At 45.0% G+C, this 72,089-nt stretch overlaps 1 protein-coding gene across 2 annotated transcripts; it reads left to right on the plus strand.

Moving 5' to 3' along the window:
- The first annotated feature begins 22,222 nt into the window (after positions 1-22,222).
- LOC123448638 (putative GTP diphosphokinase RSH1, chloroplastic) lies at positions 22,223-57,497 on the plus strand. 2 transcript variants are annotated; one of them, XM_045125599.1, is made up of 24 exons: positions 22,223-22,537; positions 22,640-22,860; positions 23,969-24,151; positions 46,133-46,198; positions 46,315-46,407; positions 46,513-46,644; positions 46,759-46,860; positions 52,162-52,239; positions 52,316-52,387; positions 52,969-53,076; positions 53,164-53,261; positions 53,925-53,985; positions 54,084-54,146; positions 54,228-54,284; positions 54,370-54,471; positions 54,558-54,716; positions 54,835-54,966; positions 55,039-55,125; positions 55,198-55,269; positions 55,663-55,749; positions 55,817-56,267; positions 56,534-56,595; positions 56,773-56,841; positions 56,927-57,497. In XM_045125599.1, exons 1-24 carry the CDS (start codon positions 22,510-22,512, stop codon positions 57,017-57,019), a joined length of 2,676 nt encoding a protein of 891 aa, XP_044981534.1. In that variant the 5' UTR covers positions 22,223-22,509; the 3' UTR covers positions 57,020-57,497. The 2 variants fall into 2 exon arrangements, with proteins under 2 accessions (XP_044981534.1, XP_044981535.1); XM_045125600.1 differs by lacking the exons at positions 22,223-22,537; positions 22,640-22,860 and adding an exon at positions 38,276-38,349 and having other exon boundaries at positions 24,130-24,151.
- The last annotated feature ends 14,592 nt before the right edge of the window (positions 57,498-72,089 follow it).

Here is a 72,089-nt window from a genome sequence, read left to right on the forward strand (position 1 = left end):
GCTATTTTTAGGCAAAGAAGAAAACCAAGTTTTTGCGCAATCTCGCAACGAGAAAGGAAAAGGTTTCAACTTAATCACGTCATTATCCACATCTCTTTTCTTTTGCATATCGCAAAGCTCAATGAAGGTATTGAGATGGGATGCGGCATCTTCACTAGGAAGGCTAGAGAATTGCTCTTTCATAACAAGATTCAGCAAAGCTGCGTTGATTTCATACGATTCCGCACTATGGCGGGAGCAATCGGAGTACTAATAAAATCATTATTATTAGTGCTCGAGAAGTCGCAAAGTTTGGTGTTTTCAGACATGATGTCTTCAACAAACAAACAAGCACACAAGCAAGCAAGAAACCGGCAAAGGAAAATGGCAAGGGAAAGAGAAAACGGCGAAGGAGAAAGGCGAATGAAAACGGCAAATGTGAAGTGGGGGAGAGGAAAACGAGAGGCAACTAGCAACAAAAGTAAATGCAAGAGAAGAGTTTGTGAGGCCTACTTGGATAGATCTTGATTTCTCTTCCCCGGCAACGGCACCAGAAATAGTTCTGATGGCTGTTGTGTATCCCTTGCAACGGCGCCAGAAATAGTTGTGTCGACGGCACCAGGAATCCTTCAGCTGCGGCTACGCCTTAAGGGACTTCCTAGGCAAGTATGCAAAGGATTTCCCCCGTGGCCTTGGAGCCTTGCATTGGTGTTCCCTCGAAGTGGAAAGGGTGATGTAGCACAGCGACGGTAAGTATTTCCCTCAGTTTGAGAACCAAGGTATCAATCCGGTGGAAGAGTATCTCAAGATCCTGCACAAACACAAAAAGCTTGCACCCAACGCTATGAAGGGCTTGTCAATCCCTTATAGATTGTTTGCCAAGTGAGAACTGAAAGCAATAAAGTAACAAAGCAAAGTAAAAGCGGAGTTGTAAACGATGGATGTGAATAGACCCGGGGGCCGTAGTGTTTACTAGTGGCTTCTCTCATGAAAGCAAGTAGACGGTGGGTGAACAAATTACTGTCGAGCAATTGATAGAACTGTGCAGAGTCGTGATGATATCTATGCAATGATTATTTCTATAGGCATCACGTCCGAAACAATTAGACCGATACTTTCTGCATCTACTACTATTACTCCACACGTCGACCGCTATCCAGCATGCATCTAGTGTATTAAGTCCATAAGAACAGAGTAACGCCTTAAGCAAGATGACATGATGTAGAGGGATAATCTCAAACCAATGATAAAAACCCCATCTTTTTACCCTTGATGGCAACTGCTTGATGTGTGCCTTGCTGCCCCTACTGTCACTGGGAAAGGTCACCACATGGCAGAACCCAAAACCAAGCAATTCTCCCATTGCAAGAATCATAGATCTAGTTGGCCAAACAAAACCCAAGACTCGGAGAGACTTACAAGGATATCAAATCATGCATATAAGAAATCAGCAAAGACTCAAATATATATCATAGATAATCTGATCACAAGTCCACAATTCATCAGATCTCGACAAACACACCGCCAAAGAAGATTACATCGGGTAGATCTCCATGAAGATCATGGAGAACTTTGTATTGAAGGTCCAAGAGAGAGAATAAGCCATCTAGATACTAACTACGGACCCGTAGGTCTGAAGTGAACTACGCACGAGTCATTGGAGGGGTGCTGATGATGATGAAGAAGCCCTCCACCTCCAAAGTCCCCTCCGGCAGGGCGCCGGGAAGGGTCTCCAGATGAGATCTCGCGGAAACGGAAGCTTGCGGCGGCGGAAAAGTATTTTCGAAGCTCTCCTGATTTTTTGCAGAATATTTGGGAATATATAGGTGCAAGACCTAGGTCAGGGACGGCCAAGGAGGCCACAAGCCTGCCCACCGCCGCCTCCCCCTGGTGGCGGAGTGGGGGCTTGTGGGCTCCCTGGAGCCCAGCTGGCTTAGCCCAAAAGCCCCCTGGACTTCTTCCGTTCGGGAAAAAATCATTTCGGGGTTTTTCTTCCTTTGGACTCCGTTCCAAAATCAGATATGAAAAGAGTCAAAAACATGGAAAAACAGGAACTGACACTTGGCACTGAATCAATAAGTTAGTCCCAAAAAAGATATAAAAAGGTACATAAAACATACAAAGAAGGCAATTTAACAGCGTAAAACCATCAAAAATTATAGATACGTTTGAGATGTATCAGCCGCCATCTTCCCTATCCCACGCATCGCGTCACATCTGGCACACCGCCTCTCCCACCCACCGCGATCCTCCACCACGCGCCGCCGCCCTTCTCTCCCTCTAGCGCCGCCATCATGTCCATCGCCTCGTCCCACACCAACCCTTTCGCCGGCCCTGATCCCGCTGCTATCTGCGACATCAACATGAAGGACTGCGTCCGAGTCATCCTCGACGCCACCAATTCCACGTACTACACATGGAACACATACTTCTCGCTTCTCTTCCGCAAGGAGAACCTTGTGGATCACATCGACGGCACCCTCGACTCGCGCGCCATGGGAGACGATCCCGAGTGGACCGCGATCGAAACCACGCTCATCCGGTGGTTCTTCACTACCATATCCAAGGACCTGTTCTACACGGTCGCGAGTGATGGTGATGACGCTCGGACCGTGTGGGGAAAGCTCAACGGACTCTTCATCGACAACAAGCTTCAGCACCGTGTTTTCCTGCACCAGGAATTCTTTTCATGTCATCAGGATGACCAGTCCATCGAAGATTACTGTCGTTGTCTCAAACAACTTTCCGATGAGCTCCGCGACATTGGTGTCAAGGTTGATGATGATCTCCTTCTCATCACGCTCACCGCCGGCCTCAACGAGGACTTCGGCAACACTGTCGGTAACCTCACCCTGATGTCGGATCCCTCCTTCCCCAAGTTCGTCGCCTACTTGAAGTTGGAGGAACGTCGGATGAAAGGTGTAAAGAAGCGGGTGCAGTACTAGGGTCTCGCTGCTGGCACCACACGCGGCACACTGCCGTATCCCGCCCCTCATGTGTCGCACCAACAGCCGCCCCACCCACATCCGGGGTTCTACCCTGTGGCTCCCCCCCCCCCCCGCTGTTCCACAACAGCAGTAGGGTGGTGGGCAGTGCGGCAACCACCGAGGCGGCGGCCGCAAGCAGCAGCCTAGGGCCGGTTCCGCGTCCGGGAGGGGGCGCCTGATGACCCACGAGTATAGGGGATCAATCGTAGTCCTTTCGATAAGTAAGAGTGTCGAACCCAACGAGGAGCAGAAGGCTCTGATAAACGGTTTTTAGCAAGGTAATAACTGCAAGTAGTGAAAGCAGCGGTAACAAGTGATGGTGTAGTGAGGTGAAACATAGCAAGCGAAAAGTAACATGTAACAAGTAGTAACAATGGTGCAGCAAGTGGCCCAATCCCTTTTGTAGCAAGGGACAAGCCTGAACAAAGTCTTATAGGAGGAAAAACGCTCCCGGGGACACACGGGAATTTCTGTCATGCCAGTTTCATCATGTTCATGTGATTCGCGTTCGTTACTTTGATAGTTTGATATGTGGGTGGACCGGCGCTTGGGTACTGCCCATTACTTGGACAAGCATCCCACTTATGATTAACCCCTCTCGCAAGCACTAGGTTCAACTCTAATTTCCTCAGGGGGTGCAAGTGGTCTAATGTAACCCCTACGTATCACGGTTGGAGCTTTAGAATAATCCTTTATCCTAGCAGGGTATGGTGGTTTCTCAGTGTAAGCACAAGGAACAACAGGATCACTAAAAGCAATGACTTTCTCCTCAACTAGGTTGGTTTTGGCTATGTTGCTTTCTACAGGAGGATGATACTTAAACCACTTCTCTTTGGGAAGATCAACATGAGCAGCAAAAGATTCACATAGAGAAGCTACTATCTGAGAGTCAAGTCCATACTTAGCGCTAAAATCTCTAGAAGTGTTTGTCTCAACAAAAGATTTAACGCAATCAAACTGGAAATTCATACCTGACTCCTTACCTTCCTCCAGCTCCCAATCTTCAGAGTTACGTTTGATTCTTTCCAATAAATTCCACTTGTGGTCAATATCCTTATTCATAAAAGAACTGGTACAAGAAGTGTCAAGCAGGGACGATCTTCATGAGAAAGCCGATCATAAAAGTTTTGAGTGATAATTTCTCTCGAGAGCTCATGATTGGGGCATGAATATAGCATTGATTTAAGCCTCCCCCAATCTTGAGCTATGCTTTCCCTGTCACGAGGCCAAAAGTTATAAATAAAGTTCCGATCATGATGTACTAAATGCATAGGATAAAACTTTTGATGAAATTCCAATTTCAACCGACTGTAGTCCCATGATCCAGTATCATCACATAGCCTATACCATGTCAACGCCTTATCCTTCAAAGATAAAGGAAAGACTTTCTTATTTACCTCATCGTCGAGCAAACCTGCAAGCTTAAATAAACCACAAACTTCATCTACATAGATCAGATGCAAGTACTTGGGCAAACCTGCAAGCTTAAATAAACGACGGTGATACCTCCCTTCTTAGGTACGCAATGTACTGGACTTACCCAATCACTATGAGCAACAGGATAAATGATTCCTGCTTCCATAAGCTTTAATATTTCTTTTCCATTGACCGCTTTCATCTTAGGATTTAATCTCCTTTGATGATCAGCAACTGGTTTAGAATCAGGATCGGTTTTAATCTTGTGCTGACATAGAGTGGGACTAATACCCTTAAGATCATAAAGAGTATATCCAATAGCAGCACGGTGCTTCCTCGGAGTTTTTAGTAACTTCTTGTCTTCGTGCGCTGAGAGGAGAGCACTAATAATAATAGGATATATCTCCTTCTCATCAAGATAGGCATACTTAAGAGTGTCAGGCAACTGTTTAAGCTCGAACACAGGATCACCCTTTGGTGGGGGAGGATCCCCAAGCAGTTCAACGGGCAGATTATTCTTGAGAATAGGGTATTGTTCTAAGACAATTTTATCTATCTCATCTCTTTCCTCCATATGCATATCATTTTCATGCTCAAGCAGATATTGCTCTAAAGGATCCGTAGGATGTACAACAATAGAGGCAAGAGCAATGATTTCATCCCTACCAGACGACTCTTTTTCATGGGGTTGTCTTCCAAACTTGGAGAAATTAAATTCATGAGACACACCCTCGAAACTAACAGTGACAGTCTGCTTAATGCAATCTATGTGAGCATTGATAGTGTTGAGAAAGGGTCTACCAAATATGATGGGACAAAAGCTATCTTGTGCATTACCAAGGACGAGGAAATCAGTAGGATACTTCGTCTTACCACACACGACTTCTACGTCTCTCACAATTCCCAGAGGGAAGATAGTGTCTCTATTAGCTAGCGTAATAGTGACATCAATGGGTTCTAACTCAGCTGGTGCAATCTCATCTTTGATTTCATCATATAGGGATCGGGGTATTGCACTAACACTAGCACCCATATCGCATAAACCATGGTAACAGTGATCTCCTATCTTAACAGAAACAACGGGCAGGCTAACTACAAGTCCGTATTTGTCTTTCACATGAGGTTTAGCAATTCTAGCAGAGTCCTCACAGAATTTGATAACATGCCCGTCTATGTCTTCGGCTAAGAGATCTTTGATAATAGCAACACTAGGTTCAACTCTAATCTCCTCACGGGGTGCAAGTGGTCTAATGTAACCCCTACGTATCACAGTTGGAGCTTTAGAATAATCCTTTATCCTAGCAGGGTATGGTGGTTTCTCAGTGTAAGCACAAGGAACAACGGGATCACTAAAAGCAATGACTTTCTCCTCAACTAGATTGGTTTTGGCTATGTTGCTTTCTACACGAGGATGATACTTAAACCACTTTATCTTTGGGAAGATCAACATGAGCAGCAAAAGATTCACATAGAGAAGGTACTATCTCAGAGTCAAGTCCATACTTAGCACTAAAATCTCTAGAAGTGTTTGTCTCAACAAAAGATTTAACGCAATCAAACTGGAAATTCATACCTGACTCCTTACCTTCCTCCAGCTCCCAATCTTCAGAGTTACGTTTGATTCTTTCCCATAAATTCCACTTGTGGTCAATATCCTTCTTCATAAAAGAACCGGTACAAGAAGTGTCAAGCATGGTACGATCTTCATGAGAAAGCCGATCATAAAAGTTTTGAGTGATAATTTCTTTCGAGAGCTCATGATTGGGGCATGAATATAGCATTGATTTAAGCCTCCCCCAAGCTTGAGTTATGCTTTCCCTGTCACGAGGCCAAAAGTTTTAAATAAAGTTCTGATCACGATTTACTAAATGCATAGGATAAAACTTTTGATGAAATTCCAATTTCAACCGATTGTAGTCCCATGATCCAGTATCATCACATAGCTTATACCATGTCAACGCCTTATCCTTTAAAGATAAAGGAAATACTTTCTTATTTACCTCATCCTCGGGAAAACCTGCAAGCTTAAATAAACCACAAACTTCATCTACATAGATCAGATGCAAGTCTGGATGTGAAGATCCATCTCGTGTAAAAGGATTAGCCAACAGTTTCTCAAGCATACCCGAAGGAATTTCATAAAAGATATTTTCAGTAGGTACCTCAGGTTGAGGAACAACTCCTCGTGCTTCCGTTCGTGGTGAAGATACCCCGGACAAACTCCTCAAAGGAACAGTTTCCATAGTGACAAGTGGCAATAAATTTCAGCACGGTATATAAATGTTTCCATACCAAATTCCACTTACCAAAGGCGCTTCACTCCCCGGCAACGGCGCCAGAAAAGAGTCTTAATGACCCACAAGTATAGGGGATCAATCGTAGTCCTTTCGATAAGTAAGAGTGTCGAACCCAACGAGGAGCAGAAGGCTCTGATAAACGGTTTTCAGCAAGGTAATAACTGCAAGCACTGAAAGTAGCGGTAACAAGTGATGGTGTAGTGAGGTGAAACGTAGCAAGCGAAAAGTAACAAGTAACAAGTAGTAGCAATGGTGCAGAAAGTGGCCCAATCCCTTTTGTAGCACGGGACAAGCCTGAACAAAGTCTTATAGTAGGAAAAACGCTCCCGAGGACACACGGGAATTTCTGTCATGCCAGTTTCATCATGTTCATGTGATTCGCGTTCGTTACTTTGATAGTTTGATATGTGGGTGGACCGGCGCTTGGGTACTGCCCTTACTTGGACAAGCATCCCACTTATGATTAACCCCTCTTGCAAGCATCCGCAACTACGAAAGAAGAATTAAGACAACGTCTAACCATATCATTAAACTAGTGGATCCAAATCAGCCCCTTACGAAGCAACGCATAGAATGGGGTTTAAGCTTCTGTCACTCCAGCAACCCATCATCTACTTACTACTCCCCAATGCCTTCCTCTAGGCCCAAATATGGTGAAGTGTTATGTAGTCGAAGTTCACTAACACCACTAGAAGAAAAGACAACATACAACATATCAAAATATCGAACGAATACCAAATTCACATGACTATTATTAACACGACTTATCCCCTGTTCCCAGGAACAAAAGTAACTACTCACAAAGCAGAATCATAATCATGATCAGAGGTGTAATGAATAGCATCAAGGATCTGAACATAAACTCTTCCACCAAGTAATCCAACTAGCATCAACTACAAAGAGTAATCGACACTACTAGTAACCTCACAAGTACCAATCGGAGTCGTGATACGGAGATTGGTTACAAGAGATGAACTAGGGATTGGAGAGGAGATGGTGCTGATGAAGATGTTGATGAAGATGCCTCCCCTCCGACGAGAGGAGTGTTGGTGATGACGATGGCGACGATTTCCCCCTCCGGGAGGGAAGTTTCCCCGGCAGGATCGTCCTGCCGAAGCTCTAGATTGGATCTGCTCAAGTTCCGCCTCGTGGCGGCGGCGAAACCACGAAAAAGCTCCCGATTGATTTTTTCTAGAACGAAACCCTTCATATAGCAAAAGAGGGGGGCTAGTGGGCCATCAGGGAGCCCACAAGCTTGCCAACCGCCACCAGGGGGGTGGCGGTGGCAGGGCTTGTGGCGCCCTGGTAGCCCCCTCTGGTACTTCTTTAGCCCAATAATTTTTATATAATCCCAAAAAAATCCACATAACTTTTCAGGGCATTTGGAGATGTGCAGAATAGTGGACTAAGATTTGCTCCTTTTCCAGTCCAGAATTCCAGCTGCCTGAATTCTCCCTCTTCAAATAAACCTTGCAAAATAAGAGAGAAAAGGCATAAATATGGTACCACAAAGTAATATAACAGCCCATAAAGCAATAAATATCAACATGAAAGCATGATGCAAAATGGACGTATCAGCGCCTCGTCAGCATCATCCATCTCCACCCTGGACCTACGGCACCAACCCATGGACACGCGTTGTCCACGCATACTTCATGCCGGTGCCGCGGGTCCCTACTCCGAGCCTAATCGGGCCTCCTCCGTCGAGCCATCAGGCCTACCTCGCCGGACCACGCACCGCCCCTACTGCCGCGCTGTACCCGACCCTTCCTGCATCGCCGGCTCCAGGGGCCTACGGCGCCCCCGCGTCATCATACGGCGGGTTCTACCCGCCCGAGGTGCCACTGATACGTCTCCGTCGTATCTACTTTTCCGAACTCTTTTGCCCTTGTTTTGCACTCTAATTTGCATGATTTGAATGGAACTAACCCGGATTGATGATGTTTTCAGCAGAATTGCCATGGTGTTGTTTTTGTGCAGAAATAAAAGTTCTCGGAATGTCCTGAAAATTTACGGAGATTTTTTCTGGAATTAAAGGAAAATACGTGCGCAAAGATCCACCAGAGGGGGCGTGCCAGTGGGCCACAAGCCCACAGGCCGCGGCCACCCCCTATGGTCGCGCCGTGAGGGCTTGTGGGGCCCACGTGGCACCACCGCCCCCAAACTCAGCTCTATATCTTCCGTTTCACCTGGAAAAAATCAGAGAGAAGGTTTCATCGCGTTTTGCGATACGGAGGCGCCGCCAAATCCTGTTCTTCATCTGGAGGGCAAATCTCGAGTCCGTTTCGGGCTCCGGAGAGGGGAAATCGTCGCCATCGTCATCATCAACCTTTCTCCATCGACAATTCCATGATGCTCTTCATCGTTCGTGAGTAATCTCATCGTAGGCTTGCTCGACGGTGATGAGTTGGATGAGATCTATCATGTAATCTAGTTAGTTCTTGATGGGGATTGATCCCTAGTATCCACTATGTTCTAGATTGATGTTGCTACTACTTGGCTATGCTTAATGCTTGTCACTAGAGCCTGAGTGCCATGATTTCATATCTGAACCTATTATGTTGTCGCCAATATATGTGTGTTTTAGATCCTATCTTGCAAGTTGTAGTCACCTACTAGGTTATGACCCGGCAACCCCGGAGTGACAATAGCCGGAACCACTCCCGGAGATGACCATAGTATGAGGAGTTCATGTATTCACCGCGTGTTAATGCATTGGTCCAGTTATTTATTAAAAGGAGAACCTTAATATCCCGTAGTTTCCATTAGGACCCCGCTGCCACGGGAGGGATGGACAATAGATGTCATGCAAGTTCTTTTCCCTAAGCACGTATGACTACATACAAAATACATGCCTACATTAGATTGACGAACGGGAGCTAGTTACATATCTCTCTGTGTTATAGTTGTTACATGATGAATCACATCCGTCATACTCATCCATCACCTATCCACTGCCTACGAGTCTTTTACTACTGGTTCTTGCTATGTTACTTTGTCTAGGCTTGTCCCTTGCTACAAAAGGGATTGGGCCACTTTATTGCTGTTGCTACTGTTGTTCCTTGCTACTCCGCTGTTATTTTTGCAAGACTTTGTTGGAGCCGTAGCCGGGGAACCATTCTTCTCAAGAATAATCCCCCATCAACGTGATGTCGCCATTGATACAACAGTTAGGATAGTGTGCCGTCAACTGATCGTTTCTGACACCGTTGCTATCATACTACCTTGCTACTGATACTTTGCTTGCAGACACTAATCTTTCAGGTGTGGTTGAATGTGACACATTCAGCTGCTAATACTTGAGAATATTCTTTCGCTTCCCGTCTTGGCGAATCTACAAATTTGGGTCGAATACTCTACCCTCGAAAACTATGAGGAATCCAAAAGATCCAAGAACATCAAGGCTTTTTTCTGGCGCCGTTGTCGGGGAAGCACAGCTATATTCTCCGAGTCACTTGGGATTGACGTCTGCTGGTCACTATGAGGGATCCGAAAGATCCAAGAACTAAAATCCTGCCTTCCACTACGAGGAGAGGTAAGGAACTGACATCTAGCTGTGCACTTGATTCACCTTTAGTTTTGAGTAAGTTTGTGACATCGCCTCCTGCTAGAAATCTTGATATGTCGCCTGTGCTTGATGATGCTATGCTTGATACTATGCCTGATGATGCTATGCTTGATACTATGCCTGATGATGCTATGCTTGATACTATGCGTGATGATGCTATGCTTGATACTATTCCTGCTGATGCTATGCTTGATACTATGCCTGCTATGCCTGATACTGCTTTGCCACTTGGTGCATTCCTTGATGCACATATTGCTAGAGTTGCTGCTACATGTGATGATACCTCTAAAACTGTTGATACTATTGAAGTAGAACCTGCTACTATGCCTGAATTGCCTGTTATGCCTGATACGCGCTATGTTATGGAGGGAGAGATAGTTGAGGATTTTCTTGCGTGTAAGGATAGCTATGATGTTGAGAAATTACTGCGCAAGTGGAAAGAAAAATCTCTGAACTCTAGGATGAAATACGACCCAAAGTTTGCTACTTCGCCTATCTTTGTGACCGAGGGTTATGAATTCTCTGTCGACCCTGAGTTAATCACTCTGGTCGAATTTGATCCTTTTCACGGTTATGAGTCTGAAACGGTTGTAGCCCATCTTACCAAACTGCACGATATAGCCACCCTGTTCACTAGTGAGGAAAAGATCCGCCACTACTATATGCTCAAGTTGCTTCCTTTCTCGCTAAAGGATGATGCTAAGACTTGGTTCACTTCTCTTGCTCCTGGTTGTGTGCGTAGTCCCCAGGATATGGTCTACTACTTCTCTGAAAAATATTTCCATGCCCATAAGAAGCAAGCTGCCTTGCAGGAAATATACAACTTTGCTCAAGCTGAGGAAGAGAGTCTCCCACAAGCTTGGGGGAGGCTCATCCATCTACTGAATGCTTTTCCTGATTACCCTCTTGAGAAGAATGAGATACTTGATATCTTCTATAATGGACTTACCGATGCTTCCAAAGACCACCTGGATAGTTGTGTCGGTAGTGTTTTTAGGGAACGGGCCGTAGAACAAGCTGAGATTCTGCTGAATAACATCTTGTGCAATGAGAATGCTTGGACTATTCCCGAACCACCTCCTAAGCCAACTCCGAAGAAAAGAGGTATTCTATTCCTCAGTCCTGAATATATGCAAGAAGACAAGAAATCTATGCGAGAGAAAGGCATTAAATCTGAAGATGTCAAAAATCTACCACCTATCGAAGAGATCCATGGTCTCGATAACCCGATACAGGTAGTAGAAGTAAATTCTCTGCGTAGGTTTGATGAGAGTGATATTCCTTTTGATAAACCTGCTAGCTTATGCATGGATGAATTTGATAACTTCGTTGCCAAACAACAGAGTTTCAATGATTATGTTAGCAGACAATTGGAAAAGAATGCTCGTATGCTTAGTCGTTTAAGTGCTTGTGTGGACAGAAATGTCAATGATCTAAAGCTTCTGAGTAAACATGCCTCTATGGTTACTACTCACGTAGAACAAGTACTTAAAGCTCAGAATGACTTGCTCAATGAGTTGAATGAAAATTCCGTCAGAGTCGTCACTAGAGGCGGTAGGATGAACCAAGAAACTTTGTATCCTGAGGGTCATTCAAAGAGAGCTGAACAAGATTCTCAAGGAGTTAGCACTGGTGCACCTAGTCATCCTAGAAAGAAGAAGAAAGATGATAGGAACCTGCACACTAGCAACCCTGTTGCTGCTACACCTGAGAGTCCAAACGATGCCTCTGTCTCTGATGCTGAAACACAATCTGGTGATGAGCATGAGCCTAATGATAATATCAATAGTGATGTTCATGAAGATGCTCAACCTAGCAATGATAAGGATGTGGAGATTGAACCTAGTGTTGATCTTGATAACCCACAACCTAAGAATAGAAGATATGATAAGAATGACTTCGCTGCTAGGAAGCATGGTAAAGAAAGGGAACCGTGGGTTCAGAAACCTATGCCCTTTCCTCCCAAACCATCCAAGAAAAAGGATGATGAGGATTTTGAGCGATTCGTTGAGATGATCAGACCTGTCTTTCTGCAAATGCGTTTGACAGATATGCTCAAAATGTCTCTGTATGCCAAGTACATGAAAGATATTGTGACTAATAAGAGGAGGATACCTGATCTTGAGATCTCCACCATGCTTGCCAATTATACTTTCAAGGGTGGAACTCCTAAGAAACTAGGTGATCCCGGTGTGCCCACTATACCTTGCTCCATTAAAGGCAACTACGTTAGAACTGCGTTATGCGACCTTGGAGCCGGTGTTAGTGTTATGCCTCTCTCTCTCTATCGTAGACTTGAACTGGATAAGTTGACACCCAGTGAAATCTCTCTGCAAATGGCCGACAAATCAACTGCTTTCCCTATCGGCATTTGCGAGGATGTGCCTGTTGTGGTTGCTAACACCAGTATCTTAACAGACTTTGTTATCTTGGATATTCCCGAGGACGATGCCATGGCTGTCATCCTCGGAAGACCCTTTTTAAACACTGCAGGGGCTATTATAGATTGCAACAAAGGCAATGTCACTTTCCATGTAAACGGTAATGAGCATACGGTGCACTTTCTGAAGAAACAATATCGAGTACATTGCATCAATGCTATCGAAAAAACTTCATCGATTCTTATTGGGAGCTTTGAATGCCCTATATTCCTCGTGTCAAGATGAAGTATGATTTGCTTGTTGGGGATATACACATCCCCATTGAGGTGACCTAGTGACTATTCGGAAATTCTCCGTTCTCTTTTGCGATTCGAATTTTTTTGTCAAAGAGGCTTGATCAACCTCACTGACGGGTTTCTTTCGATGACCATGAGATGGATGAATCGAGAAGTCACAAACCTCTGTTCCAAGCTTTCACCTTCGGTTGCTTAGAAGAAAAATGATAGGTTTAGTTTAGTTTTCCATGTTTCCTGTTTTAGCGTCCGATAGAAAAGTACCCCAAAAATGAAAGTTCTCCGAACGCTGTGAAAATCAAGTATGATTTTTTCTGGATTTTTTGAAAAATACTGGGACAAAGAGTCTGTCTGGGGGCCACACCTGTGGGCCACAAGCCCTAGGGTCGCGGGCACCCCCTGGCCACGCCACCCAGGCTTGTGGGGCCCACAGGCACCCCCTCCACTCATTCTTGCTCTCATCCACTTCTCCTACCTCCAGAAACAATCGTTTCGCAGCTCAAACCCGTGTTTTTGCTCCTCTTGCTGGGATTTTCGATCTCTTTGCTCAAATCATCGTTCTCCGAACTGTTTTGGGGAAATTACTCCTTGGTAAGTGACTCCTCCATTGGTCCAATTAGTTTTTGCTCTTGTGCCTTATACTCCGCATATTTTTGTTGCCTTGGTGACCATGTTTTTGAGCTTTGCATGTTGATTCTAGCTGGTCCCAAGTAGTTTCTATGCGTAATATGGTCTCTAGGCACTTGTGGGAGTAGTTGCTACGAGTTTCGTTGAGCCTTATTCACTTTTCCTTAGAATCACTAAAAAATTCAGAAATTTTCGGAGATAAAAAGGGAAAATATGAGAAGGTTCTTAATAGGCTCGTCAAGCCGTGACCCTAAGGATGATGGGAGTGAGAAGAAGCCCAAGTATCCGGTCCCTCGAGTCGCAGAAGTTCGAGCGTGCGAGTGGCCAAGCAACATGTTCTTACGCACCGCTGGAATTTATGAGGACTTTTATCATTTGGTGGAAAACGCAGGCCTTACCGCCTTCGTTGAAGATAAGTGTTCGCAATACCTCCTCCTCACTAATATCTTCGTACAAAGCTTTAACTTCTATCCGAGGAAGAATCCTCCTATGGTTGAGTTTAAACTTTATGATATCCCCCAGCGCATGTCACTCCAGGACTTTTGCAATGTTTGCAAATTACCTTACGTTGGGGATATTCATGAACCTCGTCCACGGGACCTGGATATCGATACAATTGTTGTAGGAGAGGAGAGAGGAGTGTCTTGCGCCAGAGCTGCTAGCATTCATTTTCCCGTGCTTCGGTACTTCTCACTTTTTGTGGGAAAATGTTTGATTGGCCGTGGGAAAGCTGGGTCACTTAGTTCCCCAGATCTTGCGGTATTGCGCGAAGCCCTTTATAACGATAAAACATATAGCTTGGGCGCTATAGTAGCTATAGTAGCTCAACGGTTGAACCTGAACGGTTGTCTATGGAGGTATCTATGCTACCCGTCTTGCCAGACACTTTGAGATACCCATTAGACTGGAGGAAGAAGAAGAGGTTCTTCTTCCCGAGAGATATCTAGATTACGATAGCATGGTTCGCCATGACTTTCTTGATAGATATATAGGTGGAAGGATGATTTATAACCTGGTATTTAGTCAGGGTACTCGTGAGACTATTACTTTGCCTGCTCCTTCTTTGTTCAATCTTCATGCAGGCAGGTACACTATTATGCCCTCGGACATCTACGCATATTGGGGCCTAGCCCAACCACAGGTGCCCGTGCCCGAGCCGCCAGTCGAGTACCAGACGCCAGTTTATCAGTGGGAGCCAGAGGAGCTCACACAACAGTGGCATCCACAGTCCACTCCGGAGTACCCCGGAGCTGGTTATTTCCCTCCTTGGGAGTAGACCAAGTTAGGCCAAAAGCCTAAGCTTGGGGGAGTACGTGTTCTCACCGACTTTACATTCTTGCTTATGCTTTCACTTTGTTAGCCGGTGTTCACACTTTGCCATTGTATCATCCATGCTAGTTTATTTTCTTTTTCTTGTTTTCTTTTCGTGTGTCTGTCTAGTTTGAAAAAACCAAAAAGATTTTCTTTTTCTTCTTTTTCTTGTTGGGAGCTTTCCCGTGTAGATAGTTTTCTTTTTTCTTTTGGTCAAGGTAGAAGATATTGGTTACAATGTTTAGTGGCTCTTGCATGCATACCTGTTTAGCTTTCAAAGAGCCATATTATTTTGTCTTCTCCTTTGTGTTTGCCTGCAGATTCCAGCGTAGTCCAATGCACGAGCACACTTATTATTGTTCACATCGTTCGGTCGTGCAAGTGAAAGGCAATAATGACGATATATGATGAAGTGATTGAGCCTGGAAAAGCTGCTATGAACTCGATCTATTTTGTTTTTGTAAATATGACTAGCTCATCATGCCTGATTCAACTTTGTTGTGAGGGAAACATGTTTGCAATGACAACTTAGAGATCATAGTTGCTTATGCCATGCTTATTTAGCTAGGAGCTTATAATGGTTTGTCTTGGATGCCCACATGAATGTTGAGATGACTATGATGTAGTATGATAGGATGGTATCCTCCTTTGAATGTTTCAAGTGGCTTGACTTGGCTCATGTTCACGCATGTAGTTGAAACAAAATCAACATAGTCTCTATGAAGTTCATGTTCATGGTGATTTATGTGCTACTCATGCTTGCACTCAATGTTAGTTAATCTCAATGCATTTTGATGACTGTTGTCGCTCTCTAGTTGGCCGCTTCCTAGTCTTTTGCTAGCCTTTGCTTGTACTAAGCGGGCATACTGCTTGTGCATCCACTCCCATAAACCCAAAGTTGTGTCATATGAGTCCACCATACCTACCTATGTGCGGTATCTACCTGCCGTTCCAAGTAAATTTGCATGTGCCACTCTCTAAACCTTCAAGAAATAATCTGTTTTGCATGCCCGAACCGCTCATGTGGTGACAGGGGGCTATTGGTATCTTCCATGCTAGGCGTGTTATCCTCAATATGTGTTTATTCACTATCATTCACGAGAAAGGGGCCGGTAATTGGAATTCCCAGTTCCATGCTCAAATTGAAAAGATAATTGCAAACAAAACTCCCCCAGGATTGATGTTGGTATGGACGGTACCCGAGGATTCGGCTAGCCGTGGAGTGTGATTGATTGGTGGTGGGGGAGTCAAAACTTTACTTTTCTGTTTGGGGACCGCCTATAGCATGTGTAGCGTGGAAGATGTTGAGAACTCTTAGTCATTGCGTTGACAATGAAAGCATGCCACCCAAAATTATTATCTCTATTTTAAAAGCTTGAGCTCTGGCACCTCTGCAAATCAATGCTTCCCTCTGCGAAGGGCCTGGCTATTTATGTTCTTGTTGAGTCATCCTCCTCTTACAAAAGCACCAATTAGAGAGGACCTCTATCCTTTTTATGCTTTGCTTTTAACTGTGTTGAGTGTGACTATGACTGGATCTTCATTGCCTTGAATTACAATGTTTAGTCAGCCCTTGGTCTTTTAAGGTGCTCTGCATTTATGTTTTGCGGTCTCAGAAAGAGCTACCAAGATACCATCTATTCGTACTGCTTCATGTTGTTTTGATTGAAGTGTTGACACTTGAGGCTTATTATTATTTGCTCGCTAGTTGATTATGCCATTGATATGAGTTTACCGTGAGACCTAGATGTCATTTGCTTGTGATCTTGCTGAAATTCTGGTTGTGAGTTAGACATAGTTGCAACAACAAAATCAAACAGAGTTCGTCAAAGTTTTTCTTTTGTCTCTCTCAGTTTGTCAACTGAGTTGCTTGAGGACAAGCAAGGCTTTAAGCTTGGGGGAGTTGATACGTCTCCATCGTATCTACTTTTCCAAACTCTTTTGCACTTGTTTTGGACTCTAATTTGCATGATTTGAATGGAACTAACCCGGACTGACGCTGTTTTCAGCAAATTGCCATGGTGTTGTTTTTGTGCAGAAATAAAAGTTCTCGGAATGTCCTGAAAATTTATGGAGATTTTTTCTGGAATAAAAGGAAAATACCTGCGTAAAGATCCACCGGAGGGGGCGTGCCAGTGGGCCACAAGCCCACAGGCCGCGGCCACCCCCTATGGCCGCACCGTGAGGGCTTGTGGGGCCCACGTGGCACCACCGCCCCCAAACTCAGCTCTATATCTTCCGTTTCGCCTAGAAAAAATCACAGAGAAGGTTTCATCATGTTTTGCGATACGGAGGCGCCGCCGCATCCTGTTCTTCATCTGGAGGGCAGATCTGGAGTCCGTTTCGGGCTTCGGCGAGGGGAAATCGTCGCCATCGTCATCATCAACCTTTCTCCATCGACAATTCCATGATGCTCTTCATCGTTCGTGAGTAATCTCATCGTAGGCTTGCTGGACGGTGATGGGTTGGATGAGATCTATCATGTAATCGAGTTAGTTCTTGACGGGGATTGATCCCTAGTATCCACTATGTTCTAGATTGATGTTGCTACTACTTGGCTATGCTTAATGCTTGTCACTAGGGCCCGAGTGCCATGATTTCAGATCTGAACCTATTATGTTGTCGCCAATATATGTGTGTTTTAGATCCTATCTTGCAAGTTGTAGTCACCTACTATGTGTTATGACCCGGCAACCCCGGAGTGACAATAGCCGGAACCACTCCCGGAGATGACCATAGTATGAGGAGTTCATGTATTCACCGCGTGTTAATGTGTTGGTCCGGTTATTTATTAAAAGGAGAACCTTAATATCCCGTAGTTTCCATTAGGACCCCGCTGCCACGGGAGGGATGGACAATAGATGTCATGCAAGTTCTTTTCCCTAAGCACGTATGACTACATACAGAATACATGCCTACATTAGATTGACGAACGGGAGCTAGTTACATATCTCCCCGTGTTATAGCTGTTACACGATGAATCACATCCGTCATACTCATCCATCACCGATCCACTGCCTACGAGTCTTTTACTACTGGTTCTCGCTATGTTACTTTGTCTAGGCTTGTCCCTTGCTACAAAAGGGATTGGGCCACTTTGCTGCTGTTGCTACTGCTGTTCCTTGCTACTCCACTGTTACTTTTTGCAAGACTTTGTTAGAGCCGTAGCCATGGAAGCATTCTTCTCAAGAATAATCCCCCGTCAACGTGCTGGCGCCATTGATACAACAGTTAGGAATAGTCTGCCGTCAACAGATCGTTTCTGACACCGTTGCTATCATACTACCTTGTTACTGATACTTTGCTTGCAGACACTAATCTTTCAGGTGTGGTTGAATCTGACACATTCAGCTGCTAATACTTGAGAATGTTCTTTCGCTTCCCGTCTTGGCGAATGTACAAATTTGGGTCGAATACTCTACCCTCGAAAACTGCTGCGATCCCATGCGCTTGTGGGACATCAGCCACCCCCATGGGACCCTTCCCTCCTCGCTGCTCTACACTCAGCACCGACGCCTGGTAACTACGGCGGTGGCGGCGACTGGTACATGGACTCGGGGGCCACTGCTCATATGACCTCTCATCCCGGTAATCTCATATGTGTTACTTCTATCTCCACCCCCACCCGCATCACCGTCGGCAACGACGCTTCCTTACCCATTACACATGTCGGTCATAGGTATTTTCCCTCTAATTCCACTCCCATTAGCATGTCTAACGTCCTTGTTTCTCCTAACTTAGTCTCAAATCTTTGTTCAGTTCGTTGTCTTGCTCGCGAGAATCCACTTACTGTCGAATTTGACGTTGTTGGTTTTTCTGTGAAGGACGCCCGTACCCGGATGGTTCTACACCGATGTGATAGCCCCGACGATCTCTACCCGGTGCATCACTCCACCTCCACCACCGCCACCCGTCCAGCCGTCCTCGCTGCCAGCGTTGACCTCTGGCACGCTCGCCTTGGTCATCCCAACTCCACAGTTTTACGTCAAATTCTTCAGAGTTTTGCTTTCTCCTGTAATAAGGTTGAAAATCATTCTTGTGAGGCATGTCGTCTCGGCAAGCATGTTCGTCAGCCCTTTAGCGAGTCAACAACTATTTCCACCTTCCATTTCAGTTATTGCATAATGATGTTTGGACATCCCCTGTTGCTAGCAACACTGGTTATCTATATTATTTAGTGATATTGGATGATTTCTCTCATTACATGTGGACATTTCCTCTCTGTCATAAATCTGACACACTTGCCACACTCACCGCCTTTTATTCCTATGTCACTACACAATTTGGTCGTCCTATTCTCGCTTCGCAAACTGATAACGGAAAAGAGTTTGACAACACCGCCGTTCGCCACCTCCTTGCGTCCCACGGTACTGTCTTTCGTCTCACTTGTCCCTACACCTCTCAGCAAAACGGTCGAGCTGAGCGCGACATTCGCACCCTCAGTGACTGTGTCCGCACGTTGCTCTTCCACTCCAATGTGCCACCTCGGTTTTGGCCGGATGCTCTTGCCACCGCTAGCCTACTCATTAATATCCGCCCATGTCGCCCTCGCTGGAACTATGTTCCTCATCAACTCCTTTTCAGTGCGGCCCCATCCTATGATGGTCTTCGCATTTTTGGGTGTCTCTGTTATCCTAGCACCGCGTCCACCACCCCACATAAACTTGCTCCACGTTCGGTTCCTTGCATCTTTCTTGGTTACCCTCCCAACACCAAAGGTTACCGGTGCTATGATCCAGTGTCCCATTGTGTCTACACCTCGCGATACCTTTACTTTGATGAGTTTGTGTTTCCATTCCAGCAGATCCCGCCACCACCCGAGCTCCCCACGTTGCCTTCCGCGGCCAGGCTCGCCCCTGCCATCACCTTTGGCGAGCCTGCTACCCCGCCGAGCACCACTCCCGCCCCGGTTGCGCCTTCCTCCTCTGGGGATTTGGCGTCCCCGGGATCAGCTGTTCCCCCTCGCGGCCCAGCAGGCGCGGTCGTCCTCCTGGACGCCCCTGTTGCCGCACCCGTCGATGCCCCGTCAGCGCCCTTGGAGCCCGGCTCGACATCCACCTCGTCAGGCTCCCCCTCTAGTACGCCGGCAGCATCTGCACCTCTCACCGGTGCGGTCACCCAGGCTCGGACTGGGACTTTTCGTCCCAGCACGCGCTACCCCGATGCCGAATACGCCTGCACAACGACTACCTCGGCGTCCACTTCGACTAGCTCACCACTACCCACCTCTGTTCGCGCAGCCCTTCGGGATCGGAATTGGCTCGTTGCGATGCATGAAGAGTTCGATGCCCTACAACGCAACCGTACGTGGCAGCTTGTCCCGCGGCCTCCCCATGCCAATGTCATCACCGACAAGTGGGTATTCCGCCACAAGACTCGCCCTGACGGTTTTCTTGAGCGCTACAAGGTGCGTTGGGTGGTTCATGGTTTTCGACAACGCGCCGGTTTGGACTTCACCGACACCTTCGCCTCGGTTGTCAAACCGGGCACGATTGCGCAGTGCTCCAGCTCGCCGCTTCTCGTGCTTGGCCGGTTCATCAGCTTGACGTGTCCAATGCATTCTTGCATGGCCACCTCGACGAGCAGGTGTTCTGCCAGTAGCCTACCGGTTTCGTCGACGCCACTTCTCTGGACCATGTGTGCTTGCTCTCCCGTTCTCTTTACGGGTTGAAGCAAGCTCCTCGGGCTTGGTACCAGCGGATTGCGGCCTTCCTTCAGCAACATGGGTTCCGGTCTACACGATTTGATGCTTCTCTGTTCGTTTACCGCCAGGGAGCCGCTACTGCGTACCTTCTTCTGTATGTCGACAACATCATCTTGACTGCATCATCGCCGGCCCTTCTGGAGCAGATTACAACACGTCTTGGCACTGAGTTTGCTCTCAAGGATTTGGGGGCTCTTCACTTCTTCCTCGGTATCGAGGTTGTTCGCACTGCCTCTGGATTCTTTTTGCATCAGCAGAAGTATGCTCACGAGCTGTTGGAGCGAGCAGGCATGCTTAACTGTAAGCCCGCCTCTACGCCTGTCGACACGAAGGCAAAGGTGTCCGCCGTCGAGGGAACTCCGGCGTCCGACGCCCCCTTCTATCGCTTCATCGTCGGTGCTCTCCAGTACCTCATGCTGACGCGGCTGGATCTTCAGTATGCAGTTCAGCAGGTGTGCCTTCACATGCACGCCCCATGTGACACCCATTGGTCTTTGGTGCGCCGCATCCTTCGGTACATCCGTGGCACCACGACTATGGGTCTCACCCTGACGGCATCCCCGGATATCAGCCTAGTCGCGTACTCCGACGCCGACTGGGCTGGGTGTCCCAACACCAGGCGCTCTACCTGTGGCTACTGCGTCTACCTTGGGCCCTCTCTGATCTCGTGGTCGTCTAAACGACAACCCATGGTTTCACGATCGAGCGCCGAGGCGGAGTACCGCGCTGTGGCTAACGCCGTCGCCGTGTGTTCCTGGCTCCGACAGTTGCTTCAGGAGCTGCTATGTGAGGTTCCCAAGGCCACGATTGTCTACTGCGACAACGTCTCCGCGGTCTACCTCTCTGCTAGTCCTGTTCACCATCGACGGGCGAAGCACATAGAGCTTGACATCCACTTCGTTCGAAAGCACGTTGCGCTTGGTCATGTTTTGCATGTACCCACCGATCAGCAGTTTACCGATGTGATGACGAAGGGACTTCCTACCTCGACATTCGAGGGTTTCAGGTCGAGTCTTTGCGTCACAGGCAACACTTCGACTGCGCGGGGGGGGGGGGGGGGTGGGGGTGGGGCGTGGGTGTTAAACATGTTTGTACGTATGTAGGTCCGGGTTTGTATGTCATACCTCTAGTGTCTATCTTCTCTCTGTATTTATCCCTTTCTTGAAAGACAAGACACCGTTCGCAGCCCTTGTACCTATATATGTGCCTGTTGCACGATCAATGAGAATTATCGATGCACAATTCCTTCTCTCCAAAACTAACACTTTTATTTTATAATTTTTTGGCCCTTATTTGGATCAAAGAATTAAGAGTTTTGATTTTTCATACACATATTTTGACTTTAAGCCTTCCCTTTATGTTTTTTCAAGATTCGTCACTGCTCCGCCCGTCATCAATGTTCGCGACTATAACATGTCAAAAAGAAAATGTTCGCGACCATAACACGCATGAAGGACAACTCCCGTGAATTCCTTGTGCACACAAGCACCTTTTTATGCCAAGAGGAGCGGAAAGTCAAGGCCACGAGCCACTTACTAGTGGAGAGGGAAGCATTGCGATCCAGTGATCCATGCCATTCCTGCCGCGAGACCAGAAAAATTCATCAAAAACCTCAAAGACCAAAACAGAAAAGAAATCATAGAGAAATTGAGAGTAGAATCTGAGACCAGCAGAGGTAAAGCTCCAGCCTCCAACCCAACCCTCTGCCGCCCTATTTTACTTCACCACGGCCGCGGCCTTTGTGTGGCCTCCATCCCCTGTTATCCCTTCTTCTTCCCCGTCTCGCCCCCTCCCTCCTCCTCCTCCCCCCCATCGGCAAACCCCCTCTCGCTCTCCACCGCTCGCCGAGTTTTGCCCAATCCGCGCCCTGCCGAAGCCTGGGTCCACGAAGGGGGCCCACTTTCGCCGGCTGCCGCGCCGCCGATGAGATTGGCCGCCGCCGCGCCATGCAACCCCCGACGTCCGCTCTGTCTGGTAGGCCTTGACTCCTCGTTAATTGCCTCGCCTAGGTTTTTTGGGGGATAATTATGCTTTCGGAGCCTGATTTTTTGTTTTTGTTTTGTTCCTGTCATGTAGCGTTGTCGCTGGAGTGCGCGAGCTCGTGCAGGCCCTTGTGGAAGGGGGGCGGCGGAGCTGGGAGGCCCTACGAATGCAGCGTGCTCTCTTGCGCCTGGAACGCTCCACGCGCGCTCACCGGCGCGCTTGCCAGCACTACCCAGTGCTCCTCCTGTAGCCACGCTGAAGCCGTAGGTGGCGGGAGGTGGCGAGGTCGCCCACGGCAGAGTAACAACAACACGGTGTGTTGCTGCTATCCGTTAGAGATTCTGCCATATAGCTGTGCTGTTATAAGAATTCGGTTTCTCTGCTACTTTAGGTTTTCAATAACCGAGTGGCAATGGATATTAGTGTTTTACCCCATTTTGGTGGAATTAGTGAAACTACTGATCCGAAATATCAAAACCATCAAAAACGTGTTAAGGGCCATTGTGAAGTACCTTGTCTTAAGGGGAAAAAAATATATCCCATTTGTATGACAGGTTATTTCCTTACGTGTTCCATTATCATGTACATCCGTATAGGTTCCACCAGCAAACACATTTAGGACCAATTACTGCTAAATGTATTCAAAATGACTCACGTTATGGAAATATTGGTTCTGTAATCACCTTGTCAATTTCACAACCTGTAATCTCTTGTATGCTCTTTAGATGTCCACCATTGGCATACAGATCGTATGTACTCATACAGGCTTAATGCCAGCCGCCCCACCATTATTTTCTTAGCTCTCCCATCTAGTTCACAAGATAAGAGTGTCCCTTCTATTGCAAGTGGACATCTTTTCATAAATTGACACACGTCCCATTTTCATCTTTTGACCACTGACTTTATCATAACATATTCATAGTGTTTCTAAGATAACATTATGGAACCATATTTGCTTGAAATATACTAATTAACTTTTGTGTAGTCAAACTGAGTAGTTTTGTGTATTTTAGGTGTGGAAGTTTAATCGCAAATATTCTGAAGTGAGAAAAAATGGTAGCAGAGGGAGGGGTTGCTATTTCTTAGAGCAATCGGGCCAATCTCTTGTTTCATTTAGACCGTAGTGAAAGAATTAAAATTCAAAATAATCTGAACGAGTGGAAACGTTCATACATCAAGATCACCCAGCAACAGCAAAAACCAAGGGACATGTCTGTCCAGAAGAGCATGTTCTTACTTCTTAGCTACCATAAACTAAAGACAAGTATCTAGAGACTGATTGACATCCAATGGTGCTGGTACTAATTCTGAAATAGTTAATTTTGCGAGTGTCTAACTTCTCAAACCGATAGTTGGTCACCGAGCTCGTTGGTTGCATTTAAAATGATACTTTCCTTAATAGTTGCCGCCTTTTATTTCCAGTTACTGCACATCACCTGGCCAGAAGAAACCAACAAAGGAAAGTTGGGTCATGGTTCATCAGCTAGTTTTGTTTCCTCTGGAAAAAAAATCAGATATTGGTCAACTCCCGTGAAATCAATGTGGAGGGTTTCATGCTATTCGTCGGAACCGTTCGACCTTGTTTCTCCAGAAACGTTATGGGAGGTGTGTCAACAAACCACAAAGCTCAACACTCTTTGCTCATTTTTGGTGTACATTTAGTTTGTACTAGTCATGTTCACATGGCTCTTATTCTAAAATCAGCTTAAGATAATGGTTAATTGCTTTGCTCTATCAACATTTTATTTGCTCACTAGCTTTTTGACCATTTCATGATAGGATGTTAACGTGTATAATGTTTGTGGTCATTTCTCTTGTTGTTTCGCAAGTCTCCAAGCATATACAACAACGACGACAACAACAACATAGCCTTTAGTCCCAAACTAGTTGGAGTAGGTTAGAGCTGAAACCCATAAGATCTCAAAACCAACTAATGGTTCTGGCATGTGGATAGCTAACTTCCACGGACCCCTGTCCATGGCTAGTTGTTTGTGATATTCTAGTCGTTCAGATCTCTCTTTACAGATTCCTCCCATGTCAAGTTTGGTCTACCACGACCTCTCTTGACATTATCAGCACACTTTAACTGTCCGCTATGCACTGGAGCTTCTGGAGATCTGCGTCTGGCACTCATAATCCAGTAGTTGTTCAAGTCATCAACGATGTTTCCATTACAGAAGTTACGTGCATGCATACTATAGCATTGATAGAGACGCACTCACGTGAAAAAGAGGAAAGAGGATATTGAACATGCATGCATTAAGTGGGGAGATGTGCATGTGTCGTGCATGCAAGGAAAGACTCATATACTAGCACGTTTGTTTAGTTTTCATTTGGGCCAGAGATTAGGAGTAGCACGTGTCTCCATGAGTAGGGGCGGAGCCAGGATTTGAATATAGAGGGCCGAAGAAGCAAGGATCAAGTGTCACACCCACTGTGTCACACTCACATAGCAACATACGTTTTCCAATGACATTACATGGATAGTTTATGTAAGTTATACAAGTCACAACAACAGTTTGACTAAATTTAGCCTTGCATACATTTATTTATAAGATTATAAGAGTTACTCCCTTAGGCCCATACTAAGTGTCACTCAAGGGAGGGAGTAATAATCTGCACTATTCTTAATTCCTGTCAAGGTTAAACTAGATAATATAGTATAGCTAAATGGAAGAAACAGATAAATTAGATCTATATCTCATCTTAGTACATCTAATTAACTATTCTTATGAATTAAGTTATACTAAAATTTGGTGCATTAGAGAGAGGTAGATTAGTTGTATGCATGTATCTTAAGAAACGATCTAGCCAGGGAGTTCACTTCACGGCGCCATCTGCGTGCCGAAAGCCGGCGATGGCAAAAAGAAGCCGCCGTTGCAGGACTAATAAGTGGCCAGGTTGAAATTAGTATATATAGATTACTTACAGCGGGTCTCCAATCTCCTAGCGTCCCGCCATGTGCTCGTATGTGATTGTGGACGGCGGCGAGGCGAACAGCGGCAATCGGCCATGGGAAGCACCCTAGACCTAGACTCACATATGCCATATAGCAGCGAGACGCATATACACCGGTCGATCTGATCGATGGTAGGGTAAAACAACGGCACAAGGCAAAGCTACAATGTCACATGGGCTGGGCTTTTTGTTTCGTGCGTTATTGATCAAGCTTGGGCTAATTAAGGTAATTATTACGCCCAGCCATTAACACAGCAACCGTACGTAGTACGTGCTGTATAGTCCCACACTGCTCGCTGAAAATAGTTGGGGGTGCGATCGGTTCGGGGGGGGGGGGGGGTCTAGCCCCTGCTCGCCCCCTGTCTCCGCCCCTGTCTCCGCCCCTGTCCATGAGGGAGGAGTGCTGGTCGCTGCTAATAACAAATGAGTCTTGGTAAGCGTCGTGGATGTCTCGAGAGATCAGAGAGCTGCTCTCTTTGAAGGGAACATGGCGGGGTCCACTTGTAGTTTGCACCAGGATGCACCAAACAAAATAAAGAGTCCTAGTGTCTTATATTTTCTTATTAAGATCAAGTCGGTTGCTATTTTCTGGCAGTTAGACTTCCTTCCTAATTTGTACGTCTAGCGTGTTGGTCAAATCATGTTTGGGTCGGCTATACTAATATAAATAGCCATAGTACGGTCATTGTAAGGTTAAGTTATTTTATGATGATTTAGACACTATGTGTGTTTCGGTCGTCGGGCATTATCGAGTTTAGATAATTCTTGTCAAAAATCTCTAGTGGTGTGTGAGTTCCTGCGACGCGAAGCGTAGCAGATTACAAGATGAGCCTATACAATTCGTCCACGTTGTTCTTTCAGATTGAGGGGTTGGTGTGTTGTTTCTGTGGAGTTTGTGAGCATCTTCGTAAACCCGCAACTAGTTCTTGTTGCGATGGAGGTTTGTGTCGTGAAAGATCGGGCCAACAACAGATCGACCCTTGCCTTGAGGTTTGATGAGGAACACTAGAAGAGAAAATAGTAATCATATGTCAGATTTGTTTGGTTACTTCTACATGCTTCCACACTAGTGTAGTATTTCTTTTTCTTTTCTACCCTACCTTCTGTTTTCTAGAGTCCTCTAGTTGTGAGTAGCCATGAGTAGAAGGATGTATCTTAAGTATTTTTTTCTGAAATGTTTTAGCCATAAGTTGAAGTATGTGAAGGCTTTCCAAAGCCCTATAAATAGAGGTCCTCACCTCTAGTTTGTGACCAGACTATGTATCCCACTACCTATAATAGAACTTGGTGTTCTTATCTAAGGTCTTGGAGTAGGTCTTGTGCCCTAGGAGTTCTGGATTGAACTCTTGCTGCCATATTGGCCTACACTCGCCTCTAGAGCGATATCTAGCGTAGTACGTTGAAGTAGTTCCTTCAACACTTGTGCGGTACACATTGTAGCATCAAGGTGGAGTTTCTCCTTCACAACCTTGTGCTGCTTCAGGTGGTACCAGAGCCCCGTTGATCCATACAAGTTCTTGCTGTTCTCTTTGAGAGCAAGCTGCAGCAAGCAATGGAGCAATTGGAGAAGAGGATGGATGCTCCAGAACAACAAACCAAAGAGTTGCGTGAAGATCTTAATCGGAGGTTTGACCAGCTGGTTGAGATGATAAGGAAGGGTGTTCCCCCTGCTGCCAATGAAGGAGATTCATCTAAAGAAGATGTTCAAGAAAGAAGGAGATGTAATCTTGGAACAAGACCGCCACAACAACGTGGTGTTCAACGTACTTCAAGATGACCAATTTATGTTGAAGCTTCTGAAGGTGAAGAATATGATGATGCCCTTGAAGAACGTGATCTCTATGCATATCGGAGAGTACCCAACTCTACATATGCAAGGGATACATACAAGGTGAAAGCTGAGATGCCAACTTTTCATGGAAATGTTGATATTGAAGGGTACCTTGATTGGTTATATAAAGTGGAGACTTCCTTTGAGGTCATGGAGGTTCCGGAAGATCTTAGAGTTCCTTTGGTCATGTACAAGCTGAAAGGAGGAGCCGGTGCATGGTGGCATCACGTTCAAGAAGAACGCAGACTGAGAGGAAAACATCATGTGAGAACTTGGCGGTAAATGAAAAGTCTTTTGGAAGGTAGATTTTTACCCGTTGATTATTACCAGATCCTATTTATCCAATTTCTAAATTATGCTCAAGGGAATAGGACTGTTTCAAATTACACGGAGGAGTTTCTAAGGCTACAAGTGAGATGCCACCTTGCCGAAACTGAAGATCAACAAGTTGCAAGGTACATCAATGGTCTCAGTGATGCTATTCAAGATCGATTGATGATGCAACAAATCAGGTCCATTGTGTTAGAGTTATAATATAAGTCATGCACCCTTTTGTATTTATCCCAATATATATAAGGGGTTTCCTGCATATAGTCCATCACCTGTACATGTATATATACTGGCCTATGGCCTCATGGGAATACAAGTTGCTTATTCCTAACATGGTATTAGAGCCTAGGTTCTTTTTGCACGCGCAACTCGTGCTCTTCCTCTCGTAATCTTCCCGTCGCGGCGACCCCGTCCTGCTCGTCTCGTTCAGCTCCTCTCGTCTCGTTCCGCTCGCCCGAAGGAGTTCCAGTCGAGGCGGCTTGTTGACTGCGCTCCAGATCGAGGATCTGATCCAGCCGACGTGTTTTCCCCATCAGCCGGTGCGGCTCCTATCCAGCGGCTCCCATCTCGTCCCAATCAACGCGGGAGTCCCAGTCGACGCGGCCCCACGTCATCCAGATCGCGGATCCGCTCCAGATCGAGTCCTGCGGTTCGTTGACTGCGCTCCAGATCGAGGATCCGATCCAGCCGGCGCGTTTTCTCCATCGCATCTACCAATACGGGATCGGACGTATACGGGATCAGACGTCTCCTGCTACAGCCAGCGCTGCTCTCGTTGCAGCGCCCGCCAGCGCTCCTCTAGTCCCCAGCCACCGCTCCAATCCCCCGACTTGGATCCGGCTCGGCTTGCTACTGCTGGTTCTCGGCTAAAAAAAAAAGAAAAAGAAAAAAAGGCGTCTAGGAGTTCCTGTCTCGGCTTCGTAAGGAGTTTGAGCCCCGGCGTGCTCAGTTGTTTGCTCGTGGCCGTATCTCTCTCATGGAGGCGCTTTCTGAGATTTGTGCTGAGGAGACTCGCTTACGTGGTGCTGGTTTGCTGGAGGTTCCTTCGGTGCTCGCTGCTCGGGCTACTTCTAAGCCATCTGCTGCACCGACCCCTTCTCGCTCGAGTGCTCCGCCGCTCTTGCCCACACCTTCTGGAGGCTCAGGTCGCCCCCGTCCACATTGTGGCTACTGCAACAATGATGGTCATATTGAGTCCAACTGCTACACGAAGAAGAAACACTTGCGCAAGGCGCGCTCATCATCTAAAGAGACCTCGTCATCTACCTCGACAGCTTCAGCCATCGCTTTGACTGAGCAGGATATTCTGAGACTTAAGCGTCTGCTCGCTGCTTCGGGTTCTTCCTCGACGGGTACTGTTGGTTCTGTGACTGAGGCTTCCCGAACTGAGCAACCACCTTCTACACAGTCAGGTACACCCCCATGGGTTCTGGACTTTAGAGCTTCCTTCCATATGACTTCTAATTCTTCCACTCTGTCCTCTCTTCGATCACTTGATTCTCCTGTTCATGTGCTCACCGCTGATGGTACTCCCCTTCCTGTCGTTAGTAGAGGCACTCTTAGCACTCCTTATTCTGTTCCTGATGTTGCTCATGTTCCTCGACTTACCATGAATCTGTTTTCCGTTGGTCAACTTGCTGATTCTGCTTGTCGTGTCATCCTTGACCTTGACTCTTGTTCTGTCCAGGACCGTCGCACGCACACTCTGGTTGGGGCTGGTCCTCGCCGCCGTGATTCTGAGGGTCTTTGGGAGTTGGACTGGCTTCATGTTCCTTCCGCTGCCCACTCTATCACACCTATCACACCCGTCTAGCCTTTGCCATTTCGTTCCGCTCCCTCTGCTTCTCCACCTCCAGTCAATTTGTCGCCACCATCTTCCACGGTCTCCTCATCTAGCATGTCACCGGATTCTACACCTTCATCTCCGGTGACTTCTTCGTCGCCACTCCCAGATTCTATTTTGGCGATTCCTCCTTCCATTTTTCCATCTTTTCCTCAGTGTTACACTCGTTGTTCATGTTCTGTGGATGCCTCTGTGGATGTGTCGTCATCCTCGTCTCAGCCTACTTATGGCTTGCGTTCTCGTCCTCGTCCGCCTGTTTATCGCTTTGGATTTTCCACCGCTGGAGCTGCTGTTCTTGAGCCGACTACTTATCATCAGACTGTTGTTCATCCTGAATGGCAGCTTGCGATGGTTGAGGAGATTGCTGCTCTTGAACGCACTGGTACGTGGGATCTTGTTTCCCTTCCTCCCGGAGTCCGTCCCATCACTTGTAAGTGGGTCTACAAGGTTAAGACTCGCTCCGATGGTTCTCTTGAGCGTCACAAAGCTCGTCTTGTGGCTCGTGGTTTTCAGCAGGAGCATGGTCGTGATTATGACGAGACTTTTGTTCCTGTGGCTCATATGACCACTGTTCGTACACTTCTTGCCGTGGCCTCTACACGTCACTGGTCTATCTCTCAGCTTGATGTTAAGAATGCTTTTCTTAATAATGAGCTACGTGAGGAGGTGTACATGCAGCCTCCACCTGGGTATTCTGTTCTTGATGGCATGGTATGTCGTCTTTGTCGCTCTCTCTATGGCCTTAAGCAAGCCCCCCCGCGCCTGGTTTGAGCGTTTTGCCTCTGTGGTGACTGCCGCTGGTTTTTCACCCAGTGTTCATGATCCAGCATTGTTTATTCACCTTTCTCCTCGTGGTCGGTCTCTTCTTCTTCTCTATGTTGATGACATGGTCATCACTGGGGATGACCCCGAGTATATTGCCTTTGTCAAGGCCCGTCTTAGTGAGCAGTTCCTTATGTCTGATCTTGGGCCTCTTCGCTACTTTCTTGGGATTGAAGTCTCTTCTACCTCTGATGGCTTCTTTATATCCCAGGAAAAGTATATCCAGGATCTTCTTGCTCGTGCTGCTCTTACTGATGAGCGCATTGTTGAGACTCCTATGGAGCTCAATGTTCACCTCTCTGCTACTGATGGTGATCCCCTGCCTGACCCGACGCGTTATTGTCATCTTGTTGGCAGTCTTGTTTATCTAGCTGTCGCTCGTCCGGATATCTCTTATCCGGTTCATATTCTGAGTCAGTTTGTCTCTACTCCCACATCGGTTCACTATAGTCATCTCCTCCGTGTTCTCCGATATCTTCGGGGCACGATCTCTCACCGTCTATTCTTTCCTCGCTCCAGTTCTTTACAGCTTCAGGCCTATTCGGATGCTACGTGGGCTAGTGATCCTTCAGATCGCCGTTCACTTTCTGCTTACTGTGTTTTTCTTGGTGGTTCTCTCATTGCCTGAAAGACGAAGAAACATATTGCAGTTTCCCATTCGAGTGCAGAGGCTGAGTTGATAGCGATGGCTCTTTTGACGGCAGAGGTGACTTGGTTACGGTGGTTACTTCAGGATTTTGGTGTTTCTGTCATTGCACCGATTCTGCTCTTATCTGACAGTACAGGTGCTATTAGCATTGCGCGTGATCCTGTGAAGCATGAGCTCACCAAGCATATTGGTGTTGATGCTTTCTATGTGCGCGCTGCTGTGCAGGATCAGGTTGTTGCTCTTTGGTATGTGCCTTCCGAGTTACAGTTGGTGGATTTCCTGACGAAGGCCCAGACTAGAGCACAACATGGCTTTTTTCTCTCCAAACTCAGTGTTGTTCATCCACCATGAGTTTGAGGGGGGGGGGGGGTTGTTAGAGTTATAATATAAGTCATGTACCCTTTTGTATTTATCCCAATATATATAAGGGGTTTCCTGCATATAGTCCATCACCTGTACATGTATATATACTGGCCTATGGCCTCATGGGAATACAAGTTGCTTATTCCTAACACATTGATCAAGCACAAGCTTTAGCCTTGAAGGCCGAGAGGTTTGTGAGGACAATAAAGACAACTAAGGCTCCATATCCTCCATATCCCCATATCGAAGGCTCGTCTAGGAGTCAGCCTAATAGAGTGGAAGAAAATACCGCTCCACCAAAGGCAAAACGATCCATCCAGAAGCAAACAAAAGGCAAGGCTAAGGCCGTGTTCGGTATCGCTCCGCTCCACAACTCCGGGAGCGGAGTTGACGGAGCTGCTGTATAAAATGGTGGTGTTGCTGTTGCCCCACTCCGTAGATTCTGGGAGTGGGTGATTACCGAACATGGCCTAAGTCCAATGAAGGTCCAAAATGCTATAAATGTGGTCAAGAGGGGCACATATCGAGCGGTTGCCCACTAAGGAAATTTGTTAACACAACTATCCATGTTGGTGAAGACAATGAGGAGGAATACGAATATGAAGATGTAGAGGGACAAGAGTTTTGTCAAGAAGAAGGTGAAGAGGTGGTATGTGTGATTCAACGTCTCCTATGTTCCACACCACAACCTGATGCCACACAACAGAAGAAAATATTTGAGAGTAAATGCATGGTGAATGGCAAGGTATGCAAATTAGGGGCTGATAGTTGCAGTTGTGAGAATCTTATCTCCCAGAAGTTGGTGAACCATTTAAAACTTGAAACCCATGATCATCCAAATCCCTACACTATTGGATGGATCAAGAAAGGAGTGAATATGAGGATCACCAAACAATGCAACCTGCCATTTTCTTTGGGCAAGCATTATCGCTCAAATGTGTTGTGTGACGTAGTTGATATGGACGTCAACCATGTTCTTCTTGGGAGACCTTGGCAATTTGATGTGGATACTACACACAAGGGCAAGGGAAATTCTTACTCTTTCATTTGAAACAAGAGAACGATCATTATTCTACCAAATAAAATTGATGGTAATATCTCTAAGGAGGAGGGGAAAAGTATGTTAACTATTTCCCACACCTCTAATGAGTTTATGGAAGCCTTGAAGGAGTCAGATTCATATGTTGCACTTATTGTGAAAGGAGAAGAGCACCCGGCTGTTGAAATTCTAGCAAAGGTACGTGGCTTATTAGCAGAATTTCATAACATACTTGGAGAGCCACAAGGCCTGCCACCGATGAGAGGAATTCAACATAGAATTGACTTAATTCCGGGAGCAAGTCTTCCTAATCTCCCACACTATCAAATGAGCCCAAAAGCGCATGAAATATTGAAGGAGAAAGTGGAGGAATTGCCGCAGAAGGGGCACATTTGAGAAAGTATTAGCCCATGTGTTGTACCAGCCCTGCTCGTACCAAAGAAAGATGGATCTTGCGCATGTGTACGGACACTAGAGCCGTTAACAAGATCATTGTAAGGTATGGATTCCCTATTCCCTGTCCACTAAGCTAGATTTGAGAAGCGGATATCAACAAATCCGTATTAGACCCAGGGATGAATGGAAAACAGCCTTCAAGACAAAGGAAGGGTTGTTTGAATGGCTAGTCATGCCATTTGGACTCTCAAATGCACCAAGTACCTTCCTGCACTTAATGAATCAAGTCCTTCGACCCTTCTTATCCCACTTTGTTGTGGTCTATTTCGATGACATCTTGATCTATAGCAAGGACGAGATGAACACTTTGACCACATTCGGAAGGTGCTAGAAGTACTAAGGGAAAATGAGCTCTACGTCAACTTGAAGAAATGCGTTTTCCGGCAAACACAACTTATTTTCCTAGGATTCATCATAACATGTGATGGTATTCGTGTTGATGATTCTAAGGTTGAAGCAATCCAAGAATGGCCAACTTCGAAGACCATTTCCGAGGTAAGAAGTTTTCATGGCCTTGCAACTTTCTATAGGCGATTTGTGAAGAGTTTTAGCACTATCATGGCACCAATTTCCGAGTGCCTGAAGAAAGGAAAGTTTCAATGGACAGAAGCGGCTGAAGCTAGTTTCAATGAGATCAAGCAAAAGCTCTCACAAGCTTCTGTCTTGGTTCTACCTGATTTCAACAAGACTTTTGAGTTGGAATGTGATGCAATGGAGTAGGCATTGGAGCTGTTCTATCTCAAGAAAGGAAGCCCATTGCTTTCTTTAATGAGAAGTTAAGCGAAGCTAGACAAAAATGGAGTACCTATCAGCAAGAATTGTATGCCGTTTTCAGAGCCTTGAAGACTCGGGAAGTCTATTTGCTGCCTAAAGAGTTCATTGTTTATAGTGACCATCAATCCTTGAAAACATTTTAGAAATCAAAAAAATATTGATCGCATGCTAGCAAGATGGTAGCATATTTGGAGAGATTTAACTATCTCATCGTGCATAAATCTGGAACAACTAACCGAGTGGCCGGTGGCCTATGCTTTGAGTCGTCATGCATGCGTCTTGACTTCTTTTGAGGTTGAACTTCCAGGTATGGATCAAATAAGGGAGTTGTATGAGGATGATGAAGACTTTGGCCATGTTTGGATAAAGCACCTCAGGGACCAACCATTAGGTGATGACTATTTGGTGCAAGATGGCTATCTCTTAAAAAATGATCGTTTGTGCATCCTAAGGAGTTCTTTGCGTGACGAACTAATTAGAGAACTCCATTCAAGTGATCTTAGTGGCCATGTTGGACGAGACGACACTATTGCTAACCTGGAAGCTCGCTACTTTTTGGTACAACTAAAGAGAGATGCTGAAAAGTTTGTTCAGCGATGCCCTATATGTCAAACTTGCAAAGGCCAAGTGCAGAACACAGGGTTATACATGCCTTTGCCTGTTCCTGTTGCCTCATGGGAGGACATCTCTATGGACTTCGTCTTGGGTTTGCCAAGAACAAGACGAGGGAGTGATGCGTGTTTGTGGTCGTGGATAGATTCTCTAAGATGGCTCATTTCATCCCATGCAGCAAGACGACGGATGCTCATCATGTGGCAAACCTATTCTTTCGGGAAGTGGTTAGACTTCATGGAGTTCCAAGGTCCATCGTCTTAGACCGTGATAGCAAATTTCTTGCTGCATTTTGGCTCACTTTGTGGAAGCAATTCAACACTGAATTGAAATTTTCTAGCAGTGCCCATCCACAAAAGATGGACAAACTAAAGTGGTGAACAATTTTTTGGGTAATCTGATCCGATGCATTTGTGGAGAAAGAAAGGGACAATGGGATTTGGCTTTATCTCTTGCAGTGTTCTCCTACAATAAATCCAAGCATAGACCCATAGGAAGGAGTCCTTTTTCCATTGTCTACACGAAAGTTCCGACACATGTGGTGGACCTGGTGAAGCTACCATCAAGGGAAAACTCAAAATCAGCGTTGTCCTTTGCTGATAATTACACCGAGTTATTTGAAGAAATTCGTGGTGTTTTGGAAGCACAAAATCAGAAGTATAAACAACTTGGTGACTTCAAAAGGAGGCCGAAATCATTCCAACTTGGTGATAAGGTGATGGTCTACCTCTGAAAAGAGAGTCTGCCTTTAGGTGTTAAAGGGAAGCTTAGGCAGCAAAGGCATGGGCCCTTCTCTATCGTGAGGAAGATAAACGATATGCTTATGTGATAGAATCTTCCAAGCGACATGAGTATATCCAACACTTCCAATGTTGCGGGCTTGACTTTTTACCATCCAAAAGAAGCGCTCTATGAAGATAACTAGAGGGCGAATTCCAAACAACCAGGGGAGAATGGTGAGGAACACTAGATGAAAAAATAATAATCACATGTCAGATTTGTTTGGTCACTTCTAGATGCTTCCACACTAGTGTAGTATTTCTTTTTCTTTTCTACCCTACCTTTTATTTTCTAGAGTCCTCTAGTTGTGAGTAGCCATGAGTAGAAGGGTGTATCTTAAGTAATGTTTTCTGAAATGATCTAGCCATAAGTTGAAGTATGTGAAGGCTTTCCAAAGCCCTATAAATAGAGGTCCTCACCTCTAGTTTGAGACCAGACTATGTACCCCCACTACCTATAATAGAACTTGGTGTTCTTATCTAAGATCTTGGAGTAGATCTTGTGCTCTAGGAGTTCTGGATTAAACTCTTGCTGCCATATTGGCCTACACTCGTTTCTAGAGTGATATCTAGCGCAACACGTTGAAGTAGTTCTTTCAACACTTGTGCTGTACACATTGTAGCAGCAAGGTGGAGTTGCTCCTAGACAACCTTGTTCTGCTTCATGTTCGCTCTACATCACATTGTATATGCCCAGACCATCTTAGACGATGTTCGAAAAGCTTCTCTTCATCAGTGCTCCCCAACTCTATCACGTATATCATCATTCTGGACCCAATACTTCCTTCTGTGGCCACACATCCATCTCAACATGCGCACTTCCGCTACACCCAACCGTTGAACATGTCGCCTTTTAGTCGGCCATCACTCAGCGCCGAACAATATTGAGGGTCAAATCGCCGTCCTATAGAACCCGTCTTTTAGCTTTTATGGCACTCTTATTTCACAGAGAATGCTAGAAGCTTGCCACCACTCCATCCATCCGCCTTTGATTTGATGGCTCACATCTTCATCAATATCACCATCCTTTTGCAACATGACCCCAAGTATCGAAAGGTGTCCTTCTGAGGTACCCACCTGACCATCAAGGCTAACCTTCTCCTCCTCATGCCTACCAGTATTGAAACCACATCTCATGTACCCAGTTTTAGTTCTACTAAGCGTAAAGCCTTTTGATTCTAAAGTTTGTCTCCATAGCTCTAACTTTCCATTAATCCCCATCCGACTATCATCAACTAGAGCACCACATCATCCGCAAAGAGCATACATCATGGGATATCTCGTTGTATATTCCTTGTGACCTCATCCATCACCAAGGCAAAAAGATAAGGCTCAAAGCTGACGCTTGGTGCAGTCCTATTTTAATCGGAGAGTCACTAGTGTCACTATCACTTGTTTGAACACTTGTCACAACATTATCGACATGTCCTTGATGGGGGTAATGTACTTTGTTGGGACTTTGTATTTCTCCAATGCCCACCACATGACATTTTGCAGTATCTTATCATAAGCCTTCTCCAAGTCAACGAATACCATATGCAGGTCTTTCTTTTGCTTCCCGTATCTCTCCATAAGTTGTTGTACCAAGAAAATGGCTTCCAAGGTCGACCTCCTAGGCATGAAACCAAACTGATTTTTGGTCATGGTTGTCATTCCTCTTAAGCGATGCTCAATGGCTCTCCCATAGCTTCACTGTATGGCTCATCAACTTAATTCCACGATAATTAGTACAACTTTGAACACCCCTGTTGTTCTTGAAGTTTGGTACTAATATACCACGCCTTCATTCTTCTGGCACCTTGTTTGCTTGAAAAATGAGGTTGAAAAGCTTACTTAGCCATGCAATCATCGTCTTAGAGGCCTTTCCACACCTCACTGGTGAAAGGATCGATAAGGTTGACTGGGGGGGGGGGGGTGAATAGGCAACTACCAATATTTTGCCGTTCTTTAACAAATTAGGTTTAGCAACAAATAGGTTGTCTAGATATGCAACTAGGTGAACCACCGCCCTCGCCGGATCTCCGCTGCCAACTAATGATCTTCGTCGCCCTTGCCGGATTCCACCGGCGATATCTGTCTTCCTCGCCGTTTTCTACCTATTGCTGGCTCTGTCCTTGTGTGCCTGGTTCTCATCTGGCTCTGAAGACTCGCACCGAGAGCTGCTGTTGCTTGCTTGTTGAAAAAACCCCAGTTACTATGTCTACATCGTCAGGCTATGTCGCAGTTCCTCGCTGTCCGATGATCTTTGATGGCACTAACTACATCGAGTTTGTTGGCTTCATGCACATTCATATTCGTGGCGTTCGTCTCTGGGGCGTTCTTTCTGGCGAGGTCCATTGTCCGTCGTGTCCGGTTCCACCTGTGGCCCCTACTCCGCCGACACCATCGGTTCTTGCTGTCGATGCTAATCAGGCTGCGAAGGATGCAGCTAAGCTGGGTGATGAGGCTGTCGTCCGTGCTTATGATGAGCAGTTTTCGACTTATGAGGAGGCTCTTCAGACTTATCATGAGGCTCTTTCTGCTTACACTTAGTGGCTTGATGATGGTGCCCGTGCCGCAGCTGTTCTCACTGCTAGTGTTCTGCCTCAGTTTGCCTCTGAGTTCTTGGAGCTCGCTATCATATTTGAGATGTGGACCTGTCTTTGTCAGCGCCATCAGCCCTCAGGTGATGCCTTATACCTGTCTGTGGTTCGACAGGAGCATGCTCTTCAGCAGGATGACTCCAGTGTTGACGATTTCTATGCGCAGAGTTCTACTATCTGACGTCAGATTGATTCTCTCTGCACTGCCAGTTGTCGTACTTGCCAGTGTTGCCAGGCTGTGCGGGCTGATTTGGAGTTTCATCGTATTTATGAGTTCTTGTCTCGGCTTCATAAGGAGTTTGAGCCCCGGCGCGCTCAGTTGTTTGCTCGTGGTCGGATTTCTCTCATGGAGGCGCTTCCTGAGATTCGTGCTGAGGAGACTTGCTTACGTGGCGCTAGTTTACTTGAGGTTCCCTCTGTGTTCGCTGCTCCGCCTGTTGCACCGCCTCCTTCCCGCTCCAGTGCTCCGCCGGTCCTGCCAACTCCTACTAGCAGTCAGAGCCGCTCTCGTCCTCATTGCGGCTACCGCAACCAGGATGGTCATGTTGAGTCTCAGTGCTTCCAGAAGAAGAAACACATGCGTAAGGCGCGGTCATCATCTTCAGGGACTTCTAATTCTACTTCGACATCTTCAGCCACCGCTTTGACTGAGCAGGATATCTAAGACTTAAGCGTTTGCTTGCCGCTTCAGGTCTTCTTCAATGGGTACTGAAGGTTCTGTGTCTGATGCTTCCCGCACTGAGCAACCACCTTCTACACAGTCAGGTATATTCCCATGGGTTCTGGACTCCGAAGCTTCTTTTCATATGTCTTTTCATTCTTCCAATTTGTCCTCTCTTAGATCGCTTGATTTTCCTGTTCATGTACACACTGCTGATGGTACTCCTCTTTCTGTTGCTAGTCGAGGCCATCTTACTACTCCTTATTCTGTTCTTGATGTTGCTCGTGTTCCTCGACTTACTATGATATGTTTTCTGCTGGTCAACTTACCGATTCTGGTTGTCGCGTCATCCTTGACGTTGACTCTTCTTCTGTCAAGGATCGTCGAACACACATGTTGGTTGGGGCTGGCCCTTGCCGCCGTGATTCTCAGGGTCTTTGGGAGTTAGATTGGCTTCATGTTCCTTCCGCTGCCACCACTATCGTCAATTCATCCGCTTCGGTCGCTTCAGCTACCGGTTCCTTTTAGAAGTGGCATCATCGACTTGGTCATCTTTGTGGCTCTTGTTTGTTGTCTTCAGTTCGTTGAGGTTTTCTTGGGTGTGTCTCAGGAGACGTCTTTTTAGAATGTCAGGGTTGTCAACTTGGCAAACAGATTCAGTTACCATATCCGACTAGTGAGTCAGTGTCTGAACATCCTTTTGATTTAGTCTATTCCGATGTATGGGGTCTGGTTCCCTTTGCTTCGAAAGGGGGCCATCGATACTATATTATTTTCATAGATGATTTCTCTCGTTACACTTGGCTTTATTTTATGACTTCTTGCAGTGAGGTTTTGTCCATCTATAAGTGTTTTGCTGCCATGGTTCACACTCAGTTCTCCTCGCCCATTCGTGTGTTTCGTGCTGACTCCGCTGGTAAGTATATTTCTAAGCTGTTGCGTGGTGTTCTTGCTCAACAGAGGACTCTTTCTTCGTTCTCTATTGAATGGCGTTCTCTTCCTGGTGCTCATGCTTAGAATGGCGTGGCTGAGCGCAAGCATCGTCAGCTCCTTGAGATGGCCCGTGCGTTGATGATCGTCGCCTCTCTTCCGCCTCATTTTTGGGCCGAGGCTGTCTCCACCTCCCCCTATCTCATCAATCTTCAGTCGTCCGCTGCTCTATAGGGCGGTGTTCCTTTGGAGCGTCTTTTTGACCGTTCTCCTGATTATTCGGCGCTTCCTTTGTTCGGTTGTGTTTGATATGTTCTTCTTGCCCCTTGTGAACGCACCAGACTGACCGCTCAGTCTGTTGAGTGTGTCTTCTTAGGCTATAGTGATGAGCATAAGGACTTCCGTTGTTGGGATCCTATTGGTCGTCGGATGCGTATTTCTCGGGATGTGACTTTTGATGAATCTAGTCCCTTCTACCTGTGTCCACCTAAGATTTTGAATTATCAAATTTAGAGTAGACATGAATTTTCTATGGATTTTTTGATTCTGCCAGAGAAAAAGAAAAAGGGAGAGAATTACCAAGGCAACCGGGCTGACCAACGCCCTAGGCATAGAATAGTCATTGGGCCGGCCCAAGGACTCAGCCGAGCGGGGGAGGAGGCGACACCGAAGACGCCTTTGGGGGAATACGCCTCCCAGGCGGGGAGACGGGCGCCGGGAGACCCACCTCCAGTTATACGGCATGGGCCCGGCTGGACAGTCGTTGACGGGTGGGGGCCGCATGTCTGGTTCACCCCCTACCTCCTGCTCGATTAGGGGAGAGCCAGGGAAGGCGGGGCCTGACGCTTGTTGGCGCTCGTCTCGGTGGCTCCGGCCACCGGCGTGCTCGGGGGAGAGAGCCGCACCACCCCGGGGTCTCTGTTCTCGCCCGGGGGCGCCAAGTCGAGCGGTTCCTTGGCCGCGGCGGACGCAGCCGACGGCGAGAGTGGGCACGGTGTAGCAGCCAACGGGAGGGGAGGAGTGGAGCACGGGGGAGCTCCATATGGCAGTGGGGGTCCTCTGGTGAGGCTTTGAGAGGGAAGGAGTGGCCAGGGAGCTCGAATTCGTGCGAGGGCCGACAGGAGAGCTCCGGCCACGGGAGCGAGTGGAGGGCGAGCGAGGAGAGATTGGCTGGTCCAGGATGTTTCTGGGAAGGAGAGAGAGCGAAGGGAGACGAGAGAGGGGGCTCGGGGTGGCCTATATACCCGGTGCTCGAGTCTACCATGGATGGCGCCCATGACGCTTTCCGAGCTGGCCCTGGTGGCCATTGGGAGGGGAACGAGGGTATCTGAGGCGTTTGTGGGGCTTGCCCACGACGCAGGAGAGTGAGAGGGAGAGCGGGGTGAAGCCAGGGTGCCGCGTGCGTGCGAGTTCGGCCATTGGCCATGGGGGGTGGCCGAGAGCACACTCGGTATGGGCAGGAGAGAGAGGAAGGAGGGGGACAGGGTGGTGCCGTGTCTCGGACGCCGAGGGCATCTTGCAGGCGAGGGGGAGGGGCTCGAGGTGGCCAGGGTCGAGAGGTCAGCCCAGGGCCGTCTCCAGAAAATTGGGGACCCGGGACAAAAATCAAAATAGGGTCCTAATTTTTTTTAAACGTCAAACTGAAGAACTAATGTAAGCAGAGCATACTCTCACTTAATTATTTAACTTCAAATATGTCTTATTTGGTACAATATTTAGAAAGTCTATCAAATACAGTAAAATAGTAAATATGGTACTACCGCAATAAACTTATAAACTGACCTCATTTTCTACCAAAAAATAGCATTCTTCGAGTATTTCTTGAAATGAAATCTTCGATCATATCTTCATAATTAATCTTCTCCAAGACATCATTTTCAAGTGCTATTGTTGCCAATCCATTGAGTCTTTCTTGTGTCATAGTAAAACGCAAGTAGGATTTCAACAACTTGAGTTTAGAAAAGCTCCTTTCTGCAGATGCAACTATCACCGGAATGGTTAACAAAACTCTGTATGCAATAACAGAATTAGGATAGATTAGGGAGCGCTTCTTCAAAAAGTTCAAAATATCAAGTGGGCTATAGATTTCTCAAGTGAGTCCTCGCGAAAAATTAGCTCGCAACCCAATTGAAGTCCATCATTGTCTTTATGTTCTCCACTCTTAAGTGCATCTTCAAGATTAACACAAGCAGCCAACAAACTCTTGTCATCCAAGGATCGTAGCCTATCTGAAGTAAACAAGAAACCAAATATTTTTTCATACCCCTCATATTGTTCAAATCTCGTGTTAAGTAAAACTAGACCTTGGTCAACAATATGCAGAAAATAATTGACCCTGAATGACTCCTGTGCTGATTGTGAAACAATAGATGGATTATCCGCACCCTCATCAAATTGCCTTTTTCTCTTGGTTGTACGCTTGGTGCGGAACTCTGGATTAATATCCATATCCATTGCAATTTTTTTTGCACCTTCCAATGCTTTTGAAAAGCCAGTTTCTCTATACTTAGTGAAGAAAGAAATCAAGCCCTTTACAGATTCAATTGCAATATCAATGAGCATATCCTTTGACTGCAACTCTTTGCTGATCACACTTGCTGCCTCCTATGTGACCAAGAGCCAGAGACCATCCAACACCTGCTGATCTCCTGCTCCTTTGCGCGGCAGGCATGGCATGAGACGCTGTCCTGGCTGCACCTCCCGGTTCCTCTGCCGATGCATGACGCCTCCATCCAGGATTGGTGGAGTAGGTCAAGAGACGCCACCCCACCACCGCTCCGCAAGACACTGTGATCTGTCGCGCTGCTGGTCCCCTGGATGATATGGAAGCATAGGAACGCGTGTGTGTTCGATCATATCCCTCCGTCGCTCAACGAGCTCTTAGATAGGATACAAGATGAGGTTAGGTGTTGGGCTCGGGTAGGGGACAAAGGGCTTAGGGTAGCCTTGCCCCCAACCTGGGATGTCCACTAGACCTGCATGTAACCGTGTTGTCACCACCTCTTCGGAGGCTGTAAACTCCCCCCTTTTCAATGCAAAGAAACGCAAGGCTTTTGCGTTTTCTTGAAAAAACTCTTTGCTGATCAAATTAATAGCTGATAATATTTCATACCATATGATTATTGACACTAAGAATTCAAAGTCACAAAGATAATTTTTTGCCAATGACCGAGCCTCACTACTGGTTGATGGATCTTTATCATTTTCAGCCACTTGTAGTAAAGCCTCCCTTATTTCTGGTAATTGAATCCTTATAGTCTTAACACTATCAACACGACTCTCCCAACGAGTAGATGACAATGACTTGAGAGTCACTCATGTTATGTTATCTTTGAGAATTTGCCTTCTTTTAGTAGAATTAGCAAATGTTGTGTAGATGCGTTGGATAACTCCAAAAAAATCTGATGCTTTACGACAAGACTTTGCCATATCACATAGTGTCAAATTCAAACTATGACAACCACAAGCTGAATAAAAAGCTCCCCGATTTATATTCAAAACTTTACTTTGTACCCCTTTATGACATCCTTTCATATTTGACTCATTATCATATCCCTGTTCTCTCAGATTGTCAATATCAAGGTCAAGACTTTTCAATTCATTTTTTAGAACATCAAACAGTCCTTGCCCGGTGGTGTCATTCACATCCAACCCGAGGCGCATGTCATACCAAGTACTCATATTTGTGACATGTTCTCTACCATTTTCATGCTCTTTGAGCCTATTGATAAGATGATGCCAGTCACTAAAGCCATCATTTGCTAACTGACCTCTCACATGTCCCTTTCTTAATAATTTGCAGCAAAAACAAAAAACTTTGTCAACATCTTTGCTGTACACAAGCCACTCTCTATCGCACCTTTCTCCATCCGAGAGAACTCTAGTGTACGATAATGCAGAAAACCTTCTACCCAATCTGTCTCTAGGATCAAGTGCATCCCATGTTCTTGGATCAAATATATCAGGTTGAACATAATTATTGATGTTATCAGCAATATTAGAATCATCACCTTCAGCGGCAATATTAGCACTATCACCTTCAGCGGCAATATTAGCAGTCTCTTCTTCATCAACATGATTAGAATCATCATCTTCGTCGACATTCTTAGTATCATCACCTTCATCAGTTTGTGCAATGTGAGCCTCAACCTCTACTGGATCACCACCATGTGCATCGGCAACATTAGCATCTGGAGTTGGGCTGAGGTTTTTTCACAACAAATTTATCAAGATAACCCTTTTGTATTCGAGCATCTTCTTCTACTTTTTGTTTCTTCCTTCGCTTTGAAGCACCGGAATCATACTTCCTTCCTGGATGCATGATTCTTTCTGTTTAATAAGATAAAATATAATCTGAATCAATTCAAACCAGAATTATAAACCTTTGTAGCTAAAAATAGAAAAGACTTCACCTAGACCTAGATGTAAGATTAAGACCATACCATGTTCCTGAATCACGATAGGCCAAACATTAGGATTCAGACAGATGCATGACACATCGTTTACAGCAGACCGTGAGCTATATACCTAGTACAGAGACTTGCGCTTGCAAGGGGAAGATGATGCGCTGCAGCGCTGGTCGCCGGCCACGTAGGTGCGTACGTCTGGCCTGGCGTCTTCCCTCTGTCGCCGTCGACTCGACCCGTCGCCGCCGTCTGCTGTCGCCTTGCTCGATACCTGCCGGCTGCTGCCGACGCCACTCGCCAGGCACGCAGCTGCCGTCCAGATCGCTAATCGTGACTACTGATTATGACTACAAAGGCAGGGATGCACGAGGGCTAAGTACGTGCGTACGTGGGCTACTTGGCATTGCTATTTTACTGGGCCTTCTTTTTTTCATACATATGTAGACTTATTTTTTGCTGGACTGGGTCGGCCAATTTGGCCATCCTCATCGACGGGGCTGGGTCAGCCCTCTAGAGCGCGTGGGCGTGCTCAAGAGCGCGACTTTGGCCGGCACGCCAAAACTTCTGACACGCTTTGACGTGGCTTCTCATGTCCACTAGCTGCAGGAGGGAGTACTTTACTTGGAAGGGTCATTGGATGCCCCGGGGGTGTGTGGTTGAGATGGAAAAGCTGAAAGGGGAGAGAGCAGGGTGCTGTCCAGGGATGCAAAAGTTAGTTTTGCCCCACTCCATGATTGCTTCGAGGCCATGCAAGGTTTAGAGGTAAAGGGGCACTAGGATGAAGTGTGGTAAAAATTTGGAGTCAAGGAGAGCACTTCTGGTCCCCCAATTATTGAGCAAGGGAAATAGGGAGAAGGTGTTTGGTGGGTGTTAGGGCTAGCAAATGGACTCCACTTTCTATGAAACTTAACAGGATCACATGTTAGGTGAAATTGAGGTTGGACACCAAATTTGAGATTTGGTGGAGAAAGTTTCCAATGTAGATTTGGAAAACCCTAGAAATGGGCAGAAATTGTTTTCTGTAGATAAATCCATGCAAATTAAATCACACTAATGCTCCACTTGATGTGGTGGCATTATTTTAGTATTATAGCATGTCCAAAAAGTTTGGGATCAATTGGAGAAACTTCACAATGTAAAATTTTCCAATTCTAGAAATCAGCTAAAGAGGTTTTGAGGGGTTTTGGACAAGTCATCTGTTCTCCTTGATGCACCACTTGGTGTGGATGCATTAGTAGAGTATCAGAACATGTCCACAAAATTTGAGCACAGTTGGTGACACTTGGAAATGTAGAGTTGCTCAAGTTTGGTTCTGGACAAAGAGGGTTTTGGGATATTTTGGTGAATCAAATCAACTTGGATTGAAATGAAACCTGGCAAGATGATCACACATATCATGTGTGACTTGCTAGAATTTTCCTGGAATTTATTGAGAATATTTCTTGTACTATAGACCCAAGTGGTAGGACCCTTCCCCGGACCCTACGCAAGCGGGAGCTACATGCACCGGGCTGCCCTCATTTCTTGTAGAAATATTTCAAAAGCTTGAAATAGGCAAAAAGCGTTTTTGAAAAGCTAAATTAAATAAATGTTTTTTGGTCAAAATGATACTTGGTAAATATAGTTTTAGGTCCTATACACATGGTATGGTCATTGGGCAAAGACTTGGGTCAAGGAGGTGAGTCTAAAGAGTAGCAGGAATTTTAATTGGTCCTAATTTTTGTGCTATGTTAACTTAGTCAGGAGAGTCAAAACACAGGGTGTGACGGTGTTAGCCACGAATCATGTCTTAGGCTATAGCGAAGCTTAAGGCGTCTTCTCCTTGTTGATTCCTGACGCCATAGCCAAAGCACCCATGCATCCCTTCAAAACCATGTTAAATGTACCCACTTGGCCAATAGGTACACTCCTAACCATGTCCTCCAGGCCTTCCCAGAACTCCCTCCTGTACTCTCGTTGTGGCCTACTTGCGAGCATACATGCGGATAACATTGAGAACTAAGTCCCCAACTACCAGCTTGACCATGATAATCCGGTCCCTTTGCCTCTTGACGTCTACCACTCCATACTTGAGGCTCTTGTTGATCAAGATGCCTACTCCATTCCTGTTGGCAGTTGTCCCCGTGTACTATAGCTTGAAGCCGCTATCCTCCACACCCTTCAGCGTTGTGTCAACTAGCTCCCGTAACTTACCTGTCATGAACCCTACGTTCCAGCTACCTAAGCAAATCCTACAAGGCTCCAAGCATATGCAATGAAATCAAATGGCCTTTTCATGCCTTACTACTGTAACAGCATATGCACTTCCTTAATCTTGTCGACAAATTTTACATTACAACAATGAAAAAAAATAAGCAATGTTTTTTTCTCCATGAAAACGTGAAAACATCCAAGGTAAACACTGACTTGGTAGCGTGGTTGTTGTTATTCTTGGTTTGGCATATTTAATGTTCAAGGACCCCTCCTGAAATGCAACTAAATATTAGTTTTTGTTCGACACAAGGTTGGATTTTTTTATTGCATGTTAACTATTAATGCTATTACATAACAGAGTCTCAGACCAGCTATCTCGTACCTTCAACCTGAAGAGTTGAACTTCGTACATGATGCTTTAAAGGTAATTTACATCTGACATTGTTCTTCCTTGGGGCTTCTGAATAATATTCTAGGCTTCCTGATTCCTCCGAGAATGCATCAAGAGGCTGTGTCATGATAGCTTATGGTCTAATGCAGTTAGCATATGAAGCACATAATGGGCAGAAACGCCGGAGTGGGGAACCTTTCATCATTCATCCTGTTGAAGTTGCTCGTATTCTTGGGGAGCACGTGAGTAGTAGTATATCATTGAAACTGTAATGACATATTTTTCTCAAGTATCCTAGTATGAACATAATGAAGTCAGGCTGTGCTCTACTCCATGGACATAACTAGGAACTTGACTGGGAATCAATTGCTGCTGGTTTATTGCATGACACTGTTGAAGATACTGACATGGTTACTTTCGAAGCAATCCAAAATGAGTTCGGGGCAACAGTATGTCGTATTGTTGAAGGGGAAACAAAGGTATACTTTTCATCTCACCTGTTCACGTTTTGTATTGTACTACTAACTTGTAGAACTTATATGATCTCGGTATAGTTCCAGTGGAATCATAAACGTATTTCATCACAAATACAGGTGTCTAAGCTAGGGAAACTTCAATGCAAAAATGAGGGTAGTTCAAAACAAGATGTCAAAGCTGAAGACTTAAGACAGATGTTTCTTGCAATGACAGAAGAGGTATTTATCCCATATAGAATGTTTCAGCAGCAGCATTTTGAAGTCTGTACTGTTAGGAATAAGCAACTTGTATTATCATGAGGCCATAGGCCGATATATATACATGTACAGGTGATGGACTATATGCAGGAAAACCCCTTATATATTGGGATAAATACAAAAGGGTACATGACTTGTATTATAACTCTAACACCCCCCTCTCAAACTCATGGTGGATGAACAACACTGAGTTTGGAGAGATAAAGGCCATGTTGTGCTCTAGTCTGGGCCTTCGTCAGGAAATCCGCCAACTGTAACTCAGAAGGCACATACTGAAGAGCAACAACCTGATCCTGCACAGCAACGCGCACATAGAAAGCATCAACACCAATATGCTTGGTGAGCTCATGCTTCACAGGATCTCGCGCAATGCTAATAGCACCTGTACTATCAGATAAGAGCAGAGTCGGTGTAGTGACAGAAACACCAAAATCCTGAAGTAACCACCGTAACCAAGTCACCTCTGCCGTCAAAAGAGCCATCGCTCGCAACTCAGCCTCTGCACTCGAACGGGAAACTGCAATCTGTTTCTTCGTCTTCGAGGCAATGAGAGAACCACCAAGAAAAACACAGTAAGCAAAAAGTGAACGGCGATCTGAAGGATCACTAGCCCACGTAGCATCCGAATAGGCCTGTAGCTGTAAAGAACTGGAGCGAGGAAAGAATAAACGGTGAGAGATTGTGCCCCGAAGATATCGGAGAACACGGAGGAGATGACTATAGTGAACCGATGTGGGAGTAGAGACAAACTGACTCAGAATATGAACCGGATAAGAAATATCCGGACGAGTGACAGCTAGATAAACAAGACTGCCAACAAGATGACGATAGCGCGTCGGGTCAGGCAGGGGATCACCATCAGTAGCAGAGAGATGAACATTGAGCTCCATAGGAGTCTCAACAATGCGCTCATCAGTAAGAGCAGCACGAGCAAGAAGATCCTGGATATACTTTTCCTGGGATATAAAAAAGCCATCAGAGGTAGATGAGACTTCAATCCCAAGAAAGTAGCGAAGAGGTCCAAGATCAGACATAAGGAACTGCTCACTAAGACGAGCCTTGACAAAGGCAATATACTCAGGGTCATCCCCAGTGATGACCATGTCATCAACATGAAGAAGAAGAGTCCGACCACGAGGAGAAAGGTGAATAAACAATGCTGGATCATGAACACTGGGTGAAAAACCAGCGGCAGTCACCACAGATGCAAAACGCTCAAACCAGGCTCGGGGGGCTTGCTTAAGGCCATAGAGAGAGCGACGAAGACGGCATACCATGCCATCAGGAACAGAATACCCAGGTGGAGGCTGCATGTACACCTCCTCACGCAGCTCACCATTAAGAAAAGCATTCTTAACATCAAGCTGAGAGATAGACCAGTGGCGTGTAGAGGCCACGGCAAGAAGTGTACGAACAGTGGTCATATGAGCCACAGGAGCAAAAGTCTCGTCATAATCACGACCATGCTCCTGCTGAAAACCACGAGCCACAAGACGGGCTTTGTGACGCTCAAGAGAACCATCGGAGCGAGTCTTTACCTTGTAGACCCACTTACAAGTGATGGGACGGACTCCAGGAGGAAGGGAAACAAGATCCCACGTACCTGTGCGTTCAAGAGCAGCAATCTCCTCAGCCATCGCAAACTGCCATTCAGGATGAACAACAGCCTGATGATAAGTAGTCGGCTCAAGAACAGCAGCTCCAGCGGTGGAAAATCCTAAGCGATCAACAGGCGGACGAGGACGAGAACGCAAGCCATAAGTAGGCTGAGACGAGGATGTGCCGCAGAACGTGAACGTCGAGTGTAACATTGAGGAAAAGATGGAACAATGGAAGGAGGAATCGCTAAAGTAGAATCGGAGGGTGGCGATGAAGAAGTTACCGGAGATGAAGGTGTAGAATCCGGTGACATGCTAGACAAGGAGACCGTGGAAGATGGTGGCGACAAATCGACTGCTGGTGGAGAAGCAGAGGGAGCGGAATGAGTAGGCAAAGGCTCGACAAGTGTGATAGGCGTGTCAGGAAAAGTGAGAAAAGAGATATCCTCCACTGAAAAAGTCGAGGAAGATGAGCGTGGGTAGAAGGGACGAGACTCATCAAAAGTCACATCCCGAGAGATACGTATCCGACGACCGAGAGGATCCCAACAACGATAGCCCTTATGCTCATCACTATAGCCTAAGAAGACACACTCAACAGACTGAGCGGTGAGTTTGGTGCGTTCGCGGGGGGCAAGAAGAACATAGCAAACACAACCAAACAAGCGAAGCGTCGAATAATCGGGAGACCGATCAAAAAGACGCTCGAAAGGAACACCACCCTGTAGAGCAGCGGAAGGCTGGAAATTGATGAGATAGGTGGAGGTGGAGACGGCCTCAGCCCAAAAATGAGGCGGGAGAGAGGCAGCAATCATTAATGCACGAGCCGTCTCAAGAAGATGGCGATGCTTGCGCTCAGCCACGCCATTCTGAGCATGAGCACCAGGACAAGAGAATTGAGAGAGAGTCCCGTGCTCAGCAAGAACACCACGCAACATCTTAGAGATATACTCGCCAGCGGAGTCAGCACGAAACACACGAATGGGAGAAGAGAACTGAGTATGAACCATGGCAGCAAAACGCTTATAAATGGACAACACCTCACTACGAGAAGTCATGAAATAAAGCCATGTGTAACGAGAGAAGTCATCGATGAAAATAATATAGTATTTATGACCCCCTTTCGAAGCGGAGGGAGCCGGACCCCATACATCGGAATGGACTAAATCAAAAGGACGCTTAGACACCGACTCACTATGTGGATATGGTAACTGAATCTGCTTGCCAAGACGACAACCCTGACACTCTAAGGAGGCATCTCCTGAGACAGACCCCAGAAGACCTCGACGAACTAACGACGACAAACGAGAACCACACAGATGACCAAGTCGATGATGCCACTGCTGGAAAGAACCAGTAGCCGAGGCGACCAAAGCGGAAGAACTGGCGAGAGAATGGGCAGCGGAAGGAACATGAAGCCAGTCCAACTCCCAAAGACCCTCAGAATCACGGCGGCGAGGACCAGCCCCAACCAGAGTGTGCGTGCGACGGTCCTGAACAGAACAAGAGTCAAGATCAAGAATGACACGACAACCAGAATCAGCAAGTTGACCAGCGGAAAACAAATTCATGGTAAGTCGAGGAACATGAGCAACATCAGGAACAGAATAAGGAGTGGTAAGAGTGCCTCTACTAACGACAGGAAGGGGAGTACCATCAGCAGTGAGGACATGAACAGGAGAATCAAGCGACCGAAGAGAGGACAGAGTGGAAGAATTAGAAGTCATATGAAAGGAAGCTCCAGAGTCCAGAACCCATGGGGATGTACCTGACTGTGTAGAAGGTGGTTGCTCAGTGCGGGAAGCCTCAGTCACAGAACCAGCAGTACCCGTTGAGGAAGAACCTGAAGCAGCGAGCAGACGCTTAAGTCTCAGAATATCCTGCTCAGTTAAAGCGATGGCTGAAGCTGTCGAGGTAGATGACGAAGTCGCTGTAGATGGTGACCGCGCCTTGCGCAAGTGTTTCTTCTTCGTGTAGCAGTTCGGCTCAATATGACCATCATTGTTGCAGTAGTTACAATGTGGTCGGGGGCGACCTGAGCCGCCAGAAGGAGTGGGCAAGAGCGGCGGAGCACTCGAGCGAGAAGGGGTCGGTGCAGCAGGTAGCGTAGAAAAAGTCCGAGCAGCGAGCACCGAGGGAACCTCCAGCAAACCAGCACCACGTAAGCGAGTCTCCTCAGCACGAATCTCAGAAAGCGCCTCCATGAGAGAAATACGGCCACGAGCAAACAACTGAGCACGCCGGGGCTCAAACTCCTTACGGAGCCGAGACAGGAACTCGTAGACGCGATGAAACTCCAAGTCGGCCTGGACAGCCTGGCAACAGGGGCAAGTACGACAACCAGCACTGCGGAGAGAATCAAGCTGGCGCCAGATAGCAGAACTCTGTGCATAGAAGTCATCAACAGTAGAGTCACCCTGCTGAAGAGCATGCTCCTGACGGACCACAGAGAGGTATAAGGCATCACCAGAGGGCTCATAGCGCTGACGAAGGCGGGTCCACATCTCAAATACAGTAGGAAGGCCCAGAAACTCAGAAGCAAACTGAGGCAGGACACTAGCAGTGAGAACAGCGGCAGCACGAGCATCATCATCAAGCCACTGGGTATAAACGGACAGAGCACCATGATACAGCTGAAGAGCCTCCTCATAAGCCAAAACCTTCTCATCATAAGCACTCACAGCGGCCTCATCAGCAAGCTTAGGCATCCGCAGGAAGAGCCGGTGGGGTCGGCGGAGTGGGAGCCACGGGAGGAACCGGGCATGGCGGACAATAGACCTCGCCAGAAAGAAAGCCCCATAGGCGGATGCCACGCATGTGAATGCGCATGAAACCAATGAACTCGGTGTAATTAGTGCCATCAAAGATCACCGGACAACGAGGAACAGCAACATAGCCGGATGAAGCAGACATTTTTTTTTTTTTTTTTTTTTTTTTTTTAGAACCAGAGAGCCGGATCCAATCGAGATCAGGGCGGCGGCTGGCGGGCGCTGCAACGGGAGAACGAGAGCAGCGCTGGATCTGGCGAAATCAGCAGCAGGTGGGAGCGGTTGACTTCACCGAACCGGGCTGGGATCCAGCAGCAGGTCTGGAGCGGTGGGATCCAGCAGCAGGTCTAGAGGCGGTTGGTGGAGCAGGGCAGGAAGGGGTCCCGCGCGAGTCTGGCCGCTGGAGCCTGCCGCGGAGAGGGAAGGAGTCCCGCGCGAGAGAGCCGCTGGGGCCTGCCGCGGGACTGGAGCCGCCTGGGCCTGCCGCGGGACTGGAGCCGACTGGGCCTGCCGCCTAGAGGCTGCCGCGCGAGTCTGGAGCCGCCTGGACCGGGAACCGCCGCGAGTTTTAGAGCGGGGACCAGATCGAGGCTGCAGCGGGGAGAGATCGAGGCGGCAGGGAAGAAGGGACGGGATCGGCGGCGGCTGTGCGAGGGATTAGATCGGGAGGAGCACGAGTTGCGCGTGCTAAGAAAACCTAGGCTCTAATACCATGTTAGGAATAAGCAACTTGTATTATCATGAGGTCATAGGCCGATATATATACATGTACAGGTGATGGACTATATGCAGGAAAACCCCTTATATATTGGGATAAATACAAAAGGGTACATGACTTGTATTATAACTCTAACATGTACTAGCTTCCCAATAAATGAAATAATAATCTTCTGCAGGTTCGTGTAATCATTGTGAAACTGGCAGACAGGTTGCATAATATGCGTACTCTTACACATATGCCTCAGCACAAACAGGTATGTTCTTATTTCCATTGGTATAAAATCTCGCTGTAACTCAGTGCCATCTTATTGTAAGCACTGCTTTTTCCAGTATGCCATTGCCATGGAGACACTGCAGGTTTTTGCACCTCTAGCAAAACTTCTCGGGATGTATCAAATAAAGGTACCTTTGATGAAATCACCTTGAAGGATAGCTGTTATTATTGTGCATGGTACAAGCTAATTTTGTTATGGTGATGCTTCTTTTGTGTTACCGGTGTGTTGTTTTTGAACAGCACATTCTACTTTGCTACTTTTCAGTGTTTGCTTTGAAATGTCAGATTTTGCTTATTTCACCGCAAACTTGATTATACAAATGTATTGGGGATTCCCAGTTGACCTTCCAGTTCAATTACAAGACCAGGCATCCAGCTCCTTGGTTTTTTTAAACCAGAACATTTGTTCTTGTGATAGTGGCTTTTGGGGTTTAATTGACCTACCACCAAGTCAAGGGGCCAAAGAAATATGTTCCCTTATCTTATATAAAAGAAAATGTTTATATATGTTATATTACATAGTTTAAAAAATGTGCCCATATGCGTATTTCTTTTGATGTGTCATACTCTGTAGATCCACGGATCCATGCAATGTGAATAATGTTTATGTTATTTCAAGGAAGCATCTTACAATGCCATCTGATCCTTAACACTGTGCAGTCTTAATAGTTTGGTTATTCCATTTGATGACTAACACTTACAATTGCAGTCTGAGTTAGAGTATCTGTCCTTCATGTACATGAATCCTGGTGATTTCGCTGAACTAAGGAAAAGAGTTGAAGACATCTTCAAAGCCCATGAACAAGAATTGGAAGAGGTACTCTCTTTTGATATTGCACGCTTTAACATGTTTATGCATTTAGTGTTGATGTTTTTTCTTAACTTGTGCGATTTTCAATTCCAGGCAAATAAAACCCTAAAGCAAAAAATTGCTGAAGATCAATTTCTTGATCTTGTGAGTGTTGAAACAGAAGTGCGCTCAGTGTGTAAAGAACTTTACAGGTAGAGCAAACATGCTACTCAGTAGTAAAATAAGTGATGTCTTTAGACTTTACCTTGGTTATGATAAGTTTATTTTATTAGATGAGGATTTAGACTACAGTTTCTCTATCTCTACTTAGTGATGTAATTTCTGTATTGATATAGATGTGCTTAGCAGAGGGCAGGCCTGGCGCAGTGGTGAAGTACTCCCCACTTGTGCCAAGAGGTCCTGGGTTCGAACCAGCCTCTCTACATTGCATTGTAGCAGGGGTAAGACTAGGTTCCTATAATCCCTCCTCAGACCCCACCTTGTGTGGGAGCTTCTATGCACTGGGTCTGTCCTTTATATAGATGTGCTTAGCTTATTGTTCTTAATAAATACTGATCAATTCAATTCATATGGGGGCATACTAGTCGCCACACGATTTCTCTGTTTAATTATAAAAAGAAAACATAGTCCGTTTTGCCACTGTATCGCATTATTGGCAAAACATCCACAATGTGGAACAGTTAGGGAAATTGGTTTTTGCTGCTGCATAATCTTTTATTCAACTGACCTCTCATTTACATTTTACAACCAAAAAAATCAAACAATGTGTGGTCTTATTAGGAGGTTCCAAGTTTGAAATAGGCTCTAAGATTTGTTTCATTGGTGGATTGTTGATTGTTTGGATCATCTTGCAGCATTTATAAAACCGCTCTCAAATCCAAGAGTTCATTAAATGAGGTAAACCAGGTTGCTCAGGTACGATCTTCTGAAAATCTTTGTAGGTGATTATTCCTGCTCAGTTTTATTATTCTTATGAATGTCTTAGTAAAACATATTTTTATATTCTTATTCAGCTGCGGATCATCATAAAACCAAAATCCTGCAATGGTGTTGGGCCACTGTGCACTGCACAACAGGTAATATTATATATACCAAGTATTATCTTGTTTATGCAGTCAATTTATCACTGATGCACAAGTGTGTTTGATACAATTCAGATCTGCTACCATGTCCTTGGTCTTGTTCATTGCATATGGACACCTATACCTCAAGCTGTGAGTTATGCGCTCTCTGTTAATCAATGTCGCTTTGACAATACTCTGCTTCTATCATTTTTCTAAAACTCAGCTATGCTGATAGGTTAAAGATTACATTGCAACTCCAAAGCCTAATGGCTATCAAAGTCTACATACTACAGTGATACCTTTTCTTAATGAGAGTATGTTCCATTTGGAAGTTCAGGTAATGTTGCCCACTCTTAGCAATTTAAGCTAGATAAAGTATAAGATTCATTTTAAGACACAAATTGTGCTCCAACCGTATTACAGATAAGAACAGAGGATATGGATCTGATAGCAGAAAGAGGCATTGCTGCACACTACAGTGGAATAGGGGTGGTTTCAGGACCTGTTTGTCCTGGAATATCTAGTGGAAGAAATTTAGATGGGAAAGTGATCTGTCTTAGCAATACAGGCTTTGCTCTAAGGGTATATGTTTTATTACTGAGTATAATTACAGTAGTTTGTTAAAGCTCATTGCAGTTCACATTATTTCTTTTATCTCGCTTGACTAAAAAAATCCTCCAATTGTTTGTCTTTCTGATAGATTGGCTGGCTAAATGCAATCCGTGAATGGCAAGAAGAGTTTGTTGGTAACATGAGCTCTAGGGAGTTTGTGGATACTATTACCAGAGATCTTCTGGGAAGCCGTGTCTTTGTTTTCACACCTAAAGGCGAGGTAGTCACTGAACTTGGAGAGCTTAACTTTTCTTTGGGTTAGGCACTTGGCTAACTATATTTTCACTCTCAGATTAAAAACCTGCCGAAGGGGGCCACTGTGATTGATTATGCATATCTGATCCATACAGAAATCGGCAACAAAATGGTAGCAGCAAAGGTTAGTTGTGGAAACATTAGTAGTATGATTTAACAATGAATCATATGAGGGTACTCATGGTCTTCTTTTCAGGTGAATGGTAATCTAGTTTCACCAATCCATGCACTTGCGAACGCTGAAGTAGTGGAGATAATAACTTACGATGTTAGTATTTCTCACACAGATTCATAATTTATTTCTGCTGTATAGTATTATTTTGACAAATTTAGTAGTGTATTTACTGTCTTATATTTGGTTGAGATAGGCTTACTAAAGAAAATTCGCACTAGTTAGAAGGCTATTCCCTTTAATCTTGTTCCCCAAATATAAATTCCATACAATTGTGGTTCTGAAATTTATTCCATTGTATAACCATCTAACTAAAAAAATTGTAGTCTCATATTCTTGTTGTTGAGCTACCAAATTGAAATTGCTACAGACAAATCTACACTGCAGCAATAGGATTCCATGGCAGTATGTATTGACCCACATGTTATCTCCTGAGTATCTGGGTAAACTTGACTTATACACATATTTTCCCTTTTTGTCTTGTTTCAGAGATTGTCCAGTAAATATGCATTCCAGCGTCATCAGCAGTGGCTGCAACATGCCAAAACCCGCAGTGCTAGGCACAAAATTATGAAAGTAGGTCTAATCATCATTGATTTCCTACATTATTAGATGACTGTAGTAACTAATCTTGCTTATTCAGTTCTTAAGGGAGCAAGCTGCTCTTTCTGCTGCTGAAATAACTGCGGATGCAGTTAATAACTTTGTTGCTGATCTTGAAGATGAAAGTGACAGTGAGCAGTTAATTCCAACCACACAAAATGAGGACTATAAGTTCAATTGGCAGAAGATATTAAGTTCCAACAAGTTATCCTTTGTGAATAAAAATAGCGATGGCTTTTTACCAGTTAACAATGTTCACACGCCAAAGATTAACGGGAAGCACAACAAAACAGTCAAGGAACTGGGCATCAAAATTAATGGTTCAACAGTTCGAGGTGGTAGCTCCACTGAGTTCATGCGCCCTGGCGTCCCAGCCTGTAAGGAAGTTTTCACTAGTTTGGATAATTGGAAATGTGGTAAAATATCCTCTTGGCACAATACAGAAGGCAATTCTATCCAATGGCTTTGCATAGTGTGTGTTGATCGAAAAGGTAAATACTCATTTGCCATCAAACTTTTTTACTAAACTGAAAATCATTACTACTGTCTACACTGTATCCTCAGAGTAATACCAAGTTTCACTGCAACTTTGTTCATCTTCATTTCGTGCCCATGCCTAACTGTTTGTCTATGCTTTCTCAAATGGATACATTAATTAGTTGAAGCATCAATTAACTTGCAGTATATATTTATGTATTTTTTTTGTTTTTGTGTTTTCTTTAGTAAAACCATGTCAATTGATTTTTGGGATGCACAGGGATGATGGCTGAAGTTACTTCGGCTTTGACAGCTTGCGGAATCACCATATGTTCTTGTGTGGTAGGTGAACTGATTTTCCCTCAATAATTTTAGATAGTTATTTCCACGTGTGCAAATTAGGTATCAAGTACAACACGCCATTTTCTTAATTTATTGCTCCTTGGTCCTTGTAATTGCATTTGGCATTCTTCTCCATATCTACTGTTTTGTGTTTGACCATCTAAGTTACCATTTCAGGCAGAGAGAGATAACAGAAGAGGAATGGGTGTGCTGCTGTTCCATTTTGAGGGGACTGATGAGAATGTGGTAAACTCCCTTGGCTGACCTGTACATATTAGTGTTTGTTTACAAGTGTATGTATATTCAACCTAAGTCAAGAGCATAATTGTAGGTGAGCGCATGCTCCAGTGTTGAGATGATTCTTGGTGTTCTTGGTTGGTCTGCTGGGTGTAGCTATAACCCGCTTGGTGTTCTTGAGTGCTAGTGTAGTCGTGATGCACAGTTGACCTTCATCTCCACCGAAGCTGAGACAATTTTGGAAGCACCAATGGCTGAAATGTTTTGGGAGCAGTCAGGTCTCTGTTCCCCTTACTTTGTCAAAGCAGGCAGCATGAAGGCAGATGAAACTAGAACCAGATGTTACCACGCTTCATTTGGAAGCGAGAGAGTGTACATAGCTGAGCGAGTAGTATACTGTTAGTGCAGGAATTGACTGGGTTTATACAAAAAGAAAAGCCTCCGTGAATGACCAAATAAAGGCTGGTTTCTTCTCGTTTTCTTACCCTTCGGAGGGTTGCATATACTAGTTGAGGGTTGCATATACTAGTTGTGTAATTGAATGTGCAGCTAGAGTTTGTCCTGGAATTTCAGTGTCGCAAAATTTTGATCCTATTTGGATGCTCGGTGTCATACTATACTATGGTATTAATTCTCTACTAGCAAAACGGTTTGTTCGTTCAAAAGGATTTTTTTTTCATAATCTTCAATAACCATGACCATAGTTTTGTTGCATCAATAGTCATGACCACAGTTTTGTTGCATCACCAAGATACAATAGCACTCTCATTTTTATGAAATTGTGAATAGTTTTTAAAAATCATGAAAAAAATAACTCAGGGACATATTTGAAATCGTGAATTTGTTTCAGATTTGTGAGCATTTTGACGGATTTTTGATTTTTCCTGAAATGATGAACATTTTATACTATTTACAAATATTTTTAAAAAAATTATTAACATTTCTTAAACCATTTTTTTAATCGGTGAACATCTCTAGAATCGGTGAACAATTTTTGATATTCATGAACATTTTTTAAAATGCATGATCATTTTTTGAATTAGTGAAGATTTTATGAATTAATAAACTTTTTGTAGGTCACAAATATTTTTGAATTTTTAGTTTTTTTTTTCAATTCATGAACATTTTTTGAATTGGCAAAATTTTGTTCAATTTCAATAACATTTTTTAATACATGGAACTTTTACAAAAATCTTGAATGTTTTTTGACTTCTTGAATATTTGTTTTCAAAATTACGGTCATCTTTTGAATATGCGAACATCTTTTTAAAAATAACGTACATTTTTTGAACCCACAAACATTTATGAGTTGTTGAACATTTTGTTTAAAAATTCTCATTTTTACAGATTTTTTTAGTTCGCAAATTATTTAAAGTAGAAAAAAATAGAAAACCAAAACGAAAAATAATAAAAGGAAAATAAAGGCCGCCTGGACATGGGCTGCTCCGAATAGGAGCGTTGTGTTTTCTCCCAGCGTGCAGAGCGCGGTATAAGACATCTACTGCATGGGCTGGCCCATGCGGGGATTCTCCTGTGTGAATCGCTTTTTCCATTTGTTGGTGGCATGATCAGTAATTATCGACAACTTTAAGGGTAATTTGCCAGAATCAGTGCGTATTTTTTATTATTATTACTAGCAAAACATATTCATGCAATGTAACGGGAGAAAAAGTGTCCTAACATCGTCCTACGTAAATGCAACTCATAAGCATGTTTATGAAGAATCAGACAACAATAGTGCTCCACGATAGCTGAAATAGGATATGTATATATTGCGTGCACGCATCGGTCAAGCACCGTTTCATTCCATTCCCAACAAAGCCACAACTTTGAATGCACTTCCACCATTCCAACATGAGCCTCTTGCATCAGCCCAACCAAAACACCTCTTGCATCACTATTGCATGCACGCATGGACATATGAGCCACAACTTCTTTCCAAATACTAAAAAATATAATTGTACTATTTGGATAAAACGAACGCACCATCAGGCAACATGTCATTCCATTTTATTCTATTTATTTTTAAAATACTATAACTTTTGAACTGAGCGTGAGAGCGACGATTCATTTTCACGGCTATGTTTCTTACGACGAGCTCTTCAAAACTAGATCCCATATGGATATGTTTCGACAAACTTTTTTTTAAGCAACTGTGGGGATGATATTTAGGCAACTTTAGTGTTAAAGAAAAGCAACTTCTTATTAGTGTGCGTAGTATTATCGCCTATGAGCGAAAATTCCTTTAAAGTTATCTATCATGACTAGAAGGTTAAATAACTTCACCCTTTAGCAACCACATGACAAATGTGGTCAACTATTTTCAATCTGAAATGGTTAAATTATGCGTCGGATGTGCATGCTCGGCTCCGCATGCGTTGGATGTCCATTAATTCATGTATGATTTTTTTTAAAAAGCTATAACTATCAAACCGTGCGTCGAAATTATGATATGTTATTACCGTTGGGTTCCTTGTGACGAACTCTTCAAATAGAGATCCCATATGAATATGTTTTGAAGAATGTTTTCAAAAGCAACTTCAATGCTAGATGAGGCAACTTTAGTGCTAAATAGAAGTACTTTGATGCTAGATGTATTGCATCGTGTGTATACACATGAGTTGCTTGTTGAACGCACTGGAGTTGCGCAAAAAACACACTAAAAGTTGCTTACTTTTTTGTGATATTTGGATGCAATTATGTCAACTGTTCACAAATAGCAGACAACTGAGCATTAATGGCAGGCAACTGAATATTAACAGTAGGCAACTCACCATCAGCAATAGGCAACTGAGCATCAAAATTTAGCAACTTCATAGTATTTTGTAGGCAACTCAGCGTCAAAATTGAACAATTTTACAGTATTTGTAGGCAACTGGTCATCATTGTTTAATTATGTAAAGCTTTTAGAGGTGAATCTAGTCAACTGTTAGTCGTGGTAACCAACTTAAAAAAATTCTTCGTTGATAGATAGTCATACTAAGGGAGGAAAGGATTTGCTTGCCTATAGCACTAAAGTTGCCTCATCTAGCACATAAAGTTGCTCAATTTTTTTTCCCGTCGAAACCTATTCATATGGGATCTAGCCAGCTACCTCGCTCGGTAGCCGTGTCCCAACTTCTTAAGCGACTTTCCAATATGATTGGAGCCATGTGAGACTATTCAACATGAGGTTTAGGAGCATATACAAATACAATGTAACTCAAATTATTTCACTCCAAAGCACTTCCCCTTTTCCATGTGAAGGATTTCCTTTGATTAGCTCACACCAGACAATGTTGTTAAACATATATAAACTAGTGAGAATCATTTGACTCGAGCCATGTGGGACTATTCAACATGAATACTGTAGGGTGGACTCTATTTTTTGTACTTTGATGTTGCCATGCGCGCGAGCTATGCAGCTGGCCCAGCAGCTAGAGCGATGGCCCAGGACAAATCCTGATCTAATTATAGGTTGAGAAGCATATCTTTCCCTAACAATAAATCACAAAGTGCTTCTGGCGTCCGTCGTGGGCATTTTTGCGAAAACACCCCTCAGTTTCTTCGAAATCAACCCACGGTCCTTCATTAAGTGGAAAAAAAGTTTCATTTTTAGTTCGCGTTCCTTTCTTCTATCTTATCCAGTGCCCTGCCTCCTCCCCTGCTCTCGCCATCGCCCGCAGAACTCCACCCAATCCCTACTCACTCACCGAGATCAAAGACGGACGCGACGGCTGGGAGCGGACGCACGCAGAAGGAGGAGTTCGGCGAGCAGGAGCTGGTGGTGGCCGCCGTTCTCGTGGACCTGCTGTCACTGTGAGGGAGGGATCTAGCGGGCTTGTGCGGGGCTTGCTCCAGCGGCGGCCTTATCCACACGCGCCCGTAGCTGGCAGCTCAGCTCTCTCCGCGCGGCAAGCTGGAGGAGGGGCAGAGGTGACCACGCGGCGAGGTGAAGGAGGCGAAGACTCGGAGCGGTCCTATTGTTGCTTGGCGAGGCACTTGGCGGGGCCACGGTGAGGTTGGAGCTGCTCCATGCATACGCTGCCGCCGCGCTCGGCCTCTCTAGCTATCCGCGTTGCCGCTGCCAGTGCTTCCGCCGCCACCACACTCGGACTCTCCGGCCATCTGGCACTGCGCTTGTCCTCTTCGGCCATCCGTCGCTGTCGCCGCCTCCGTGCTCGGCCTCTCCGGCCGTCCACCGCTGCCGCCGCCATCGCGCGCGCGTCCTCTCCGGCCCAGGACGGTGTCTCACATGTAACTACGCTACTCCTGCATGTCTATGCTAATCCGTGTGCAGTACTGTGTGTAATGCTCTACTTCGTCCTCAAAATATCCATTGAACGCCCCATGGCTGGTTTGCCCTTCTAATGTTCGACATTATGCCTGAGCAGTGACCGCATTATGTACTCCTCCATATATCCTTTTCTATAAACTAAATATAGCATTGCCATACTAACTGTGTGCTTCTCTATTAGGAAAACACAAGAGATTTGCTTATGTACTCCTAATTAATCTGGTTTAGTTTCAGCATAATTGTTCTCAACCATTATCCTGAAATGCAAGACATCGATGTGCACTTCCAAATTCGGGGCAATTTTCGCATGAAAGGTAAGAAATTCGAAGTAGATTCGTGTAGGTACATTTTATTTTGGTTTAGCTGATGGTGTGCTTTGGTATATGTCTGATCTCTCCTTGGAGATGGTTCTTTTATTTCTTTGTTCTTTTGTGGGACTTGCTTTGGTTTCTTTAATCAGGAATTCAGGATACAATCATTTGATATGTTTCTGTTATTATTAACGAATATATATTACTTGCATAGTTACATTGTTTGTCTCACAAGCTAGCTGCATAGTAGAAGTTCAGCAAGCCCAGAAGATGATCTGGTAGTTTTACAGGGATAATGTGTATCATTGCTCAGTGCATGCTGGAAATGTTCTACCATGCAAGATGTTTAATAAAATGCTGAAGATGTTTCATACTGAATTGACGAAGTTATAGTTGTTGCGGATTATTTGTGGACAGTTCGAGACCAAAGCATGTCATCATTAGCTTAGACCCAGATTTTTCAGGTTGGGATGTTGTCTGGACAGAACTTCATTCTATTTTATGTTCTTAGTATACATAGTTGACTTCTGTTTAATTATTTTTTCTAGAAATACTGTTTATAATTTTTCTTGCTTTTCTAGCCAACCTCCGCGGCCTAGCACGTGATAAGAAGCACAATTGTTCCACTACATAGACCATGTAGATTAGGTTAGGTGAATTGAAACCCTTCACCTCTATTCGTTTTTGGGGACCAGCACAATACTTTGTTCTGAGTATTTTGTGATAGGTTGAAATTATGTACCTACGTGTTGTTAAATAATGAGCTAGATGAAGTGCTTGGTTCCTTCAAAATTTAGTCTGCTATGAGTACAAGACCGTACGCATAATTAATCCTACTATATTGTAGATTACTAAATTGACTACCATCAAGTATATTCTATGTGTAAGCTTCTCATCAACTAGATTATGAAAGTATTTGTTGCCGAAGATAGAGGATAAACAGCGACATGTATGGGAACTGTTGAAATAGCGAGACTTGGACACACAGTGCTTAGACTAGGGACATGTGGTATTTTTTTTCTTTCAACGGGCATATTTTGGTAAAAAATTGCTATTGAGTCAACCAAAGTGTATCCATTATCTTCTTCCATAAATTATATTAATATGTCCATCAACCATGTGATCTCATTGTTTATACTTTTAATTGATATTAATTTTACTTATAGAGACAAATCGGTACATCATCTCCTTAAAAGCGAATAGCATATGTATCATCCTTTCAGAATAGAAACATGTGTTTTTAGGCCCTCTAGAGCATGCAACCTACTATTTTTGTTTTCTACAATTATTTGTGTAAGATGCCAGTATTTCAGCATTATTATTTTATATGTTGTTATTATTGTGTGACAACGGCACGACCCGACAACAACTGCAACATCATGCAATTTATTTCAAACGGAGATGAAAGATAACCAATTATGTTTTTACTTTAACATGATAACGAATTATAGCTGTATTTAAACACACTATAAGTGCACTTGGAATTAGTATATAACTTGGTATTGTATGGGTCCATGGATCTTGGTAAGCACTGAATATCACATGAACTATCATTGTGTTTTTATCATATTATTCTAACTATTTAAAAAGAATCAGTAATGTCTCCTATTGCAACGCACGGGCATTTGTGCTAGTACAAATAAAGTGCAACTCCAATTATTTCACAACACTTAGAGCATCTTCAATAGATGGTCCAAATGTAAAAACAACTAACTTTTGGACCGTCTGGGCAAAAACGGTGCTCCAACAGACGGTCCATATGCAAAACAATTTGGACCACGGCCTCCTCGTGACGTAAAATCCAACACCTGCGGTGCAAATTTACATCATGAGGTGCATCTGGTCCAAAACCAGCCGCCGCCCACGAACGCCCAACCGCCACTTCCTTTCCATTACCGCCCGCGCCCGTTCGCCCGCCCGAAGCCCAGCAGGCCAGAATCCGCCGCCGCGACCGTCGAAAACCATGCCGTCGGCGCCGCCACCACCCCAAATCCCTGCCGCCGCCCTCCGCCGCCGTCGCCTTCCTCGCCGGTAGCCGGCTCGCAGCCGCCCGGACACCGCCGAATCGGGAGGCAACCGGCGCGGGATTCGGCGCCTCCGGCGGTCCGGCTGCCGCGGTAGGCCTCCGCCGGGTCTAAGGCTGCCACCGACCTCGTCCCCGTCGGCCATGAGCTTGTTCACGGCCGTTGCGCCGGCCGCACGACCGCCACACTAAGCCCTCCGCCCGACTGCCGAAGTACTGTTCGCCACCCGCCGAGCTCCTCTTGGCCGGCCTTGAAGCTCTTTTGTTATCACCGCCGACGTCCGGAGGAGCCGACCGCAGCCGTACGCAGCCGTCCGTAGCAGCCAATCCAACCGGCGGCCATCTTCTTCCACCGCGCGCACTAGGTATTCGAAGGAATTACCCAAGGTAAAAAATGACGAAACTTGATGATTTAACTTGAGATTGGATAGTATGTTTGATGGTGGTTGTGTGCAATGTAGATGAGCTCAGTTGACTCCTCTTTCATGGATGATTCATCGTCGGACGAGGAATTTGATTTGCATGAAGAAGAGGAGATTGCTATGCTAGTGGCCATGCACAATAGGAAGAAAACAAAGCACAGTGGTTCCGTTTATGGTCGTGTGTTCATTCGGAGAGAACAGATTGATGCGCACAAACGGTTGGTGCGCAACTACTTTGCGTCATCACCTGTTTTTCTGGAGAATTACTCTCGACGCCATTTCGGAATATCAAAAGACTCGTTCTTCCGCATTTGCAATTCCGTGAAGCAGCATAATCCAGTCTTCGAGCAGAGAAGGAACCGTGCCGGGTTGCTTGGCCATAGCATTGAGCAGAAGGTCACTGCCGCTTTGCGCATGATGGAATATGGTGTTCCGGCAGATTACACTGATGACAACTTGGCGATGGCAGAGAGCACTTCTATCTTCTATGTCATGCAATTCGCAACAGCTATGGTAGAAGTGTTCGGTCCACAGTACTTGAGATAACTCAATGCTCATGAAACTCAGAGGCTTTTGGAGATGAACAAAGTTCGAGGGTTTCCAGGTATGCTCGGGTCTGTGGATTGCATGCATTGGAAATGGAAGAACTGTCCAAAAGCATGGCATGGATAATTCAAGGTTCGTGGGAAGGATGCCACTATCATTCTTGGGACAGTTGCTGATCATGAAACATGGATTTGGCATGCATATTTTGGTATGCCCGGTTCTTGCAACGACATCAACGTGCTCGATCGGCCACCTCTCTTTGCCAACTTAGCAAATGGAGAAGCACCACCGGTGACCTTCGAAGCAAATGGCCGCACCTACAACTATGGGTACTATCTTGAAGATGGGATCTACCCGAGGTGGAGTACATTCGTCAAGCCGGTTGCAAAACCTGAAGGTAAAAAAGAACTTGTCTTTCATAATGCACAAGCGGCGGCTAGAAAAGATGTTGAGAGGGCATTTGGGATTTTGCAATCCCAATTTGCTATTGTGCGAGGGCCATCTAGATTTTGGGATCAAAAGATCCTTTGGTACATCATGACCGCTTGCGTGATCATGCATAACATGATCATTGAGAACGAGCGTGGAAAACATTTAGATTACAACTTCTATCATTTGATGGGATTCCTGTTAACCCCATGCGAAAAGAATAGCGCATCAGACGTTTCATGAAGGTGTACAACGAGATTAGAGACACCAATGTGCATGACCAACTCCAAAAAGATTTGATAGAAGAGCATTGGAAACGGCTTGGCGAAAGATCCGCATAGATTCATTATTTGTTTGTTCAAAACTATGTTGAATTATGCAAAACCATGTTGTATTTGTGTTGCATTTCATCTCCTCGATCTGAAGAACTATGTAATAATTTGATATTGTGGATATGAATTTTTTTTATGTTGTTTCAAAACATGTTTTTATGCAATATGTGCGGCTGTATAGTAGCTGGACAGCGGCTGAACAGCAGACGCGCAGCTGCTGGCCGGTTTTGGACCATGAATTTGGACCATCTATTGGAGTTGGTCTTTTGGACCATGAGAATTTGGACCATCTGTTGGAGTTGGCCTTTTCTCGAAGCTCCAAAACACACTTTTTGGCGGTCCAAATTTTACATCTTCAGTTTTGGACCGCCAAATTGTGGACCATCTATTGAAGATGCTCTTAGTTGTTCCAGTTGGTCATCACGTTACGACCCTTGCAGGCTACCAGCTAAAAGGTGATTGGTTCCAATCTCGAATCTGTTAACTTTAACTTTTTCTGATCCGATAAGGGCCAAGTAATTTTTATATGCTAATTAAATATTGTGGATAATAACGTCCTAGTTGAACCACCTCCTTAATTCTTGGTCAGACGGATCAACTTGCTGCATGGATCGTTATTTGCACATGAATATGTGACGTTTTTTTGAGGAGAACGTGAATATGTGACGTTGGTTTATCTCAGTTATTGAATGGGACAGTATGGAGCACTCCCTCCGTCCTGAAATATCTGTCGCAGGGGACAAGAATTTTAAACTGGAATACAATTTCGTAAGTACACCCCTTAGGTTAAAAAAAGCGATCCAGTCCCTATCGCAATCTCCGCTCCTGCAATCAAGCGATCGTCTTGCAATCCCCGCGATCCCAGCTCCTGTCGCGATCTCCGCTCCTGCCGCGATCCCCCAGTGATCGTCGCTCCTGCTCGCGTTTGCCCTCACAAGCTCCTTCTCCATCCACCTTCTTGCTAGTCGCCGGCCGCCGGAGCTCATGCTCTAGGCCTTCCGTAGCCGGCCGCCGGAGCTCCCGCTCCAGGCCTTCTGCCGTCGGCCGTAGGAGCTCCCGCTCCAGGCCTTCCGTAGTCGGCCGCCGGAGCTCCTGCCCTTGGTCGTCGGGCCCCCTGTGTCCATCTGATCTCCAGCCGAATCATCTCAACATGATTATTTTCTCTGCAAAGACATGATCTACCAGACCATTGTGCCATTGTGTTGAAGAGTGATAAAACTAAAAGGCCGACCTCTAGTGCATCGCAGAGCCCGTCGACTAGTGTCTGATCGAGCTGTAGTGCCTCCCGCAACACATCACCAAGCTCCTCGTCCGGCGTGTCGCCGCCTCCTCGTCTAGAAGAACCAGAAAAACAAAAGGTATGCTTAAATTAAATTCTGAAATGAGGAACCCATTGTCTGAAATGCGCCCCTTTCATATCATCAAAAGGTATGCTTAAATTCAATTCTGAAATGAGGAAACCACTGTCTGAAATGCTGAGAGCTTACACAATCTTTGGGCTTAGCCAACCTAGGTACTGGTGGTGTAGCGGCAGCGGGAGGTCATAGTGGTAGAGGTTTGCATACGGGGTGATGCTTAATCCACCATCACATGGTTTAATTAGCTCAGAAGTTCGTACCCTGATGCTGCGAGCTGCTTGCCTAGGTGTAGAAAATTCAGTTACCTTGCTGGAGCATGTAATCTATGAGCCTGTTGTAGTAGTCCACTCCTTCCTGGTTCATCTTCCCAGTGCCATCTAAAGTTTTATCATACCCAATTCAACATCTCAAACTACCTTTGATCCACGAAAAAAATATTGGATCGAAAATTAGCAAGCTGCTGTGGATTGAGGAGGGATCAAGCCTCACACATACCTGGGAAAATCTTGGACCAGGAGATGGACAACCGGTAGGTGTCGAAGCCCATGTTCTTCATTATGCCCACATCCTCCTACACATACCACAAAACAAAGGACCTCCGTCAAGCACCATGACACCACCAAAGAAACACCATAGAACACATAATAGAAACCGAGACGATTGTTCAAGTGCAACACACACACCTTGTACCTATGGTACTCGTCGAGCATCACGTCGGCGGTGCCATTGCCAACGATCGTCCCCGGTATGGCAGCGAAGGCGTCCAAGATGCTGGGCCCGCGGCTGCCCTGCCTCTCCAATATTTTTTTCGTGTATCAAAGGTAGTTTGAGATGTTATGATTCATGGATAATGCATATATATTCATGGATCAAATCGAGAATGTTATGATTCATGGATCATGCATATATATTTTTTCATTCCAGCTCAACTTAGACTAATGCAAAAAGACTGTTTGTTTAATGTAATGCATGGAAGTCAGTATAAACAACAACAAAATCTTGACAAGGCTCTTTCTTCCCTTTTTATTGTCTTTCAGACTTGTGGGTGGTGAATTTACATCACTAGATCAGATCAGGTATGCATGCAGACCGTAGGTTAAGCATGCAGATCGTGTCATGAGTCAAGAACAATGCAACTGAAAGATTCTTACGTCTACAAATTCACTACATAATCTGAAGAAAGAATTGGTCTAAATTTCACTACACTATAGTACCGGTCACTACACTACACTACACTACATGGTGACTACTACAATTTGGAGTACTACCATAATCTACTCATGTCCTTTTACAATAATCTACTCATGTCCTTTTTGAATTACGTAAATTAACTAAATGTTAAATTTTTGTTAGGAAATCACCATGGATATGGCAGATCTCAACTTGACTCCTCCACAAGAGGAGGATGGAGTACATGAAAATCAAGAGGAGGATCGACTCATCGTCATGGATATGGCAGATCTCAACTTGACTCCTCCACAAGAGGAGGATGGAGTACCTGAAAATCAAGAGGAGGATCGACTCATCATCATGGATATGGCAGATCTGAACTTGACTCCTCCACAAGAGGAGGATGGAGTACCTGAAAATCAAGAGGAAAATCATCAAGAGGGGGATGCAACAGGTAAACACTCCAACAATATGAAAACATGTTGTAACATTACTATAAATGTGCTCAAGTGTTAATTGAATTTTTAGTCGGTGTTAACTGAATTGACTTATCTCTTGCTCCTTTTCATCAGGAGAGGGGATATTCTTGGATCTCAACTTCAGTCCTCCAAGAGATCATGAAGAAGCAATTCATGCGGAGGCAACAATTGCTCAAGAGGAAGCAATAGGAAGAAGTGCGGTAAACTCACAAAATCAGTACATATATTTTAGTATTGTTTTTTGTGGAGTACCGATGTATTCCATATCATAAGTTAATGTAATATATTTCCACGGTTGACACGTGTTGAGAATAATTACGTCCATTTGCAATTAATATTTTTATCTCTTGCAAAGACAAATTCAGTACCTCTATAGCACTCTTTTTCTCATGAATACGATGTATTCCAAAATGTATGTATCTTCATGTTCGCTACATGTCGAGATTAATACGTTTATCGGGATCACATGGTAGTGTGTAGATCTACTACTTTGCAGATTATCAGATTATTTTTTAAGCCTACATTTTGTCACATTTGACATTATGATTTCTCAGTGATGTGTTCTTCCATACATTTTATTAAGTTATGACATAAGGTCCTAGAATATGAGTATCTACTCATTTCATCATATTATACTCTCTAGTGCTCAGAGATGGACCCTAAAATTTATTTTGGAGTGTATCTACAAGATGTCATGCTTAACAATTTGAAATTCACAATAGTGGTTTCAAGACAACTTCTTGAAATATCCATTATTTTTCCAAAATTCATTGCAACATTACCATGATGGTCTTTAATTTACTAGTCGTAAATTAACTATGTGTGTAACCGATGGCTAGAGAATTTGAGGCATTCACCCTCAATGCCCATCACTACCCTACCTCGACATGTACATCATGATCGCTCTTGTGTCTCGTGGAATAATGTGTGCAATACAACACCGCATGATTCACCTATGGTTGTGCAAGTGCGTTATATCGATTAGAGGGGGGGGGTGAATAGGTGATTTTTATAAATTCATCACTGAGGAAATTCCTAGTGAGAAAATTCCTCATTCATGAACTGAGTGCAGCGGAAATAGTACTTAGGCAGAAGTGCAAAAACAACTAGAGTAAAGTACTCAGCGTGAATGGAGAGAATCGGTTTGCACAGGTCACGAATACATGATAAGCAGGTGATGAATAACTCAGGTGAAGAATTTGAGGTGAGTAATTAAGAGAAAGTCTTCACTCAAATTCTTCAAACAATACAGATGAAAGTCTTCAACATGCAATTGAGGAAATGAAAAGAGTTGAAGAAATAGAACCAGTAGCTCGATGAAGACAATTGTTAATGACCAAATTCCAACTCTTGTGACAGGTGTATGTCTAGTTTGGAGTGACTTGGTATTGAAACCAAAGGACACACAGTCCCGGGACACACAGTCCCTACTGAATTCTCCTTGAGCTAAGGACACACAGTCATCGCCCAACACTCGTGGTAAATCTTCAGGGCAGACTTCCAAACCCTCACAAACTCGGTCACCCGGCGATCCAAAATCGACTGTTGGATGCTCTAGACCATGATGCCTAACCGTCTGGAGGATACACAATCCTTAATGGTAAAAAGCATCGTTCCACACAGGAAAAACCTCTTCAGTGATGCTCAATCACTCTGGGTTTGGGTTTTGGTTTGGGTGTTTGGGGTATTTCCTCACTTGATGTTTTTCTCTCAAAGTCCTCGAGGAATTGGGTTGCTCTAAATGACAAGTGTTAGTTTCTCTCGGAGCAGCCAACCAACTAGTTGTTGTGGGGGGCAGCTATTTATAGCTGGGAGCATCCCGACATGATTTGACATTAATGGCCTTAATGATATGACCGTTGGGTGGATAAGATTTGGGACAGGTGCAACTGTTGTAAATTTCAACTGTGGAAGTTCTCATGTCTCTCATGTTCCTCCCTTTGAGGGTCTATTAGGTGTAGGTTTGAGGTGAGGATCATGAGGAAATTCTTTCCACAGTTTTACCTCGACCCCCTTTAACAGTACGGTGTTCCTATGACTCAAGAATGAAGAAAATGAAACAGAAAGAGTAAATCTTCAAGCTTCAAAGTCTCCAGAGTATTTTCTTCGAGACACACCGAATTCCTCATTTTCAATATCTTCACGGGGAATATCAATTTCTTCGCGATCAAAGTCTTCAAGGAATGACCAAAGTCTTCACCCGAAGACATACATTTTTAGGGGTTGATATTCATCGAATAACTCAAACTCCTCAGCGACTTATAGAGCCTGTGTACACTTACAAACTTATCGGTCTCTTAACCTATAAGTCTTCAATCCACCAAAATCACCAAGGGGCGCTAGATGCACTTACAATCTCCCCCTTTCTGGTGGTTGATGACAAATAGGTTAAGTTTTCAATGGGGATAAAAATATGAAATGTAAGTACAGAGTTTGAGGAATTTGATTGCAAGATATAGAGAAACTCCCCCTGAAGATGTGCATATTTGAGGAATTTGCGTTGGAGAGCAAATGCACATTGATGATATATATCATGGAGATCTCCTAGTGTATCTTGTAATTCATGCATGCATTTGACATATAGTATGAGGAATTTGAAATGCATGATGAAAAATTGTGTCTCACGAATTTCGACATGCATGCATTAATTAACTTGAGGAATAAGCATGCGAGGAAAAATGTTCAAAAGTGTCAGAACACCATCGGGCATAAGTTACAACTCATTACATCAAACACTTCAGAAGAAACGAGAGTTTGTAAATTAATAAAGTTTGTAAGCCCATAAATATGACCCGCTTGAAGACTAACTCAGAGTTCTCCCCCTTTGTAATCAAGTGACGAAAAGGGACAAAACTGAGGATTAACGCCCATGAAGAACTTCAGTTCTGTGTTGGAGGAGAGGTGCTAGCATTCTTCGTGCCAGTGTTCCTGGTTGGGCCTGTAGCAGTATCATCAAGTTCTTCATCAAAATTAGCAGAGCAGAATGAGGAATATGAACTATCCACCAAGTCAGGAACTGGGATCTTCTTGAATTTCTTCTCTGGTGGCCATGACCAATCAAAGTCTGGAGTGAATTCCAGTTCTTTGAGTTCCTCAGGAGTCTCGAGGTGTGACAGTATGGCCCAAGTGTGATCAAATACCTCATGCAGATAATAGTGATTTTTCTTCACATCATTTTCAGTGTCACTGAGGATTTTCACAATAGAGACTAACCGACGTTTAACCTATTTGTGGTTTTGATCAACCTTCTGATGAAGATTGAGGAGTATTTCTCTGTTAGTCATCACCCGTGGGGCAGTTGGACTTGGAGGATTCGCTGTGCCATCAAATTCTTGGGTGACAGTGTCATCATAGGAAGAGTAGGATGCATCCTTGCAAAATTGACCATCCAGTGGCTGATTTCCTTCATCAATCACAGACTTGCCTTTGCCCTCAACTGGTTTAAAAGATTTCTTGATGACTTTGAGAGGAGGCAGATAGCTGAGGTGATTCTGAAAGTCAGCTTGATAGTTGATTGCAGATCTGGTTCTGATGAATCTGATGATCAACAACAACAACAATAATAACCAAGCCTTTCAGTCCCAAACAAGTTGGGGTAGGCTAGAGTTGAAACCCATAAGATCTCGAAGCCAAGTCATGGCTCTGGGACGTGGATAGCTAACTTCCACGCACCCCTGTCCATGGCTAAGTCTTTGTCGATATTCCAAACCTTCAGGTCTCTCTTAACAGACTCCTCCCATGTCAAGTTTGGTCTACCACGACCCCTCTTAACATTCTCAGCACGCTTTATCCGCCCGCTATGCACCGACGCTTCCGGTGGCCTCTGTTGCATATGTCCAAACCATCTGAGACGATGCTGGACCAACTTCTCTTCAATCGGTGCTACCCCAAGTCTCTCTCGTATATCGTCA

The sequence above is a fragment of the Hordeum vulgare genome, chromosome 4H, assembly GCF_904849725.1.
Source record: "Hordeum vulgare subsp. vulgare chromosome 4H, MorexV3_pseudomolecules_assembly, whole genome shotgun sequence".
Lineage (NCBI taxonomy): Eukaryota > Viridiplantae > Streptophyta > Magnoliopsida > Poales > Poaceae > Hordeum > Hordeum vulgare.

Bases quoted from the DNA above. Each gene is read 5' to 3' on its own strand.
- LOC123448638 (XM_045125599.1), top strand. From the start codon at position 22,510: ATGCAACCCCCGACGTCCGCTCTGTCTG. The intron at 52,388-52,968 runs GTACCTTTGATG...TTACAATTGCAG, and splicing joins TCGGGATGTATCAAATAAAG to TCTGAGTTAGAGTATCTGTC. The intron at 55,270-55,662 runs GTTAGTATTTCT...GTCTTGTTTCAG, and splicing joins TGGAGATAATAACTTACGAT to AGATTGTCCAGTAAATATGC.